Source organism: Girardinichthys multiradiatus, chromosome 19 (assembly GCF_021462225.1).
Source record: "Girardinichthys multiradiatus isolate DD_20200921_A chromosome 19, DD_fGirMul_XY1, whole genome shotgun sequence".
Classification (NCBI taxonomy): domain Eukaryota; kingdom Metazoa; phylum Chordata; class Actinopteri; order Cyprinodontiformes; family Goodeidae; genus Girardinichthys; species Girardinichthys multiradiatus.
In genome coordinates, this window is record NC_061811.1 from 18,674,579 (window position 1) to 18,735,526 (window position 60,948).

A 60,948-nucleotide genomic window follows, 5' to 3' on the forward strand; every position below is an offset into this window, starting at 1 on the left:
ATGAACGAAGCGAACTCACGGGGGGAATAGAAAGGCTTACAGTTTATAATGAAGGATTCCAGGTCTGGAGAACAGTGCTGCTGAATCACTGTCACGTCGTTGCACCAACCACTGTTGAGGTAAAAACAGATTCCTCCACCTTTCGCTTTGCCGGAGAGTTCCGTTTTACAAGCATATGTATGGCTCAATATAAACACAGAGGGAATTATTATTGCTAAATATTTCATAGGCTTGTAAAACAAAGTTAAAAGTTACACTTATGAAGCCAGAAATTGTGTAGACTTGCATCAGTAACTTCCTTTATTTACCCTTCTTCTGGTACTAGTTGTTGAATAGAGGCAAATTTTACCTGCAACACTGTTTACCTTTAAAACAAGATCTCAGACAAAAGGTATTAAACCCAAGAGGAAATCTGACAAGTTATCTAGTGTCAACTGCTAACCAAAGGCTAAATACATATGAAGAAGAAGGGTGCAGCATGGAGAGCTAAAAGACAACGGGTGGTGAAGAAAATTATGACAAGCATTTGCTACCATATGTGCAAAAATTTACAAATCTATCTGCTGCAGCTTTGAGTTCTGCAGCAACAGACACTAAACAGCAACATGAAGTAATGGAAGAGGAGAGGCAGAGTGAAGGCAGAGCAGTTAATGACATGGTAATTAGTAATATTAGTAAAACAGTGAGGGTGGCAGTGACTGTGTGACAACAATACAGTCAAAGTGTCATAGTTGGCACCAATACTGGGCCAAAATAAGGGTTTTCTACCTTTGTTGCCATTTTTAGTAATTTTATGATAGCAAATTGATTGCAAATTTCCAGCCAAAACATTATTTTGCTAACATTTATGCATACATGGAGTACAGTCTGCTGACTGGAAAGGTTTTGAAATGGATATGATGCAATTTATTATACACGGTTATGCAAAACAAACATAAACTAAGTACATCGATAACTAACTAATACTTTATTATTAACATTAATATAAAACATAAGCAGGATTACTGTGGTATTTAGCATAAGTATTTATCAGTAATACAGAAAACGTTAAACCCATATAGTTAGTAACCCCAAGAAATATAATGTACACACTAAACACTCCTTGTTAAAACTAAAACAAGTGAAGCACTTTTCTTATCTTTGGCAGCTATGTATTTTGACAAATGGCATTATTTTTATTTCATTAAAAATGAAATACATTATTTTGTAAAATTGTTTACCATCATAGTGCCAATGTTCACACATGTTTTACTGCAAAGATCATGTCTGACCAATCATAATCGGCCACCTGGATCAGAAATGCCTGGGCTCAGGTTCTGTCCCGGTCCAGCCCTGGATCCAGTTAAAACAAACTCTCAGTTCCATGAGCCAGTTTTTCAAAGCAATGACATTTTTCACAATCTTCAACTTTGTTATTGTCTGCTGCATTTATATGAAAGCTGCAAACAAATATAAAAAGTTTCTAATAAGATGAGACATTTAATATAGAATATATATAAACATGTATTAAAATCAGCTGGATATTTTCTTCTGGCTAAACAAATCAAAATAAAGTCATCACAGGAGCATAATGATCCAGTCAGAAGATCTATCAGCTTGTGTGTGCACAACCCTATGCTACGACTGGCAAACTGGTCTTTGGTGTTTTTATTCAGCATCCTCGTTGAAATCCACGCCCATAGTTTGGTTTAGATGTGTGTCCATTCAGACAAAGCAGACTTCTGTCAGGTGAATACTTGGCTGTTGGAACAGAACAGATAGCTGTCATTAACAGGACAGGTTCCAAATCATTTAGACTGATTCCGGTACAGGCCTTTGCCCATCGCATTACAGCACAGCAGCAAACCATGTACTCATCACAATTCCCCAATCGATAAAGCATTCATTCGACTCTCTAACAAAGAAATCCACTCCACAGCCTGTGGCTTGCCCGCTCCTTCCTCTCTGTTTCTGGCATGAGATGAAAATGGAAAAGATTTAGCCTCTCTTTGAATGTAGACCCACTCCTATTTCCATAGCTTTTAGGTATTCAGTCTTTTTGATCAAGCATAACAATGCTTTGTTCAACATAAGCACATACAATGTGATTGCTGACTTTTCTTGGAGGACGTGGAGCAAAATAATTCCATTAAGTGTTCGGCTCCACTGGAGCGGAGAGGCCGACATTTGCTTCCTTGGCATTGGCTTTGCTTCCTCCGGTGAGAAGATGCTTATTTCTGCCTTTATACACATGCACAGCAGGGGTGGCTGATAACAGTGTTCCCATAAAAGTGGAGCTGACACAGTTGATATTTAAAGCTATGCAATCTTGGCTCCTGCTTGCTTGGAAAATACAGTGGTCCACTACAGTAGTGCAGGAAAATTTGCCCTAACTGAAGCTTTATGTTGAGGATCTAGTACTAGACAGCTATTCCAAGTTATTCTCAAATTGGCCCAATTAGCAGTGACCTCAGGCCCTTATCCACATCCACTCAGTGAATAACGTGCACATTAGTCTGTGAAGGTGTGCTCACACTGCTATAACTAATCAGGAACCTCAGAGAACTTCTTTCGTTGTATGAAGGACCAATTGTCCTCTCTGTCATGTTCTGTCAGTATAATTTCCCCGAGCGTTATTATGAAGGCATTAATGGGTGAACGATCCTTTGACTGCATGTTGTAACTGTGCATCATTTAAACTGATGGATGTAGAGTTGTTGAAAGAAACAGGGTGGAGATACTGCTTCAAGTAATTAAAAAACGGTTAAGTCCTCCATCTTTAGCTCGAAACATCTCCATCTCATTGTTTTGTGAAAGCAGCTTTCATCTTGCTGATAGTTTATAGATAACTACGTTGAGTGATATTGACAGAGGAGGTTGGCCCCAATGACAAGAAGCTATTAAATGTACAGTTGACAGAATGCTTTGTGACGGAGCTAAGAGATTAATATGCCGCTACAATGTGAGCAATAAATACTTTAAAACACATTTTGGTAATTCATTTCTATTTAATATGAAACCTTTATGTCAAAAAACTCATCAACAAAACTTATTCGGGTATTTTTAAACTCCCATTGTGTTAGATTTTATTGTTTTGTTTTTTAATACATATATAATTTTAAGTTGGATGTAACCTTAAGTCCTCTTCAGACAAGAATTAAGTAACATATCTTGACTAGTTCATGCGTTCTGAATTTCACACATCAAAGATGATATAATACTCAATTATTTATTACCAAAACACAAAACATGACAGTATATCATATAAGAATCAATTAGTTCCACTCCCTTTATTTGGCACCAGGTCACAACAATCGTCATCTCATGGCACTTTGTAAGAAAAACAGGTCAAATTCATATCTGGTTATATAATTCAATTCAATTCAGTTTTATTTATATAGTGCCAATTCACAACACATGTTGTCTCAAGGCACTTCACAAAAGTCAGGTACATACATTCCAATTAATCCTAACAATTGAACAGTGCAGTCGGAGTTAGTTAATTATTCAAATTGGATAAAAAGTTTTTCTGTCTAAGGAAACCCAGCAGATTGCATCCAGTCAGTGACTTGCAGCATTCCCTCCTCCTGGATGAGCATGTAGAGACAGTGGACAGTCACCGGCGTTGACTTTGCAGCAATCCCTCATACTGAGCATGCACGTAGCGACAGTGGAGAGGAAAAACTCCCTTTTAACAGGAAGAAACCTCCAGCAGAACCAGGCTCAGTGTGAGCGGCCATCTGCCACGACCGACTGGGGGTTTGAGAGAACAGAGCAGAGACACAAAAAGAACAAAGAAGCACTGATCCAGGAGTACTTTCTATGGGAAGGAAAAGGAAATGTTAATGAATGTAGCTCCTTTAGTCGTTTCACCTAGAAAGAAAGAACAAATAAATTCTGAGCCAGTTTTCAAGGTTAGAGTCTGAAAGAGAGCACATATAATTAGTTACAGTAAAAGCTCAGTCAATCGCCATGTCTAGGAGAGAGAAAGGGCTAAACACTGAAAGACAGTGCTATGTGGATCATCGGTAGAGGGTGAGCATGAAGTTGTTGCCAGCAGAAGCTCGGACGATGCCCCTCTCCAGAAAGGTGTCACAGGTAGACCCAGAGCCAGGCCAGGTGTAGCTTCTAGGAAGAGAAAAGAGAGAACAAAGTTAAAAGCTGAAATAACAGCAAATAATGCTAAATTGGAGAGTAGTGTGAGAATGTAGCGAAGAGGGTGAAAGTGGTCATTATGTCCTCCAGCAGCCTAAGCCTATAGCAGCATAACTACACAGATAGTTTCAGTTCAGATTATTTAGTTAAACGGCGCTTATTTACAACAACGTCATCACAAAGCACCTCACAAAGGCTCCCACTGATGGTCATAGTTACACTAACAACCACAAGGATTGGGATACCTCCCTCTGTCAGACTGATTATAACCATTGGAACCATATAGAATATTAGTTGGTCCAATTTAACTCCAGTTCACTCCAGAGATATAGTAGGATTAAGATCAAGTTAAATGCATGCATCCATCCATTTTCTGTAACCCCTTAATCGTTACAGGATCACAGGAGGTTGGTGCCTACCCCCAGCTGTCATTGGGTGAGAGGCGCGGTACACCCTACATAGGTTGCCAATCTATTACAGGGAAACACAGGGCAGTGCATATAGATAATGCACATCTAAGGACAATTTAGAGAGGCCATTTAACCTAACATTAATGTTTTTGGACTGAGGAAGGAAGCTGGAGTATCTGGAGAAACCCGCGCATTAACAGGGAAAACATGAAAATTCCATATTAAAAGGCCCAGGTGGGATAAAACCCAATCTTGAAGCTGATTATTGCCCCCAGCCAGGCTTTGAACACAGGACCTTCTTGTTGCAAGGCAGCAGTTCTAACAACCAAACCAAAGTAAATCCATTTGACTGCATCAAGCCACTGACATAACAGAATTGAACCTAAATGAACATGGACTGACAGTGGAGAAGAATCACTCCCTTTGAAACAGGAAGAGACCTTCAGCAGAACCATAATCAGCATTAACAACCATCTGCTCGGGGTGGACTTAATGTTAAGTACACAAAAGTCCATTTGAGGTCATAGGATCTATCCACACTGTGCACTTATATGCATCCTGAAAGATCAATTATTTTCCAGGCAGCACAAAATACTAGTGTGAACTCACTCAAGGATAGGTTTCTTCAGACCCTCTTCAGAAGTGGTATGGGACTTTTGTATCTGACTTAGTTTAGCAGTCTTAGTGCAATCTGTCTTGGGACATACTAAAGGACGACCCACTGAGGTGACATCACTTTACTCAGGTATCAGCGTGACCTGAAAAAATATTTTTACTGACAATCTTCTAACTTTTTTGCTGCTCAACCAATTTTATTTTATTAACACATAAATGGAAAAAATTTTGAAACATTTAAAATAGTATTAACTGCAGCTTGTTTTAATTTTCCAAAAATGAACCTGGCCTATCCTGGTCATGTCACCTGTGTTTGAGAGTCCAAAGCTGTAAAGCATCTCTGTAAATTTAATAGAGGTGGTGATGATATGTCAAAACAAAAAAGAAGGAAGACCAAGCATTTACACATGACATTGATCAAAGTTTGAATTATGAATGTATGAAATAAAACAACATTTTAACATAATTTTTCAGGTATATATTTAATCCATCCCTTAGAAAAACATTTTATAAATTAATCTACTAGGAGATACATTTAGCATGAACCATTATGGTAGTTCTAATCTTCACTTTATGAATTAATAAACTAAACTTAAAGGAAATATGTTCTGCATGTATTAGGTTTTTATTGTTTGAGGTTTTTGAAAACAGATTTTGAAAAGGATACAAAGATTCAGCACTTCAATAAAAACGCTAATTATTTTTAAAGGTAAAAGGTGTTGATTTCAGAGAAAATACAGTGTTTCTTTTATAAGTCAGTTTTAAATCTCTTCTATGTTACCATTAAATGTAATAACAAATACGATAACACTGATAAACAGTTATTACCAGGTCTGATTTTGTGTAGTACATGTTTTGATTTAACAAGATGCACTGTTATAACTCAGGACCAGAGTAACTTGGGCGGTGTAGAAGGTATGATTTTCTGTGTGGCAGATGACCATTTTTTAAGTTATCAGGTCAGGTTGGCCTCTACTGGACTGACACTACAGATGGCTCATTAGACTGGGGTTTGATATCCAGTGCCACCATACACACACACACATACACACACACACACACACACACACACACACACACACACACACACACACACACACACACACACACACACACACACACACACACACACACACACACACACACACACACACACCACACACTCACTTTCATCTACCATCCACCTGTCATACTTTTTTCACCAGTCTAACACCCCACCAGCTGCTCATATCTAACACAGGCTAAGGTTTACAGAAACAGAGAGCCTTATAACATATTGTATAATGAAAGTAACAAATAAACTCTGTATCAGAGTCTTATTTAAATATATATATATTGTATTATAATTATTAATAATACTGACATTAGTTTCAACAAAACCAGCAAAATGCCACCATAAAAGGGCAGGATAAATTCTGAAAAGACTAGCTATCAGCTTTTTATTAAGGACAGACACGATTGAGTTATGAAAGAAAATCCTGCTTGAAATCACCTGCCAGTTCTGTGCTGGAGCTCATTTCTGATGAACTTATAGGTGCAGCTGCTCTGAGGTTGGATGTTCAAAGTTCTGGATCCAAACTAAAGACAACAAGAGGATTCTGTCTGATGGTGATCTGATTGGTGTGAAGGAAGTATTCAAAAGCCTAAATGTGTGATATCATAGAGGTGCTTTTGTGCACTCGGTATAAATACATTTACAGCGGTGGGTAGTAACAAGTTACATTTACTCCGTTACATTTACTTCACTAAGTTTTATTAAAAATCTACTTCTAAAAGTACTTTTATTGTACCATACTTTTTACTTTATTTGAGTACATTTGTAAAGACAAAATGCTTTTACTTCATTACATTTGGGAATATTTGACTTGTTACTTTTAAAATTATTTATTTCATACATTAGGTAATAATAATAAAAGATCTTGCTGTCAGTGGATCTACCTGTAACTCTTTCACCAATCAGACGTAACAATGTTGTCACGTGACCAGATATATATAAACTGTTGCAGCCAGAGTGGCCCAAGCCTTTCAGGTTAGTATGCCCCGAAGGAAGAAACACATGAAAAATGGCAAGGGCAACTGTTTCAGGGGTGTCGAGCTCCACCTCTGCATGCAGTCAAGTTTTATAGAGTCTTGATGGTGACCTAATTATTGGATTCAGGTGTATTACAGCAAGGACACATCTAAAAGTTATAAGACACCAGCCCTCTAGGACTGGAGCTTGGCACCCCTGTGTTGTAGGATAACAGTCTTAAGCCTTATTCATATTAACATGGATATTGAGCTAAACGAATATTTCTCCTTTGCAACTTCATTATAAGATAAAGGGGCTGTTTTTTAAACCTGATTTCATTGGTCTAAATGAAGCCTGTCCCCATGGATACTCCTACATTCAACAAGCTTGCACCACAGGTGGCCAGGCTGTCATTTTCCGCAAAGATCAGAATCCTCTCTGCCCCTGCCTGCTTCAACCTCATTCCAATGTTTAGGATTAAAAAGCAAGCCCCCCACTCCCAACAACATGTCTTCTCATTTGATGGTCTCCAACATCAAAACCCAGCATTTATTTCTAGATTTTTCAAACATTCTCCATATATATATGTATTTATTATATGGATATATACAGATGTGTAGGTACAATTTTTCTTAAAAATAGGTAAAGGTTTTGCTTAAAAAAACCATATAGAAATTGCTTTTCTGTCAACAAGGGTTCAACCCAACAAAATGACGATCTAAACAGAATTCACAGACTGCCACAGAAAATGAAAGTCATCCTTGTCTACTGAACCACCTATAAAGAATGCAAAACTTACAGATTTCTTTACTCGCTCTAGGTGGCTAACACAATCTGTGTTTCTGCTTATGTTTGTATGTTAGGCCAACCAACCCAATTGTCCTGTAAGACGGGATCTGGAAACACTTCTTCGGGTCAGGAAAGCCAGAAGCAGGGGAGTTAGAGAGATATGCATCCACAGGAGGTAGGGATTTTTGGCATAGCTTTCCTCACATCAATAAGCTGACAGTCAATGTCAATACATGTCTTCCTGCATCTGTGGCCTGCAAGAGATTTTCAGTCAGGTGGGGCTCCTGTTCACTGCCAAAAAGTCTTTACAGCAGCTTCACAGCAAGAACCTTAAGAGCCAATTGCAGCTAAAACTTAACTATCACTGACTGAAGAAAAAGCTAATTTTTACCAAATTTAATACAATTCCGTTCCAAAATACTTTATTAATCCCAAAGGGATATTAAATGTAGCTCATATTATACAGGTTTCTTATAAATGCACAATAATATGCACAAACAGATGCATACCAATACAATTTCATAATAATGCCCAGATTCAATGCTTTTATATGTGTAAGTTTACCTTATTAATACATTAGTACCTGTTTACTTATTAACAATAAGACTAAATCAACTTGATCCGACGTTTCTGCAGTTCTGCAGGAACTCCTTTGTAAAAAAATCCATTTTTACCTTTATCATAAATTTGTTTAAACCTGCAGAGCTCAGCACCTTTTTCTACACAGATTCATTGTGTAACTTTCTCTATGTATAATTCAATTTTAGAATAAGTTTCCTCATGCAGCACTGGATTAAATTGAAAGCTGGCAGTTTTCCAAAGTATCCCAGAGCCTAGTTTACATGAAAGTTTTTCCTGAATCCTGCCTGACAGCTTGAAGTTCATCTAGCAGTTTCTATCTTTGCTCTTTGCACTGTGAAATATCCTCAGATTCCCTGGATCATCTTACAGCTTTACGCATTACCGATTTTTAAAGAACTAAGTTTTTGTTTTTGCAAACTACTTCTACAGCAAAGAGTTGACGTTTTATGAATATAGAACGTATTGCTCAAAATATTCTCTACACTAGTTCCTAGTTTGAAGAGAAATGAAAAAGCAGAGCAATTCAAAGTTTGCAAACCACTTTTGTTCCCTTAGCTTTCAACACCACAACTGCCGCAAAAGAGCAGCAAAAGAAGACATATTCCGGTCCGTAAACCAGACTGATCCATCTGGATCACTCCAGGTGTGACATTTCCACACATCCTTGTCTTGACCTGGACAAAACGTACGATGTAAAGAAAAGCCTTTTGTGCAATTTAATCTCAACAATTTAATAATGACTATTGAGCAAAAGGTCTCATCGGTTCTGTTAGGATTATGATTATTGATTAATTAATATTTATCAATAATTATAATTGAAAATCATAATTTGACAAAATTACTGCGCGTTCGCAGTTAAACTCCAAGAAGAGCGGTCAATCTCCGTCCTCTGGCCTCCTTGGCGAAAGGGGAAAATATGATCTGACCGTCTGCAGTCGACTGGAACAAAACAAGGGTGGTAATCCATCTCCTTGAAACTCCGTGGTTTTTTGGTTACGTGTTAAACTTACGTCTTCGATCGGCAAAGTGAAAACTTACAAGCCTTCTTATTCGTGTAAGCTTAATTCACTTAGTTTCTCGTTGGCCAGCGAGGAGAATGAAATGAAATCCACGTGGGACCTCTTCTCCAGAATGCTGCTTCAGTTGCGTGGTAACTGTCTAGGTCCCAAGATGAAAGCAATGGTGGGGAGTCTCATAGTCCATTATATAGTTGCTGTGACATCGGAACTGGGATGCCCCCGTCTTATCAGCCGCAGTACCTGCTGGGATTTGTAGTAGCAGACTATACTGAGACACAAAATGGCCGAAAACGCCGGAAGGCCTGGTGGCGTGCAGCAATGTGCAAATGGTCCTATATTCAGCAAAACATGGTCCAACAGTTCTGGTGTGTCTTGACTGAGCCAAAACACATTGTATCAACATTTTATATTGAGTATTCATTGAATAGGTTTAAGCTTCCACAACATCTTAATTAGCAAAATAAGATCATATATATAGCAAAAATGTATTAATAGATATTGGGACAGTTTATTTTCTGCATAACACATTAATATTTTGAAGATTCAGAGAAACCATCAGAGATGGATAAGAGGTTATTAAACCCAAGAGGCCCAACAATGACAGTTTGAACGGACCTTGAAGGAAAGCGGTTCTTGAATATTAAAGATCAAATGAGAGGCATTCTGTTCACAATAAATAGAATAATGGGATAACAAACATAATAAATTGTTTAGGATGTTCTCATTTCTGATAAGATTATTGTAAAATAAAGTTGAAGTTTTTCTTGCACTTTAATCAGCTGATTTAACAGTTTAGTTTTCTTCCATTTTATGAACACATCCGCTTCCAAATGCTATTTTAACAAAAGCAAGAAGAGTAAGATCAGAAATGTTTGTTTGTATTTAATTACAGCACCAGACGGGGTATGAAGATCAATGAGAAATAAGACAAATAGAACAGCTTAAGATCAAAACCAATTTTCAGTTTTTTACCTATAAAATGCTTTATTTAGCCACCGAGTCCTGAAAAGCTGACCCCTCCTCAAATACAGCTGGTAATTTTCTCCCTGTTCTGGGTCAGACATAAGTGACTGCAGTGTGTTTGTGGCTGTTAACATTTCCAGAAGCCCTCAGAGGTCAGCTAAGTCAGGGTTCATTAGTGATATGATGGAGTCACTGCCAAATTCCCTGAAGCATCTGTAGCTTCCTTCTCCATCTACGGCCTTCCTTTTTTATTTACAAGAAATACCTCATATTAGGATGCTACTCTCACTGATGGAGAGACACAGAGTAATATACTAAATTGTGTAAATGGGTTTTGAATGCCTCTAAGTGGATTCTGAGATAATGGGATTATTTCCAGGAGTCACAGAGGGATGTTTGGATCCATCTGATCCCTCTGTTGTGAAGTTGCTTGCTCTGGCAGGGGCAAATCCGGGTCACCTCAATTTATTTGGTCCCACTAAAAAGCAGAAAAAGATGCCCTCTGTGATAATGTCCAGCCATGTACTATTATTAGTTCTCTTATTTTCAGATATAGGAAGACAATGGGCCTCACATTTCCCCCACTGCCGCAGTTTGATGGAGCTCCTGGATGAGCTGAGCTTCATCCAGAAGCAGAGAAAATTAAGCTTTCATTACACTCTATAACCAAGCATCTCTGGAGTCCCTCTCCCAGCACTCAGACACATTACTTGTAACCCAAACAACCGCAGCTTTAAGATAAAATAGGTGTGTTCTTTTTTAACCACCTCTTTGATTGCACAGGCTGAACTTTGAGTCAATTTCCGAGGATGAACACTGTTTTAGCTTCACTAGCCACTAAGATTAACTTTAATGTTTCCCTCTGCAGGCTTTGACAATTTTAAAGTAAATGAAACACAAAGGAGAATGATGCCCTAGGTGTGTATAAAACCAAGGATTATCTTTGTAGATGTAAACCCTGTTATCAGGTGAGTGTACCAAAAACCTTCAAGATATGTTGACTGGAGCTCAGATTAAAAGGATAAAACTGAGCAGCAATTTCTAAGTCTTGCCACAGATTTTAAACTGGTTAAAGGTTTAAACTTTGACTAGGCTACTTCAACACATCAATATATTGTAATCAGAACTCTTCCATTGCTACTTTGTCCTTTTATTTAAGTTCAGTCAGGTTTATTAGATTCATTCTGGTGTTTATGTTCTTGTTACTTCCCTGGATTCCTGTTAGATGTTTTAGTTTGTATTTTCCTGTTTATCTGTTTTCTCCCTCTTTATGTTCTTTTGGTAGTCCCATTTCGCTTGGAGGTTTTCTGCACTCCATGCTCATCTGTGTTAATTAAATGTCACTCACCTTCAGTTTCCTTTAGCCCATCTTCCATCAGCTGCTTCTCATTCCCTTCTTATTAACTCCTTGTGTTCATTGGCCCATTCTCCACCGTACCTCAGTATTTATACTTTCTGATTTTCTGTTCCCGCCACTGGCTCCCCCTACTTGCTACTTGTCCGTTCCCTCGTGTATTTCTTACCCAAGTTGTTACCTGCCTGTGTTCAGCATCATGATCCTTGTAAGTTTTTGTTTTAATATCGCTATTAAAAATCATTTCAACTCACCATGAGGCTCCTCGGCTCAACTCTGCATGTGGGTCCAACACAACCTCAGCGCTTCCTGACGTTCATATGTTTTTCTTTCCTTCGAACTATTGTTGTCTTCTCGTTACTCCATAAAGACCATATAGTGCATAACTAATATTTCTCATGTGAACAGACTCTTCCCGCTGAGCTGCGGATCTTTGCTGCTCTTCTAGACTTACAATGAGTCTCTTGGCTGCTTCTCTGGTTACCCCCCTCCTTGGAGAGCATTAAAGTAATAGTATGTAAAACTATTTGCATTGTTTTCTTTCCACTTCACATTTACTTGCTACTTTGTGATGGTCTGCAGCTTGCGGTACCCAAGAGACGTAGCTTACAACTCGCATTATTCACCTGAGCAATGTGTAAGACGTGTAAAGGGCTAAGCTCTATGTTGTGATCCTCATGGAGGATTTTTAAATCCACTCTCTGCTTTAAATATGAGCAAAGTTGCACCATCATCTGCAAATAATTATCTGCAACCGATTCTGCTGTAAAATATATTACTTAGATCAGACAGACTTTGGAAGATCATGTGGACTTCGACTGCTTTTGTATCTATCTTCACTTTGTATCATATCACTATGTCACACTTGCTTCACAATCCCATATCGCCCCTGACAGTTCATAATGGTCACAGGTTTGTGACTACCTCCTGAGACATATCAGGGGAGTGACATTAGTGGGTTGTCCTCACTGCGCCATTGGGTCGTCTCTGTTGATTGTTATGCAAGAAGTATACGTGTAGATCATGGAACCAAAGGAAAGGGGTCTAATATAATTAAATGTGGCATTTTCAATTAATAAAGGGAGAGATTTGAATACACTTACAAATATGTATCTTCTACCATGTGTCATACAAAATGGCTCCAGTTAAAAAAGACTACTGGTTTGTATGTTATTCTTTGCCTTCATTTTCCAGAGTGCATTAGACTACTAACATTGTATTTACCAAGGATAACAGACTTCTTTAGTAGATGTAATATCAAATAGTACTCCATAATATTTTTAAGTGATTTGCTCCAGTTATGGAACAGTATTAGAGCAAAATAAGCTTGATTTCTCAGCAGTCAAGCTGCCAATTTGAGGCTCCTTTGCCACAAATTGCTGTTTTTAAACCTAAAGTATATAAAGGTTATATATACTCTGTGAATTATATAAACTAAGGTGTTCAGTGTGACATTACTGGGAATGCTTCTGTCTGGATGCACTTCTGTTGCTTTGGCTACACATTTTGTTATCCAGAGTCTCTCTCATGTGTGTGTGCACAGTTTGAAATCATGTTTTACTGCTGCCTAACACTTAATAAATTACATTTTATAACATTTTATTTTTTTTTGTCTTGGCAGCCTCTCGTAAACTTTCATAGTGTTCATTTCCAGGCAGCATTAGTCTACAATCTCTAAGAGCATTGTGTTGTGTACTAGTCTTTAATTAAATGTTTGGGAGCTGCTTTGTGAGATGTGGGAGGAAAGAAATATCTCTAAATATCCAGTGTGTTTCTTTGATCTTTCCCAAATAAAACAGAGGTCCAGAGACAAGCAAAGATTATTCTGTATTTCAGTAAAATAAAAAAGATTACAGCACTTTGATAGCTGTGGTTAAATATTCAGAATATCATAAAAAGACTGAAACCAGAGTATCCTTGCTGTTTTCCTCCTCTGCCAGACAGCCATCCTTAACAACAGATGGAGTATTAAAAACACATTTCGTCTCCATTCCAAATTACTTTTCCTACAAAACCAAGCACATTCAAACAAAGCCTAATTATTATGGTCTTATAAGAAGACCCACCCGTAGGATGTGGTGACATTCTTGATATTTCAGCACAATCTCAAGACCACAGTATTTAAAGCATTTCTAGTTTTGTTCTTGTTTCAACCACACTCTTAAATGTTTTCAAGATTTTACTTGACAGACCAACACAAAGTAGTGGATAATTGTAAAGTGGAAACATGGTTTAAAAATTTTCAAATGGCTGCACTGGATTTAATTTAAGGGTATGAGAATAATTGGGGCTGAATAAAATGCACACCATTCTTTTTTTTGTTGATGGTTTCTTCCAATTTTTGAAAACCATGTATCAATTTTCTTCCACTTCACAATTAGGAGCTACCTTGTCTTGGTTAAGTTTGAAATCCTATAATAAAAATCAAGGGTTATGAATACTTTTGCTAAATGATATATGTTGCATACATGTTCCTGTGTACATCAATGTGTGTGTGTGGCAGTGTGTGCTGCATCTTTATTTATGGTTGTTGTAACAGAGGTAATGAGGCAGGATGGCCTTATAGGTTGAGCCAGTTTAATGAGCAACACACGTTCAAGCAAAGATTCTGTCAACCCTGACTGTTACCAGCAATAGTTTTACACACATACAGTCCATAAACACACGCACACACGCACACACACACACACACACACACACACACACACACACACACACTTTTTTAAGTGTTTTTACACATTGTGGTTGTAGTTTGGATTGATGTTGACATTCAATGTAAGCAATAGAAACCAAAATCAAATTCCTTGTTTGTGCACACAAACGTAGCCAATAAAGTTGAAGTTGTACTTTGTTACTCTTATGCATTTCTATTTAAGTTCTGCTTTGGTTCTTTCTTGTTATTTATTGCCATAGCTCATTGATACCCCCAGCTCTCTTGATTTTAGCTCTTTATTTCACACATTACACAATCAATACAGTTTGCATTTACCCATCACCCCTCCCTGCCTGTACATTCCGTACTTTTCTTAGTCAATTTTAAGACCAAATGCTTCCCTGTGCCTGGTCACGTTTTGGTTACCTTTGTTAACCCTTTGCTTAGTCCATGAGGTTTCGGTTTCAATCTTGACAGCATTTCTACCTGTAATTGCATTATTTGAATCACAATCATTGAATACAGCTTACAACTTAAGTGTAGGATGGTATGGATATTATATTATCTTGCTGAAAATCCCATATGAACTGGTCTTCAGTTTTGAGGGAGATGGCAGAATTAAATGCACTGGTATTTTAGAATCCATTATGCTGAAAGCTCTAACAAGTTCCCTTTGGAGAGTGGAAGAGAATCAAGCCCACATTATCACAGATCCTCCACTGTACTTAACAGTATGTGGGAGTTGATTACTTAATGTTTATAACCCAGTAATAAAATCATGTATCATTTAATAAACGTTTGTGGTCTGAAACATTTTAAAAAAATACAATAGATACTAAGATACTAAGACCTATTTAGCTGCATTTAATTTTAACAAAGTGTTAGCGGAGCCAATAGATGTAAAAACATTATCACAATTGGTGTACTTAAAGTGTACTTAAAAGTTTATCATTTATAGAGTTTATAGAAATACAATTACAAGTAGATTGTTCTTATGGGTTTGCAGCAGGATTCTGGGTTGGCACTGGGGTAAGTGGACAAGGTACTAGAGGAAAGTGGTTAACGTCTAAGGCTTGAAATGAGGAATATGTGGAAATATTGTCAGAAGCTAATTCTTACTGTACTGAGAGGTGATAGAGGTCCAAGGGGAGGTGTGTATACCCATAGCCTGAAGTTGACAGGTTGGGTGAATGGTGCCTTGGTGATGGATTCATTTGATGTTTTCTTTCAGAGTTAGAGTCTGAGGAATGGAGGAACGTTGGAGGCTGAACAGGCAAGAAAGCGAGCAGCGAGTTATTGGAATGATCTGGAAAACTGATATCAGGAGGGCAACCAGAGAAGCCATGAGAAGATTCACAGAAGGAATCTTTAGAGGATTTCTCCAGCAATTAAAGGAGCAAGGAAACATAGCACACAGGAACCGAGCATGAACACAGGAAATGGTTACTGCTCCTCTTTATGCTCCTCCTAATTAGTCCTGATGAGCTGCAGCTGTGAGGACACACCTGCCAGTCACACCCTGCAATCAGAAGTGAGGAGAGACACACATGTACTAACCTGCACACAGCTCTGTGAATTTGACATCAGGATCGTGTGACCTGTCAAGGCACAGAGGTGTGAGTTCTGTGAGCCACGATTTAAGAAATTTTCAGAAAGAAATGTGAAAAACCCAGCGTCTTTCTGAGAGGCTTCAGTTCACATAGCAGAAATGGCAGAATGACGAGGAACCATATAATAGAATTTTTGTATCATGACTCCCTGAGGTTATCACTTTTTACTGTATATTTTTGCCATGGTAGCACAATACAGTGTGTTTAACCTAAAGTCCCCACAAATCTGTTGTATTCCACCTCTGGTGAAAATTTGCCTGCATTCAAGGAATAAAACTGAAACCTTCTCTGAGAATTCCTCTCCATGCACCAGAAGAATATTTTTTCTGAATCCTCTAGAGGAATCTACAGTAATTACAAAAATATCTGCAGAAAAACATACAACTCTAGCATGTACAGCAGCTCGGCTGTTTATGGAGGGATTTGGAAAAAAAATAACCATCACAATGTTATGTCAGAGCCGATAAATATTACATAAGTGTTTCCTTTGCTCAATATGCTGCTGTGTGGTAACCGCAGCCATTCAGAAGAAAACAAAGAAACACTTAAGATGCAGATTGAGAAAGCTAGAAAGCAGCTTTAAAAAAAACATATTAAAAACAGTAATGATGTGATAATGGAAGCAGGGTGTAAGGTGGAAATGAGAATGACCCATATATCAATTGTGTATATATATGTGCATTTAAAAAGATATTCTTTATTATTGAGAGCAAAGTGTGCAAAGAGTCAAATTCCTTGTTTGTCTCTACAAACTTGACAGTAAAGCTGATTCTGATTTACCATTGTCAGAAAGCTGTGTGCATATTCATTTAATAACATAATGGTGGGGGCTGTCGGCCCCTGGTGCGTGCCGCCGCCGGTCACGGACCTCTTGCTGGGTGAGTTTGTCCCGACTTGCTGTGGGGTCGGTGGAACCGTTGTAAGTACAGTGCTAAGTGGCGTCTGCTCTGTTGCGCGTGTGGGCGAGGCTGGGGTGGCATTGCACAGGACTCTTGCCTTGCTGTCGCGGCTCGCTGTGTGTTGGAGGGCAGGATGTGGTGGGGTGCATGGAGCGGGACTGGCTGTGGAGCTTGCACTGTGTGGATGTGCCGTCATCAGCTTTTTGGGGGTGGAGGTTGTCTGTGTGCCCTTGTGGGCAGGGGATTCATGGCGCTTGAGATCGGGCGCATGTGTTCAATACATGTGTCCTGGTTGGGGGTTGCCGTGTGGGGAAATTCGTGTTGGGTTTCATTGGGGGTGGGGGCTTATGGTGTTGAGATCGGAATTCATTGGGGTATTGGGACTGCTTTGTTCTGGAGCGGCTCTGGTTGGCAGCCTCGATTGGACCAGGTAGGCCCATCTTTTGTTTGTGACCCTCTCTCCAGATGGAGACGGGGGTCGTTGGGGGCTGGGTTTGGGCGGTGGGTCGGTGTCGTGTTCGGGCGGTGCTGGCACTAGTATGGGCTGGTGCTGGGGCAGCCTGCTTGTCTGCACTCCGGAATGAAGGGGACCACCTCCTGGGTCTGGGGGCCGGCTGCCCCTCTGGGTACCTGGACCTGGGAGTATAGTGTATGTATGGGGAGTGTGAGAAAGTGTACGACATCCATTGTTGTCGGCCCTTACATTGGGTGTGGAGGTGAGTGTTTTCATGTGTACACAAGAGGGTGGAAATGTATGATTGTGACAGGGGCCGGTGGGGGCTTATGGGCTTGTCGCTGCAGCTCCATGGGGCTTCTGCACTGTGGCTGCTGGTTGGATTCCCTGGGGCTCTCCTCTGCTCTTCTATGAAGGGGGCTGCTGTAGTCCCGGCCATGGTCCTCACAGAGTTCCCGTGCTCTGGGGGGCCTTTGGATGTCCATGGCTCAAATCTCCTCCGTGTTTGTCTCAGGTCCAGCGGGGCAAGTCTGTGGCTCCTCACACTCGCTATTGCATATTTTCATGGAGGAACCTTATATAAACAAGCGAGCTGACACTTACACCCACGAGTGTTTGGATTCAGGTGTTAACAGGTACACCGATGTTCTATATTGAGCCGCAGTTACCACTAAACACTTCTTTCATTCATTAGTATCGTGCACTTTTCATTAACATTGTTGTTGTTATATACAGGGGTTGGACAATGAAACTGAAACACCTGGTTTTAGACCACAATAATTTATTAGTATGGTGTAGGGTCTCCTTTTGCGGCCAATACAGCATCAATTTGTCTTGGGAATGACATATACAAGTCCTGCACAGTGGTCAGAGGGATTTTAAGCCATTCTTCTTGCAGGATAGTGGCCAGGTCACTACGTGATACTGGTGGAGGAAAATGTTGTGGCCTGTAACACTGCATGTGTTTCGTTATGAAGGGTGTTCTGTCCTTATTCCACGTCCTATAGTTCGACTTGACAGACAACTAACAACTTCAGTGAAAATCAGAATCAAAAGTGTAGCCAAAAAGCTTTACTTAAAAAAATCAGAAAATACATGTTGCAAATGGTGTATTTTTTACACACAGTATAGCTGAACACCTGTATGCAAGTTGCTGTATTGGTTTTTTTCCTATTACAACCACCAAATGGCGCTGAGGAAATTTATATACATCTGCCATTACAAAGTTTGTAAATTGTTTTGTGTGCAGCTGCATAAAGACTAAATAAGTTACTTTTTACTTTTAAAAGTCTTGTTTTTTAAATTTTTTATCCTATATGTTAATCGTTGCCTGACCATCTTTGGTTGAAAGTTCAATGATCTATACACCCATGTGAGAGTGCCTGCAAATAATTCAGATTTTCTCAGAAAACAAGTTCAAGTACACGATTAAAACATCCACTCCAGGCATTCAACAGTGCAGGCAAAGTGTCTGCATTGTGCAGCAAGAGATTAAAGTCCTTTTCAGATCATGTTTTCACTCACAGTATATCACCACATGTTAAATATCTACATCAAATTCTGCTGATCAACGTAACTCTCAGATGAAACCGACACTGGAGGATCACCAGGTATCTCTGCTCGCTCTGTATGATGGCCTATGCTGCTGCTGCCTTTGTTTGGTATTATATCACTAATTCACACCATTTCCACAATCCACTTTCATATAGCTTGTACAGTATGTTTCTGCAGGTGTAGAAGCAGTCTTCTAGGCTGTTATCTTGTATTCTCTTCACCCATCTTTCTCTCTGTTCTTTTCTCCTTCTCTCCCTTTTCCCTTTTGTCTGACCTCTCTCTTCCTTGCTTCTTTTATTTCCTTTTCGTTTTAGTCTCCATGTACATTGAAATGGAAACAATCCCAAAGCAGTTTCTAATAAAGTTTTTTTCCTGTATAGATATCAAGCAGGGCATTATAGCGTTAGCTGTAATGCTCCACTTGTGAAAGTAAATCTTGTCACTCAGACAACAATTCTGAGTGCTACTCTGCACAGGACACGTTTATAAAAAAAAATCTATAAATAATAATAAAAACCACGACTAATGGACAATCATACAACAAAACCATTGATCTACTGGTTGTATTGTTTGTAAGTATTCCTGGTATTCCTCATCTATTTCAATAGATTTAAACTAAATACATGAAATTTGTAAAATGTGTATCCTGTTGTGTGTTTTTCCTCCTCTGAGGCTTTTGAATCTCTGGCAGTTAGAATGCTAAAACCTCCATTACCTCCTCCACCATGCTCCATGGGGACCCTGTCACTCCCACACTCTCCCACAGGCACTTCGTCTCATCACTCTGAAGACCCAGCAAGCTCCTGGTAGGCAGTGGTCCAGTGAAAGACTTGCACAGTAACATGCTGCTATCCAACAGAGTGCTTCAGACGTTCTTGCACTGACAGAAGTGAAAGATTCTGTGGTTCAATATTTCAGGTCGAGATAAACCTCGTTATAGCTTCCAGTCATTGAGGGATTCAGAGTTTGCGCTTTAACAAACCTCACTGAAATCGTTCCAATGATTTGAATAAATTTAATTTTTTCAGTTTGTTTTTGTCATTTAAAAAAAAAATCAATCTTGTGCTGCAACTGAAATAAACTGAGAAATCTCCCCCCTCCCCTCCTATAGGGTTTTCACATTTTATTTAATAAACCTGAACTCTGCAATATATAATATTTGTTTTGGTTGATCTGTCTAAAGTGTCTACTCACCTCCTCCTACTCCTCTGCCTCTAACTTCATAAATTTTTACGCAGTGGTCCCGTTGTTGACATTTCATTCAATATATGAAACATAAACAGTAAAAAGTAGGTTTCAATGCCTGCATGAAGAAATTGTAATGTAATAACAACTGAACATATTTTGTTAAAAACTGACAAATTCTGGTATTTCAGCTCCACTTTTACATTTCACGGTGAACCCTGACAAATACAAGTTCATGGAACTTCTTTCTTCATAAGTGCTTTCCACTGAGATTGGTTTATGTTATTACCGCTGCCTTCATGCAAGAGGTGTATAAATTGCACCCTAATTTGACAGGGCTTGTGTTTACAGCCTTTAATCTCAGGAAAACAGGAGCACAATCAGTAACCTGGGCATTTCACATTTTAACTGTAAGGTGAAATTATTTCACATGAATTGATTAGTCTTTTGAAAGAATATTTGTATCTACTGATGATATCAACTTATGTAAACATCTTCCTCAAGGTTTAGGAGTGTGTTCATAGAAAGATGAGAAAACCAGAATTGCAGCCTCCTGTCATTATGCTCGAGATAGTTCTGACCCACATGCAGATGAAACACTCAGAAGTAGTTACAGGATTATGAATAAGATTTATTTTCTCAAACAAAGGCAAATGGGAAATGTGCAGGAACTGGTAAATCGCCAACTGTACAAAGAAAGAGAAAAAGCAGGTAAATTGAAGTGCTATAGTTAACATGAATAAATAAATCAAAACACTAAACTAAAACGTGATAAATAGGTTATGAGATGAAGCTTACTATGTTGGAGTAATCTAACCACCAGGGAGAGTTGAGGGATGATGAGGAGTTCAGTATGGAGGTACTTGCATTGGAAGGGGAACAGGTAACGCTTATGCCAAGGTTCAGATGACGGTGAAACAGGAAGCTGCCAGCTCGTTGTTGTTCAGACGAAGTAAACAGGAATCTTGGATCTTAATCCACAAAAATAGCAGACCTTTCTCCAGAAGTCGAAAATCCAAAACAGCAAAACAATGCTGAGAGCGAAGTCAGGCATCAACAAGAGTTATCCGAAGTTTCAGGTAAAACAACCTGCAAAGGAGCACAAACGAAGGTTACTAAGAGCATAGCATAAAGCAAAGATTAGTTGTGGCTTGAGCTTGTACCACTGAAGGCAAACACTCTGGCGCTGAAGTCCTGGCAGCAAATTATGTTACCCCTAACACCAAGGCTTCAAAGCACGCTTCAAACTTGACAGGGTAGTTATGGTGAAGCAGTGGGCCGGAGCTTGCTTCATGTGACGTCCCCGATGACGTGTGAACCACTTCACTGCTTCATCCAGACCGAGTCAGCAGACTGCTTTGAGTTGACTGGCAGAGTTTCAAACATCTACCACGATTCAATGTATTTAAGATGGCTCAAGCCCCAGTTCACATCCCCGTTCTACACGTATTATACGTTACGAACAGCTCTTGTTTTTGGATATTCTGAGTTTTGGTGGATTATTCTGTCATGGAGCAACCATCTAAGAAGCATTCCCAAGTGTGGAATATTTCGATTTGGTGCCACCTAATAAGTTCATGTATAATCAAAGTGTTTATTAGAAAGCCTATAGCCTATACTATGCAGTTGTGTTATAGTCATGGTATCATGCAAGAGGTGCGGTAACGGGTTGTTATCTTGGTTTTACAGGTGCAGTGTTTGCTTTGCCCGCAGCTGCTGACGTATAATAATAATAATAATAATACGTCATCGATGCTGAGGCTTTATAGAGTCAAACACGAGAACACTTAGCCTCCTGCCAACAATCAAGGTCAGCATAACATAGATATACATGAAGAATTAGAAAGAATGACAGTTAAATGTTTGTAAGTTAAATTGAAGTTATTTTTCTTTCTTTATTTTTTTAGGATCCAGGAAGCAAGAGCTTGATGAAGCTCTTGTGGACTTCATAGTGAAGGACTCCCAGCCTTTCTCTGTATCCAAACCTAGACCACCAAGCCAACCTTGTCACACCAGCCTCCTCTGCTCCCTGTGAAAGAGTATTTTCCAAAGCTGGAGAAATTGTTTAAAAAAAAAGAAACCGTTTGAGCCCTTCTACTGTGCAGAAATTACTTTTCTTGAATAAAAACACTTGAAGTAACACAAGCACCCTCTATTACACCAAGCACAATGTCCAAAAACACTCAGTACACCAAGTACACTCCCAAAGAAAATATGAATGACAGATCAAACATTTTCACTTCATTTATTTATTTTTTGTTATTTATTTAAAATGGGACAGTGGGTTTTCATAAAACAAATGACAATTCAAGTTAAAGAAGCCAGAATTATCATAATGGCTATTTTTCATCTGTAATCCCCTATTGTTTTTAAATAATAATTCTTTCATGAGTTAATTATTCAGAATCTTTAATGAGTTACTAAAAACACATATGTACAACATGCATATGTATATATATATATATATATATATATATATATATATATATATATATATATATATATATATATATATAGCTACAGGCCTGCTTTGAATGCATAGACTGGACTGTTTTTGAAACCTCAGCCATTGACTTAAACCAACTAACTGATGTGGTGACATCATACATCAGTTTCTGTGAGGACATGTGTGTGCAGACCAAGACCTTCTGCACCTTTGGGAACAATAAGCCATGGTTTACTCCACACCTCAGGAATCTGCGCAGGGAAAAGGAAGAAGCTCACAGCAGTGGAGATTGGGCGCGCTACACACAGGCCAGGAACAAACTAACAAAAGAGATCAAAACAGCTAAGAGAACCTATAGTGAGAAGCTTAAGAACAGCCTTTCTACTGGTGATACTTCGGCTGTATGGACTGGTCTGAGAAACCTGACTGCCTACAAGAGCCCCTCCACCCATCCTGAACAGAGTGGTCTCCTGGCCAACCGTCTGAATGGCTTCTACTGCAGACATGACAAGAAGCCATTCACACCTCAAATCATCCCCTCCACATCCCATTCAGGAACAAATTCCTCCCATAAAGCAACCAACCCCCCACCCTCAGATCCTCTGCCTGCACTAAAGATCTCAGAGGAAGAGGTAAATAGGCTCTTTCAGCGCATGAAAACAAAGAAAGCTGGAGGACCTGATAACGTCTCCCCATCATGCCTGAAAGCCTGCGCACATCAACTCGCTCCGATCTTCACAAGGATCTTCAACAAGTCACTGGAGAAGTGTGAGGTCCCCTCCTGCCTCAAACGATCCACCATCATCCCGGTTCCCAAGAAACCCACCATCGTAGGATTAAATGACTACAGGCCTGTAGCCCTGGCGTCTGTGATCATGAAGTCCTTTGAGCGGCTGGTGTTGAAGCACCTGAAAGACATCAGAGGCCGCCTGCTGGACCCCCTGCAGTTTGCTTACCGAGCAAACAGGTCAGCAGATGATGCTGTTAACTTAGGTCTACACTTCATCCTGCAACACCTCGACCACCCAGGGACGTACGCCAGGATCCTGTTTGTAGACTTCAGCTCGGCCTTCAACACCATCATACCAGACATCCTCCACCAGACGCTCACACAGCTCAACGTCCCAGCCTCCACCTGTCAGTGGATCAACAGCTTCCTGACAGACCAACAGCAGCAGGTGAGACTGGGGAGCATCTTCTCCCGATCCAGATCAATAAGTACTGGTGCTGCCAAAATCTCTGCAGACCCCACACACCCTGCACATAAACTGTTTAGAGTTTTACCTTCAGGCCGCCGCTACAGAGCACTGTTTACTAAAACCAGCCGCCACAGAGACAGTTTCTTCCCCCAGGCTGTTTCTCTGATGAACATTCAATAGAGTACAAAACAACAGCATACAGATGTTGCAAATGCACCTTTTTTTATTAGAGATGTGTATATTGTAAATTGTAAATTTGTATATTCTGTAATGCAAAAACAGAACAAAAGAGCAAAGTGTACCGGAGGCAAATTCCTTGTTTGTAAGTACGAACTTGGCAATAAAGCTGATTCTGATTCATATGGAAATTATTTATATTTATATTCAAAAATCTGAATATATGGAATGAAAGTCTGAATATATTGAATGAAAGTCTGAATATATGGAATGAAAGTCTGAATATATGAAATGAAAGTCATCAAGGAATTATGGGTAATGTGGTCTGTGGTCCTAAACAGAGAAGGGAAGGGCAGAAACTTCAAGTTTTTATACTATCATGACGTTGTCGCTAAATTAAATATTTTCCAGATGTGTTAAACAAGAAAATAGACCTTAATATGTTATCTGACCAGTCAGTTTATCAACATTGAGCATAATTTGAAATTTAGTCTGGGGTTTTCAAAACAGCAGAGCTCGGTTCACAGAATACAGAATATATGATTTTTCTCCTTAAATTTTTGATATTTTCAAATAATTTTCACATTTTGTAATCTCTCAACTCACATCAATTTTTTGTATGTCCCCAAAATAATTTTGGGTCAAATTCATAGAAGCCGTATGTATGTATGTTGTATACCGTGGTGATCAAACACTTTAACCGTTCCTTGAACATAACAGAAAAAAAATCTCTAAGTTTGACTTCCTGTAAACCCACCTTGTGTGAACTCTTAATTGTTTTTGATTTTTTTCAGGAGGATAGACCACATTTCCAAATTTGAATCTCTCATCTTTTTACCTTGCAAACATTTGTAGACAAAAGCAAAATAATCAAATTCAGTCTCTACAATCAGATAAGTGAGTTTGCAGAAGACTCGTTCTGGATAAAATCAATTGACAAACATGTCAGGAGAAAGAATTAAATGTAATAATTTTCTAAACTGCCTTAAGATGTCCACAAGCAGAGTTTGGACCTCAAACCTTTGATCTTAAGTGGTTAACATCATCCATCCATCCATCCATCCATCCATCCCTCCCTCCCTCCCTATTGATATCTTGGATGTCAAAACATCAGCAAATAATTAAATGAAGAACATGAGGAAGAAGGGGAGTAGATGATGTCAAGACATGAGGGTGAAGATGCCAAAAATGTTGGGAGGATAATGTGACACAAATGAAATATGTAAACTGAGTAAAAGTATTAAACAATTAGGAAGAAAATCATACATTTTTTAATTTGGTACTTGCAGTTATTCACCTTATATTAAAAATGCGTACTATCTCACTTTCAGCAGCCACAAACAGAAAACAGGTAGCAATAAATGACAGCGTGCCTATCCGAGATAAGGCAGGGATGAGAGGTGAGATCCCATTCCAACTCCGCTTAGTTTAGTTTAGCTTAGCTTAACTTCGCAGGCTGACCGGCTTGTGAACTAAGCTGTGGTGCTCCCAAAACCCCAGAACATATTTCAAAGGTTGCCCATTGTTGATGAACTGACTGGTCACATAAAGATTTTAGTTATACTTGTATGCTTAAAACATGTCGAACGTTTCTGCGACAAATACAGAAAAGTATGAAAATGCTAAGTGTCCACGCTCGCCTCCTCTGATTAGTCGCACCTGTCACCCAGCACACCTGAGAACTCCAGCACCATCTGAGAAGTGAACATTGTAAACAAAAGAAAAGCACACACACACAAAACCCCAGATCCTGACACCTCTGCTTTAATTCATCCCAAAGGTGTTCAAGAAAATTGAGACCAGGACTCTTTGCAGGCCAGTCATGTTTCTCCATACCAAATGTTATACAGATGCAGCCATGGAAGTGATTGGAACACTGGAATTCATTGATTGGTTGTGTGACCCAATACGTTTGGCAATATAGTGTATATGTTCTGTCATTCTGGATATTTTTCTATATTCTCCATTTTGTGCTGTACCTGATGAACCTTCTTAGTTTTAGCTGGTTTTGAACATGACATGATATACATATTTATGACATAAATATTTCTACCAAGTTTCATTCTGACGTTTTTACCTTATTAGGTTTATTTTGGCTCTAAAAACATAAACAAATGAAAAATGACAATAAGCAAAAATAATGTAGCATTGGGTCCTTCTACAGCATTATATCATGGCATGTTTTTCCAGAAGAAACATTAAAGGACTTTTCAAAACAAAAGATGTTTCAGTAACTTGCTGCTTAATCTCTCTATAAGTCAACCTGACTTTAACTTCTAACATAAAGGAATTATAATTGCATCAGTTGGAGAGTAAAAAACCCCAACAAAACTGATTATTTTCTCAGTCTTTTACCAATAAATGTTTACCCTTGTGTGAAATAAAAATCAAAGCTCCATATAATATATCATTCCTGTTATATTTCAGTGACGTAAAGCACTGGGATAGCAAAACCCATCAACTTAACAAGCTCATAAAAATAGGAGCTCAAGAGAAGAACAAAGTAGAAAATGGGAAGCAGAGTGAAACTAAATCTGAGCCTATATGCCACTGAAAAAAAGCAAATAGGTGCATTAAGGATGGATCTATTGATTCTAAATAAAACATATCTGTGTTGTAATCTATCAATGAAAAATAAATAAGCCTTTTTAAAACAGTAAGAGAAGCATTGAAAGTATAAAAAGTTTTTTTTAAATTAAAAGAAAATAAACAGAAGCCCAGAAAACAGGAACAAATAAATTTAAATCTGCATAATTCCACCATTTCAAAAATCTAAAAGAATCCAAAAATATTGTTAAGGAATGGTTTGTTTAAGAAAAGATGTTGGGCCTTTTTGATCTTAGGTGACATGTCATCAAGAAATAGTCTAGATAGATTGTCATGTCCTGTCTGACTGAGAATCTGCATTAGTGCTTTCAGCTTTCAACATAATAGTTTATATATTGAAGCATATTCATGAGCTCAATTCATTCACAACTATGGGAAGGCCTGAAAATCCATTTTTACAGATGTGTAGCACTATGGGTTTAATCTCTGTTACCTCTGGGAAAACTCCATGTTCAAATAACTGTGTGGCAATATTTATTTTCTACCCTCTGCATCCAGCCAGAACACATCGGACTTTACCAGTGGAACAAACATTTTTAGGTCCATCACTTCGCCTGGTGCATATAACAGATAAAGAAAATATAGGTACTACAAATATAGAACATGCCACTTATATGAATGAAATATTCCTAAAATTCAGTGTTGTAAAAATATATCTCATTTTACAAATGCATGTTTGAGCTGTTTTGCAAAGAAAATTGATAACAAATAAATTTTAGATGTGCAAAGCTAGAGATATACCATAACAGACATCTAGCTTTAACTGTTTCAAATTGTGGTTATACAAAGTTTTATACAATTCAGTAGTTAATAGTAAGAACCTCTACTTGTAATTTCTTTCATAGAACAAAATAACAAATTATAAGGTATGGTGCTTAAATCATGAGTTTTCTACTAAATCTCCTTTTTGAAATACTTTTTTCCTGATTTATCCCTCGTCTAAGCAATCCTGAGTTGGCCATTGTTTTATCCAGTAAATATTTCTAAGGAGATATAGATGTGTTGCAGGGCAAAAGTTTGGAATATTTTTGCTTTTTTTTATTACCCAGGCAGAGCATTAGTAAATCACACTCAGACTGTGATCTACTGCAGCTGAGACACAGATTGCTCAAAGTTGTTTAGAAAAATGTTGTTGCAAACAGATTTTCAGATAGAGCCAAACAAGAGGTTGAGAAGTAATGTAAAACACCAAAAAAAAAAGCAATTTTATAAAGAATAAATACTGTATGTATTTATTTTTAAATGTACACCAGAGCACATATTCCAACCCTATAAGGAGAACCAACCCTACTTTGCTTTTCAGAACAGATCTCCAGCTTTTTTTATATTCTTTATTTTTGGAAACTGGTTCCTGAAACTCTCTTTCCACCATGTCACTTTACACTGGAATAAAACTAGCCCTTAGGGATGGCCTTTGGCATTATTGCACAGCCGGGCGTTTCAGGAGATCCAGAGAGAAACTTGACATCAACACTTTGCCTCTTCTTTGCTTACAAGCATTCCCTGTTCATTCTCTCTACCATTGATCAAACTGAGCAGTAATTATCGAAGCTGCAATCTAATCTCTGATTGTTGCGTAAATCGCCGTCGCGCTGCGAGGGATGTTAATACAGAAGCTGATGTGTTATTTTGTCAGTGAGGGCACACCAGGTTTGTTCACTGTGGATTGTGCTGTAAGGGAGAGCCACAGCGCCTCCTGTCTGCAGCTAGGCACAAATGACAGCCAATTTAAAGCTCCAGTGTGTTTTATAGCACTGCAAAAGCATTACACAGATCTGCATGTTCATTTGATATGCACATTTGCAACTCTTTATTACTTGTACAAAGCACCTCTCTGAGCTGTCCTGCCTCAGCCTGTGTCCTCTGAGGTCAATAAAATGCTGCACAGCACAGTGTTCTTCATCCTGTAAACACACCGTAAAATAGATGGCTCCAAGGTGGAGAAAGGTTTCTGCAAAGTCGCAATGACATTGCTGAGTCCTGATTCAGCTACAAGATTATACAGAGATGAATATTCCAACGCAGCGGAGGAATATCATTAATCAGGAAGTTACTTTTTCTGTCAGGATGTGGTGCGATCGCCACAGACAGATGCTGTCTGGGGTCAGGGTGTGATGACTGATAATAGACATGAAAAAAAATGTTTTGCCATCACTGCTCTGGTTTTAAACTCATCTTTGTCTTTTTTTGGTGTCATTTCAAGGCTTTGTTACTGCAGTGGCTCCAAAATTTCTGCGCAGACACTCTGTGGGTCATAAAACACATAGTGTGGGTTCTGGTTGCTCTTCAGTATTCAAACAAAAAATGTCAGAAATCTACATGCACTCATCACTGGAATGGATGTCAGTTTTGCGCTTCCAAAGATGTGTTGGAACTGCAATGAAATGATGATATAAACGGTAGCTTTCAATTAATTTTAAAAACATGAATTTGGGAAATTACCCTTAATTTATTGTGGATTTTGTCTAATCTTGTTTTGGCAAACATTCTACATACAAGTTCAACTATATACAAAGTTCCCCTTAATAGTTCTTTAAATGTACTGCAGCTAACAGTATCAGCCTGGCATAATGCTGTCTGAATACTTGATTGCTTCTCCTATCAGAGTTGGTAGAGCTCATTTAAACCGGCTGGATTCTTGTCACTGACTCCACTTTTAAGCTCAGTCCATACATTTTCAATAGGGTTGAGGTCCGGGCCAATCCAGCAGCTCAGTATTACCCTGCTTTGTACATTTAAGTTTTGCCCAGGATTCAACCATCAAGCTGTTGATTTGAGATGAAAAACATGGATGCAAAGCTCCTTCCTTATTAGTACAAACATCAGTACAACTGGAAGCAAAACAGCTCTACTGCAGGATGACCCACCACAAAGTTTAACTTCCCCATGACCCTTCCATCCTGAGTTGTTTCTAAACAGTCTGACCGGTTTTCTTTCATTTGACATATTATGCAATAATTATGTTCAGAGAAGTCAAACATAAACCTATTAAACCTAAGAATATTGCATCATTTGTGGGTGTTTAGTCAGGGCTATTAATTCAAACACACATCAAAACAGGTATCAGAATCCATAAAACATTAAGGTTTTGAAATGAGGCAAACCTCATCCCTATCAGAAATGTATGGTGTAACCTCAAAAGCCAGATCTATTGCAGGAAACCAGTCAATTTCAATGAAAATTATGATAGTTTTCCTTTCTAATTATTTCATACACTTCGTACAATGCACCAAAAACGATGGTAACGACACTGATCTACAACATAATGCTACCACCACCATGCCTGACATTTGGTACAGTGTTCTCAGGTTTGAAAGCCTCATCTTGACTCCTACTTCCTGGGTTATGTTTAAACGCTCTGACCAGTTTCTTTTCATCCGAGGTAACACTTTCATCAAGAAGTGAAACATGGTTGTTTTAACCAAAAAATTAACCAAACACCCATCAAAACAGTTTTTTTCAAGGAATAAGGCAGACTAACATTACAATTGGAATGACCATAACCTCAGTCCTGAAAATAAGTTATGGTCTATACTATAAAGGTACGGTTATTGCCAATAAACCAGAAAATTTAGAATAACTCTCCATTACTTAGAATAATAGTTGTTAAATATCTATGCAGAATTGCAACAGAAGCTTTTTAAATGCTAAAGATCGCATGTGGTTTCTCTGCAACTTAAGGAATATTTAACAAAATATTGGTGGAACTGTATGTTAATATTTTAGCTTGTATGCATATTTTTTTATCAGAAATAGTTTAGAGAAAATCTTAAATAAATTGAAATTTGTACATTGAATTCTTGGTTTTCACCATCCATCCATCCATCCATCCATCCAATACAGTTTCTCCAGCAAGTACAGGATGATCTTGTTCTATCCGTCAAGTTCCACATTGTATGACCATCTCTGAGGGTTAGAACGTAATTGCACTGGAATATCAAAGACTTTATTTAGTGGATCAGCTTTTTCTACGCTATTAAAGACCCAATCTTATCAATCTTGTACTCCATTCTACCATTACTCACCAATACAGTTAATTTCTTCTGGCAAAAGGTAAAGTCAGACCCTGACCCAACGCTGACATCAGATGTTTCCGTCTCTCCAGAGCTTTTCTGTTTGAAGATTTAATAAAAGAAAATAATTTATTTTCCAAAAACACTGAAAGCAGGTTTTGTTGTAAACTAAGACAAACTGATACATCTCTTCCACTCATTCTTTTCATCATTTTGAGCTTCACAGGTTACATTGGTTTTAGCACTATATTCCTTTTCAGAGAGTAAAAGAAGGAGGAGGGTTGTTGGCTTCTTCTATCCCTGGAAACTGCTTCTGACTCCTTTCCTTAAAGCCAGGACACCTCAGACCTGAGATTTATAAGGTACTGGAAGGCAATAATGTAACCTTTTATCTCTGAAATATATCCATAATCCACTTTCACTCTCAACAGAAGCAATAAGACCTTTTTCCTCAGACATATGCTTTTGATAATTGCTTTGAAAGGCGCAGATAATTCAAATTAAAGGCTTTGAATTATCTGAGGTAAATTTAAATTTCTGTGTGATCTTTCTTAATGATAACATTTTCTTTGATAGCTATTTTTTTTTCACACATCTCCCATTAAAAGCAACAGAAAATTTCCAAATGCACAAACATTCTCACTATATTGAAAGCACAAACAACCTCAAGGAATGTCAGGGTGTTTACGTGGAGCTCCCAGCCAGCTTACTTTAATCAGAAATGCAAGTGATTAGCACCTGAGAAGCTTGTCGTAGGGCTGTTAGAGCACAAGCAGGAGAGCTTTGATTTCTAGCATATATTAATATTTCTCTAGCATACATGTCTACAGAAAGAAGCCATCAGTGAGGTCTGCAGCTTGTTCCTGCTGGCTGCATAGCTTATAAGTGCTGCTGATTTGTAAATTCCCTGTGCCCGCAGGTTTTCTCAGGGGAGTGGTCTCTTGCTGTATGGCCTCGCTCTCTGCATTAACTCTCATGAATGATGGAAGAGGCACGTGTCGCCCACAATCCGAGCCGCTTCTCCAAGCCCTTGGATGGTTTGAAATCTATAAACCTCAAATATAGGCTAAACATAAAAAGAGGTGAGCTTAGTTAAGAAAATAAATACAAAATGAAAACAAATTTACTATTAAATACATAATCCTTTGACTCAGTGGAGTTATAATTGGATGTTACAACAACGTTCAATGAAACCTGTCAGAACACCTGCTAGGATAAGGAGATAAACTGCTTTGACCTTTTATTGTAACTAAATGGGATCATTTAATTAGAGTTGCTTTTAAATAACTGCTTTCTATCTCACACCTTTGCCTAGTCTGCAAAGCCAAACTTAGTCAGGTTGATGGGCTGAGGCCCTCCTGACAACAGTGATTAATCACAAAGCTAGATGAAGATGGGGGAGAGGCTCCTCTCTTCAAATCTTCATCTACTGCGTTCTTATGTAACAGTGTGCCTGCCTCTCATTTTGACATCCAAATGCGCCTCATCAGCTGTCTTTGCTGCATTAGTCATGAAGGGAGTGGAAATGAGTGACTCGAACACACCCCATCTATCTTTAATGACCGTCTTGGCCTTCCGGCAGGGAAGGTTTGCTTTTTCTTTCACTCAACAAGAAAATTTGCACCCAGTACAACTGATTTTAAACTTGAAACCACAACCTGTCATAGTTTCATGCAACAGTAATTAACCTAATGAAGCAAAAATAAATGTTGCATTTCGGAGGTCAAGGATTTGATCTTATGAATGTAATATTTGCTGCTTCACAACACTGGATTCTAAATACACTGTAGAAATGGTCCCTGCCTCAAAACTGGCTAAAAAGGTGATGAGCTATTTAGGTACAGTCACTAGAGGGCGTATTAATTCCTCTAAAATCTGCCCTCTTATTTGGAGTTCACTGATTTTGCCTCTCTTTGGTGTTTCATAGAAAATAGATGCACAAATCTTAACAAATCCATGTACATGACCTAAGTATTTTACACAACATAGCTACACAGTATGTTAAAAAAGTTTTAAAACATACAATTTTAGTACCCCATATTTTTCATGTTAGAAAACCTCATTAGAATTCAGTGCTATTTTATGCGATAGCCGATTTTAAATATTGAATGGTATTCAAAAAATGTTTTGAATAACAAACTAGAAAGTATGCTGTGTGTATTTGTATTCACCCACCCTGAGTCAATATATTTTGAAACCACTTTTCTGGTTCAGTTACAACAATAAACCCTCATGAATATAGTTTTAGACAACATAACATTTTGGTTATGGCAACTTGAGGACACAAAATACTGATACGAATGAGTAGTTTTGAGCAAATAGATTTTACAAAATAAGTATCTAATCAAGCTAGCAGGTGTTCACCTTGGCCTTGAAACAGAGGAAATATTCAACAGCAGTTTACCTGATAAACTCCTAAAAACCGTCTGAAAATCCGGTCACAGCTCCTTCAAGGGAAAAACATAACACTGAAGTGAGCATCTTATTCAGTGCTTCCAGTTCTTTAATTATTAGTTTATTCAGCAAGCAAATTAGAAGCGACAAATCTTCTGTCAATTTCAGCTGCGAAAGACAACAGTGCCTGCTTGCTAATGTTATTTAACATAACTGTAACAAGAAAAAGGTTGGAAAGGTTAGCATTTAGTATTCATTGCTTTGTTCAATCTATTTCATAAACTCTGCAGACAAAACCTTAAACATTAATTCATCAATTTACGTTGTATCAGCTGTTTTGGTCCACTGGTTGGAGGGTAATGTTTTTGTTAATTTGATTACAGTGGAGGATAAAACAATTCCAAGATTCAAAATGAGTGCAGTCCACATCAGGGAGGTCTTAAATCCTACAAGACTCTTCCTCACTTGGTATAAATACACTAAATGTAAATTAACACAGATAACAAAGTATGTTTGTTTATAAAATGAGCTGTGTATCAAAACCATTTGAAAATAATTAGAGGAGCTTTCAAATAATGCCCTGTAGGTAGGCTAGAAATGCAAAGAGTTAAGAGCATTTTAAAATTTAAAATTCTTTTGTAATTTACAGTATTATCCTTAAATTACTTGGAAACACATTTGTTGTTTTCATATTCCTTAATGTATAAAATGATATGTCCACCATTAAAACAGCAATGGAGGTCATTGTAGCATGAAATGGCAATAAGCATCAAGGTTTTTTCATGGTAAACTTTATAGTTGAATTCTGATCAAAATACAAAAATATTATTTTTTTTTCTTTTATTAGTCACCTTAAGATTTCAAAAATTTGTTTAGAAGGTCAAAATGTAGGGTGCAACTACACTCATAAAGCAATATTTAGTAGTTTTGACATAGATACTAGTTATTGCTTAGAAAGGCATGTGCTCAAGTGTAAAATGAGTTGATTTTTAGTGTGTCAGTACTTTAAAGGACTAACCAACAGGTTAAAAGCATGATTTTAAAATGTCTGCTCCTCTTCAGGTAAATCAAACACGGTTTGTGGGACCAAAAGTTTGACAACTGGTATCCCTAACAGAAAGTTTCATAAGAGATAACAAATTGAATCCTTGATATGTTTACTTTTTCTTATCATTAAAAGGTCAACCCACAATAACAAAAACAAAGAGATTTTTATGATGATAGAGCGGCCAGTAGCATAGTCCCAAATCCACCAACTGGTGCAAAAACAGCATTCACAGACCGACTAATAGTAAGATCCACAATATAAATCTTTTATTTCATTACCTTCTTATTTTTACTACTTTAGAGGTTTCCAAAGCTTAAAATCCGCCATTCTTCACTGTAAATCACACCGTGCCTTGATCCCAGTCCCAAGTTACTCTTGACAGTTTTACTAGTAATGTCACTGTAACTGTTACACAATGGTCATGCATTATCTGAGAATGTGTTTTCCACCTGTTTTGATCTCACCCCTCTCACTCTGTGTGTATGTGTGACTTTTTACTCTAGTCCCACCCAAAGCCATGTATATTTATTTAAAGGACAAAAATCTGTGTCCCATAATCACGCTGACCCCCGAGTCAGTGATATAGTTCCAGGTCTGCACCACATGAAGCTCTCTCAGGGGCCCACGTCCCAAAGGTCACAGCATCAAAGACATCCCAGGTCAGGGGGCCAAGGAGAACCTGGTTTAACCCTCACATGCCCTTTGCATTATAATGTAGATACGCTCACTCTCTTTAGTCCTTACTTTCCTTACAAAACGTAAATATCAATAGAAACAACTTTGTGTCCCTGCCATTACTGCCTTTGATTTAAATTGTGACTTTGAATTATTATTTTTTTTTTACTTTGAAGATTTTTACTTATTTGGATAAATATCTTGGTTAGTTGGCTTACTTGCTATAAGCTATACAGTACATTGCCAAACTTTCAATGAGAAAAATCAAAAATTGAAAATACATTTGTATCTAGCCACCCTGAGTCAATACATTTTAGAACCACCTTTCACAGCAGTACAGCTACAGCTGCAAGTCTTTTGTGGTATGTATCTATGTGCTTTACACTTCACTGAAATGTTTGACTATTGTTTATGGTAAACACCTCAAACTCAGTCAGACTGGATTGAGGGCATCTGTGTGCAACGCTTTTCAAGTATTACCACAGATTGTCACACATGAAAATGCATTAATAAACCATTTCATTGTAGCACTGCTGGTATGTTTACCATCACTGTACAACTGTAAGGTGAACCTCTCCCCTAGTCTCAAGTATGTTGCTGCCTCTGAAGAGCAGAGCCCAGCAGTGGCATCAGGTTTATGTCAAAAAATATGCCCCTTTTATTTTCCATTAAACAATTTTTGTATTTTTAATGTTATTTATCGTTTTTATATGTATTTTTCTTGTTTACCTTTATATACTCTTAATTTTTCTTCCAATTTTGCAAATTGTTTTGTATAAAATAATCCTACTGTTTTGTTTCTGCACCTTTTTCCTTAGCCATTGCAACAAAATCTCATCCAGATATGTATTTGGTGATGCAAATCTGAATGACAATAAAGACAAGTCTAAGTCACACCATCGGCATCGGGTCACCAATACTGGGTGCTCTGAGATTTTATCTGAACTTACTCATCTTACTGTCCTCAGCCAATGTCCAATAATCTTTTGTTATGTCTTATTTCAGTAAATTGTATCCAAAGGCACCTTTTATCATGTGTCAGTTGACGCATTGCCCAACAGCTCCACAAACGTGTCAGCTCTCCCAAACAGAATTTCTTCCAGGATTTTCCAGTATCTAGCTCCATCCATCTTATTAATTACAGCTTTATTGTGCCTGCTGAAGAAAAGCATCCCCATAGCATGATGCTGCCATCACCATATTTCATCATGGTGATAGTGTTTTTAGGGTGATGTAGAGTGTGTTAGTTTTATAGTACACAGAACATTTTTCATGTAGGTCAAAAAGTTTAGTTTACCTCTGACCAGAGCACTATTGCCCATGTTTTCTTTTCTGTTTCCTACATGGCTTGTGGCAAAACCTAAGCAGGACCTCTCGTGGATTTCTTTAAACAGCTGCTTTGTACTTGTCTCTGCTCCATAAAGGCAACATTTTTGGAGTGAGTTTATAGTTTATAGGTTCTCCCACCTATGTTGTGGATCTCTACAGCTTTTCCAGAGAAAACATAGGGCTTTTGGCTTGTTAGTTTAGTTTGACCCATGTTGTGGTAGGTATGCAGTTGTGCTGTAGTATTTTTCCATTTGCATGTGATCGATTGAACAGCACTTCATGAGATGTTTAGAGTTTAAGATAATATTTTACAACCTAATCTGCAGTAAAGTTCTCTACAATACTATCCCTGTCTCCCCTGCTGTGTTGGTTGCTCTTCTTTTTGCTGCCTTTCTTTAATGTTCTAACCTCTGAGGTCTTCAAAGATGTATACTGACTTTAAATTACTAATTAAATGACTGCTTAGGGCACTGGGCTGCACTGGGTTTTATTTAGGGGTATTAGACTGATCAGACTTAGAATCAGCTTCATTGGCCAAGATTGTGAGCACAAAAAAGGAATTTGACTATAGTTTCACAAACTCACAATCGAACATTAAATATAAGGGAGCTGAATGTAAAAATGAACACCACACACTACAATACAGTGAAGTTTGTAACTGTGACATGACAAAATGTATCTCTTTACGGATCCAACCGATCCCTCACTCTGGGCGACTTTTTAAAATTAGAGGAAACAAGTCAAACCTTTCTTGAAGGACTGATGCTTCTACTAACTATATTAACCCATAAAGATGTCGAAGTATTGCAAAATCCCTTCACCCCTCAGCCATTTCCAATGGCTATGGTAATTATCCATGCAGAGCGAAACCCATTATGCAACACAGTAACAGACCTACCATTCAGAGTTAATGGGATTATATTTCAGTCAGTGCTGCTCTGACATGTCGATAAACTGAGTTTTGCTGAAGGGGGAACTCTTTTTTTTTTTTGCAGTCAAGAGCTTCCAGGACACAAATTATACATTTTATTATGTGTGCTAAATAGAAGGCTTTTAGTTGCTAACTCTTTTCTCTATGGGAATGTGCCAAGTTAAAGGTTTGGGAAGAATTGAGGAAACTGATGGAAAACTCAGTAAATGTTTTCACACACATTTGATTGAGATTCTGTATTTTATCAGGAGTTTACTTTTCAGTATCCAGGCTTTAGAGACAGACTTGACTTAAAGGAGGAGCGATGGAGGGCAAAGGGCACAATCTTACACGAGTTTCCTTTTACTCTGCAGTCCAATAAATTTGTGAAAGGGATAAAAGTGAATTGAAGGGAAAGAGGTCACTGAGCAGCACAAATGTTAGTAAAGGAGAGAGGAAATCTAATCAGCTTGGTGATGCTAATTTTATGGAGCACCAATTAAGGAGAATTTTTTTATGATACTCTTTTTGGAGAAGACAAAACTCAGAACTGGAGGGGGGGACTTAAGATTGAATGGTCCTCCCCTCCCACTCCCTCCATCCTTTCCTTTGCAGGCTTGAAACCAGTCTCTAATGGGATGGCACCCACTTTATGTCTGCCCTCGCCCACATTGAAGAAAGGAGCCAGAGTCTGTTTGTTGTTCTAGATGGTCGTGCGTCCCGTTTATCACTGTCACTTCACTAAAAAGGGAAGAATGAGGGGGTGGTGCAGAATGGGTTGCTGGGGAGTTTAGCCGTACAATCTGTCCTGCTTTGGGTTTTACGACCACGGGGGCCCCACGTGGCGAGACCCCCACCCTGCACCAATGCATCTCCATATCTGCCTTTCGGGCATGGACGGCCTTTGTATCGGCTCACTCCGGCTGCCAAGATGTGTGTTTGCGTTGCTAACTGGGGCCTGGGTGGAGTATCTAACTAGACAATGATGGCAGATCCGAGATTGCCAATATTTAACCAGCAAGCAACCCACTCACGCCCCTGCATGGCCGCAGAGCCCCCTGTGCCTTTGTGGACTCTGAGTTAATCTTTCAAAGGTCCAAGCCTTGCAAACTGTCCCCTAAATATACTGCCTCTCAGTCTCTTGAAGACTACTTTTATTGGACCTTTTGTCACTTCTTGTGCTGTTTACTCTGCCTCCATTGCACTCCATAACTCCATGACCCTTAAATTCTTAAAGGAATAAATACATATTATGAATAATACATTAGGGAGGAAGTGAAGCAGAGTAAAAAAGAGAAATGAAACCTGCAATTAATATTGTTGACAATTAGACCCGCAACAATAAGTTATGAAGCCCAGTATTTAGTTTTTATCTCACTTTCCACTTGTTTGTTCCTGTTCCTCCCTTTTAGTCTTAACATACATTTTGGGAAACACTTATGTTTTTTTTGCTCCTGCCTTATTGAGTATTTATGGACCCTTGTAAACTAGTATTGATATTTAATGCTGCACTCAGCAGGGCATTGCAGTGCTGGCCAAACCATAAAGCCCAGCACTCTTTGAGACAGGAAAAGTGAGACAAATAATTATTTTAATATTAAAGGTGCTATAAACCCAAACTGAACTCTGCTGCCTATAAGAGACCACGCAGTCGAAGTCACTAAGACCTGCGACAGCAGTTGAGGTACACATTGGGTTCCTTCAGCTGAGATAAAGGATGAAGTGTTTAATTTTCCTTTTTAGAGAAACTATGCAGTTACTGCTATATTCAAAAGTATTGAGTTGTTTCTTATTATCTTTGGACTTTGGCTAATTCCATAAGTAATTATTTTAGTGATTTGCAGAGCGATTTAGAACAATATGTATTTGATTGATGAAGCCTTTTAACTCTGACCTATGAAAAAGTATTATGGGTTTAACTGCCCTTGAATATATTTGATCCTATGAAATTCTACTCTTGTATTTAAGTGGGATATTATGTAACAGATCAAAACTAAGTGGCACACACATGTGAGATGGTAGGCATAGGATATATTGCTTTTAGGATATAGGTCTGGGCATTGACTAGGTCATTCTAACACATGAATATACTTTGATCTACACCATTTTACTTTAGATGCATGTTTAGGGCCGTTGCCCTGCTGGAAGGTCTGGGATGGTCCTAATGTAGCTCCATCCATCTTCCCATCAACACTGAACAGCTTTGCTGTCCTTCTAAAAATAGCATTTCCACAGCATATTATTGCCACTACCATGATGAATTATAAGGATGGCTGGTAAAGGCTTCAAAGAGGTCTCAAAAGAAATTGAAATCACCCATCTAAAATTTAATCTAAGTCTAAAATTGAATTATTTGGACACCACAACATTGGTTACGTTTGGCTTAAATAAAAACAGCATCCCAGGAACAGAACCTCTTAACAAATGTGAAGCATGAGGGGTGAAACTATCAAAGTCTGGGGATGCATTGCTACAGCACAACCTGATCAGCTCAGGCCATACATGTAAGAAATCTCTCAATCATCTCACAATTAAAAATGAGGAGGAGGTCAAAATTAACTCAAACTGATGTCAGAGAAGGAAGGAAGAAAGAAAGAAAGAAAGAAAGAAAGAATCTCATATGTTATATCAGACAAAAGGAGGTAATACTAGCTACCATGGGGTAGGGTGCCCTAACTCATTTCTCAGCTAGGAAACACATTTTTTGTCTTGTCAGCTCTTGACTTGTCTTTTCATCTGCATTTTTTAGCTCCTGTAGAAATCACTAATTCTCCTCTGAAATGTGCAAATATGGAAATATGCCTGTTGGGAGAGGTATGTCTAGGTGAGTCCTGCTGATGTAAAAACATCTAATATATTTATGTTTATGATTGCATAACACTTTTCAGTAATGTCTACCCAGAATTCACACCACTTTAGTTCATCTCCTAATGATGAAATAAATGAAAAGGCTAATGATGGCTTGTAATTATAAAGTGGGGCTGCAGGCTGTATAGTTCTGAAATGCGAAAATTGCTTTGCAGAGAGCCTCAGAAAACAACACTATAATTACACAAGAAAGAAATTCAAAAGACTGACATTTAAAAGCAATTGTATTGCCATCATGCATCATGAAATATACAAAGCAAAGGATAATTCGCACACATATACATTTTGTTACAAAATTTTAACACAATTTTGTTTGTACAGTTATCTCCAATTATCTTCTCTAACTTTAATTAATAATTGTTAAAAATGATCCATGTTTATACAAATGCATATTAGAAATGTGTTTATAGTGCAGCTCCATCCTTCACCAGACAGTTCCTGGTTTGTTGGAAAAAGTTGCTCTTAGAGGACAATTTGATTCCACATCGTATTCATGGTTGACTTCTTGGGCACGACTGGGAGGAAGCACACTCCTTTGGAGGAAAAGCAACCACACCCAGGGGTTGTATTCAGATGTTTTACTGTTGGCAAAGAGCACAGAAACTACGTTTTTACTCATCAGAGTCTTAGTCTTTCCTCGCCGTTTTCCTTTAGCAGAAGGGACTTATCTATTGCTCTTCTTGTCGCAAGGCTGTTCTTGAAAACTTTGTGTCACTGTGTGTGTAGATGCACTCACACGCTGCCTATACTGCGGCACAATTCTGTACTGTACTCCTCAATAGGAGACTGTGCTGGCACTTTCTACATATTCTTAGATGTCAAGAGGCTTTCTTCACCCCTCATTCTTCAACTGAATTTCTCACCTTATGTTCTTGAATGTGTGCAGTGTCTTTCAGATCATACAGGCATGCACTTAACTGTAGCAAGAGCATGCTATAGGTCCCTTTTTTGAATGACAAAGCTCTTTCTAATGAAAATCTGACAACAGTTTACAGAAAATTAGCAAATTTGCAGATTAAAGATATTCTTTAAAGTAGGGGCCTTAGTTGTATTTTTTATATGTGTAAAGACTCTCTGTCTCTGCATGGTTTTTATTGTATTCAAGCCTTATGCTTGTTTAACCCTTTCTCTCTCCTAGACATGGCGATTGACTGAGCTTAACTGTAACAAACTATGTGCTCTCTTTCAGACTCTAACCTTGAAAACTGGCTCAGAGTTTATCTGTTCTTTCTTTCTAAGTGAAACAACTAAAGGAGCTACATCCATTAACATTTACTTTTCCTTCCCATAGAAAGTACTCCTGGATCAGTGCTTCTTTGTTCTTTTTGTATCTCTGTTCTGTCTCTCAAACCCCCAGTCGGTCATGGCAGATGGCCGATCACACTGAGCCTGGTTCTGCTGGAGGTTTCTTCCTGTTAAAAGGGAGTTTTTCCTCTCCGCTGTCGCTACATGCATGCTCAGTATGAGGGATTGCTGCAAAGTCAATGCCAGTGACTGTCCACTGTCTCTACATGCTCATCCAGGAGGAGTGAATGCTGTAAGTCACTGACTGGATGCAATCTGCTGGGTTTCCTTAGATAGAAAAACTTCTTATCCAATTTGAATAAAAAGCTAACTCTGACTGCACTGTTCAATGATTAGGATTAATTGGAATGTATGTACCTGACTGTTGTGAAGTGCCTTGAGACAACATGTGTTGTGAATTGGCGCTATATAAATAAACTGAATTGAATTGAAATTTATGCAAGATCTATCTCACCTCCAGCTTAGTGCCAGCTGGTACAGTGCAGTAGCATAAACTGGGTGTAACTGATAACAGAAACTTGCTACTGAATTAAGAATCAATCCATATACAATAATAATAGCTTAATAAAGTACTGGAAAACAGTTTTATGTTCAAATACATTAGCCTGCTAACAAATTCTACCACCTTTATGTTTCCTTTCAATATTAACAACTGAAACAGAGAAAAAAAGGCACGACGGATCATTGCTTTTATATGATAATATGTTTTGTAATTTAATGCCAATCAATGTTCTGACCACAGACCCTGCAGCCGAAAGGGTTCCAATTGGATTGCAACAGCAGTAGAACTCCTCATTAGTATTCAGATCTGAATTAAGGTTTAATGGGCCCATAATTAACCACCTGAGCCCTTTGGGTGGCTCGTGGAAGGAATATTCTATGTGGTCATGTGAAAAGAAGGGAGAGGAAAGGACTAAAAAGGAGCAATGAGAAAGTGACGTCCAAATACCAGTCTGTGGGCAAACTGTATGACATGATTTTCAATAATGTCATAAAGTTTTTCTAGCAATACGAAAAACACAAAAGTGGTAGCAGAAATGTTAATTGGTACGAAGACTTCTGCCAAATAAGAAAACAAACTAGAGCTCTTTTTAAAAACTGTACAATATTTTTAGTGTATAATTTTGCACCAAATTAATGAAAGTAAGTTTTTGTTTTTAATGTGCTTATAGCCACAATTTTATTTGAGCATAAGCTACAAATTGTATATCATCAGACTGAATTCAAGTTGAATTCACCTCAGTGGGGTGAAAGATGTGCACACATAACAATTCTTTTTCAAAAAATCCTTATTTTAAATGTTTGTCTTTTACGGTATCTCCATAACTTGAAAACCAATTATACATGTGAAGCTGAGTTTAGATGTCAGCAGAACTTTTACTTTCTGAACAAAATTTCGGCTCATGCAATTTTTATATTGCGGTGTTTAAACATATTTACCTCGAAATACCTCAGCAGGATGTTTTTACTCAAAGCTCTGAGGGAGCTTCTCCTCGACACACCACCCCCAAAAAATCTGTTTCACTCACCTGCTTGCGTCTGCTTGTTGCCATAAGCAGGAATGTGCTGTGCTGCTTCACTACTTCAGGCTGATGACAACATCTGAGCACCAAACAGATAGATTAACAACTTTAATTTATCTTGTATACAAAGTTAGCAGCATACAAAAAGTTCAGCTAAATAAAAAGTTTTTTTGGCTACATAAGACATAAAAACAAACATTTGTGTCTTAAGTGTTTAATAACTGAACAGAAATATCTTATGGTGTCTTACACGCTTATTGGCACAATAACCCTTCAAATAAGCTAATATATTCCTGCAGTTGCAGAGGGTCACGTATTAAAAACATCCAAACCTTTATTTTGAGTTAAATTGATTCAGTGGTGAATAAAAACCCCATGCAAAAAATTTTTGTTTTTACACAAATCACTGGTGCCATATGTATTTATAGCAATTAATTTAAAATAAATTTAATTTGTCCTATACTGTTTTTTTTTGCTTGATCACAGATTTCTAGTTACTAACTGATGACTTCTTGTTTCCCTGGGAGATAAATTTGATTTTGCAGAAAGGTCAGTTTCACTCAACCACTCCTCAAAATGGGAAAGAGAAGAGGACATGGAAATTCAATTAAGTCGGATGTATGATGATCTTCACTGACCATGAAGAGGCTACAAGAAAATGACTACGGAGTTTAAAACTACTGGAACTGTGAAAAATAAGCCTGGACAAAGACCCAAGTTTATCCTGCCGCCATATACTGTATAATGAGGATGATGGTAAGACAGTAAAAATAAATCTCACTGGTGAGTAACAGCAGAAGAATTGCCCTACCGTCAAAAGGGTAAATTAATGGGGTTTGTTAAAAGCTACCAGGACTTTAACTGGAACGTTGGGCTCTGTTTAGATGAGACCATCAGCTCCAAAAATGTGCCCAGAAAGTTCAACTATAGTTGAACTTTTTGGCAAAAAACATTCCAGGTAGGTCTGGCATGAAACAAAGTATGATTATGCTAAACTATAGCTGTTAAGTAAGGTGGAGGATTTGAGATGCTGGGGTCTGTTTCTTTTCCAAAGACCTTGGCAATCCATGAACTCTGAAATTTAAGGTCATTTTAACTAAAATCTGCTAAACTCTACCAGTAAACTAAAAATAAGTCCTCATTGAGTCTTTTAGCAGGATAATCATATAAAACATATGGTCAAATTTACACAACAGTGGTTTACTAGTAAAAAAATGACCTTCCTCCATGGGAATATGGGAATATGTGCTTTCTTATTCGGTAACTGTGTGGACAGTTTGAACAACAGGGTTGCCGATAGGTGTGGTTTGACAAAAACAGGAAACCTTTAACCTTTGAGATGTTTTCAGTATTGCAAAAGTCAAAATGAGAGATTAAAGTTCATTTATTTGAATGTAAAACTCTCTGATTTAGAGCAATTCATCCAAAAATTAACACTTTTTACAGACCTGTAAGATTGGTTTTTACTCTAAAAAGCACAGTTTACAAATCCTCCCCGTATGGTCCGCAATCCCAAGTGGATGGCTTGATTAAAAATTTAACCCAGAACAGATTTTTTATGGAGTTTTAATTTCTCAACTGGCTCTAACCGGACTGTTTCTTGGAGGTGTTTTTGCAGTTTTACTAAAGTCCAGTGGCTTTAGGAGCCAGCTGAGCTGTAATAACAGTCATTTTTCTCCATCAAGCTGAAAGCCCAGGAAGTTAATTGTGTATTACTAACTAGTCTGATGCCCTCAACAGACAAAAACTAACAACACAGCTTGCTTTACTCAATGAGCCTGCAGAGGCTGTATACCAACCGAACACATGTGGGCACCCACAGAAACCATCAATCAGCTCGTCAATCACTGGTCATTGAGGATGGCTAGTGGCCACCAACACTTGCATCATTGTGCCTGGTGACCCTGAGGTCAGCGGTGAGTAGTTAAGAGTTGAGCCCCCTTACAAAAGGACTGCATCATGTACTTTCAACATACAGTGGCGTTGCCAGCGGCACCATTATGAATGGACACATGGCAGGCCTGCCCACAGATGGGACGTGAAAGTGTGTTTGTGTGTGGAGGGGGCTGTTGCCGGGGAGAAGGAGCACAAGCGGAGGTAACAGACTGAGACAATGGTGCTGGCGAAAGGCAGTTTTCGTGTCTGGGCTTCAAGGAGAGAGATTATTGGGAGAAAAGTTCCCCATCAAACTGGAGAAGGAAGGCGGGAGGACAGGGGGGTCAGTGCAGCAGAACTCTGCAGATCGGTGACACAAAACCTCCCCCTTGCACTAAGGAGCCAACTGTTCAAAATTGTGACCGACACAATACCAAACAGATACACAGAGTAAAAGTGCATCTGTGCAGCTATGTAGTCATTTGTTTTTTGTAGTCGTACTTTTGCTAATGTATGTTTTATTTTACATTAACTTATACTTAGAAACAAGTTTGCAGAAGTAAATTTTTCTATCATAATAATTGATTAATTAAGTCGATAAAAAAAACATAGGCTTAAGCCCCTTTTCACAAAAATAAATGTCTTTCAAAATAAATGCACTTCTTCATATTCACATAGAGTTTTGGGTAATTGAAAAGAGTACTTTTTAAAAATGCTTGAGAAAACTATAACAATATTATTTTTTACTTTTTTTTATTCAGTGTGTACTTATACAGAAATTGGAGGAAATGATTTGCAGTGTACAGACAAACAGAGTACATAAAAAAGCAGTTCTCACATAATTTAATTTACCAAGCCAAAAAAGCTATTTAAACCAGCCTGACCAGACATAAAGAATCAAGTCACTTGTTTGATTACAATAAATAGGATAAAAGATATCAAAAAGCTATTCCTTATTCTCTGATTTGAAGACCAAGAACAGAGGAGAAACAAAGTCATCAATCATCTATCAATCTATTAGGAGTTTTAAACTCATCTGAATCAAATAGTTAGATCATTAGCAGAAACAAACAAAAGGAAGTTTCTGGAATGGCCCAGTCATATTAATGAATCATATCTGAATTAGATCCTGTGGTATGACCATAAACAGGTTGTTTATTCAGAGTGACTTGAAAGACTAATTGGCAGGTATGACAAATGCTTGATCGCAGCCAAGGATGGCACAATCAGTGATAAAGTGGTCTTTTGAACATTGGTTTGGATAGCTTTTCTGTCATAAAATAAAGTCATAATTTGAAAGCTGGTTTTTGTATTTACTTGTATTTACTATCTGTGTCTGATAATATAACATTTATTTGATGATCTAAAACGGCCATTGTGACAAGTAAACAGAAACAGAAAAAAAACTGAATGGGCAAATACTTTCTCACAGCGCTGTAAATATGGCATATTTTTTACATGCTCTGCTACAATGAAGCTTTTCTTTACCCCTTAAACATCAACCTTAACTAGGCTAATTGTTGTGTTGAAATGCCAAAAGAAGAAAAAAAAAAACAAGCCTTAATCAGAATCAGAATCAGCTTTATTCGCCAGGTTTGTGCACACAATGTATATATGTATACAGTGTTTTTACAAAAGAGGAGCAACAGAGGAAGACAGTACACTATATTATCAAAAGTATTCATTCACCCTTCTAAATCATTGGATTCAGGTGTTCCAACCAATTCCATGGCCACAAGTTTATAAAACCAAACACCAAGGCATGCATACTGGTTTAACAAACATTTAGGAAAGAATGGGTCGCTCTCAGGAGCTTGTTGAATTATATCCTGGTCCTGCGATAGGATGCCACACTGCAATAATTACAGTTATGTAGTTATCTACTAAATATTCCACAGTCACCTGTCATTGGTATTTTTAACAAAGTAGAAGTAATCACAAACTTCCTCCAGGTTCAATAGCTACAAACCTCCAAACTTCATGTGGCCTTCAGATTAGCTTAAGAACTGTGCCTAGAGGGGGCCATTTACGGAATAGGTTTCCATGGCCATACAGCCGCATCCAAGCCTTACATCAACAAGAGCAATGCAGATGTATACCCCAGGGTAACAAACCATGCCACCCTGTCTGGAAAACTAGTGGATGAGTCTGGGCTTGGCAGTTGCCAGGAGATCCGCTCTTGCCTGTCTCCTTTGTGACAAGTGTAAGGTTTGGCACTGAGGGGCTCACGGTTATTCAAGAGTTGCACTCAACCCCTCGGTTCCAGAGAAAGGATCTCCTAATGCTTCAGCTAATCCAAAGATTTTGAACAATTTCATGCTCCCAACTTTGGAGAAACAGCTTGGAGATGGCATCTTTCTTTTTAAATGTCCATAAACCATCATCCATGTGAATAAGCGAGTTTGGTGTAGAACATGACCGACCTGCGCACAGTCATGATCTTAAGCAGACAGAACACCTTTGGATGAATTCAGAGACAGCAGGTGTGACCAAGCAAATGTGTTTTGGAAGAATGGTTCTAAAGTTCGATAAAATTGCCCATCTTATGGAAAGCCTTCCCAGAAGAGATGACACTGTTATAGCTGCAAAGGTTGGGCCAACAATATTTTCACACTTCACTTTGGTTTTTATTTGCTGCTTGCTTTCATTTTCAACTGAATTCAGATGAAACATTTTCATTCCGATTTCCTTGGTTGGGCCTTGTTGTTAAAACTTACAAGAACATAGAAAAACATCATAGATGGTCCTAAAGAAAACTCAACAAAATGTTAGAAATCTAATTTTTTAACCATGTTTGCTCTGTTTTTCAATCAAATATATAGTTGTATACTTTGGAGAACAAATAATTTCTGCAGTATAAGTTTATTTCATTATGTTTTTTAGTACTTACCATCCTTTTGGGAAGCCTGGTAAAAATATATGCACTTTCGTACTTGGGGTGTTGCTTAAGATATCAGATATTACAATAAAACAGTTTGGTTTTGCTGCTAATTATATATATAAGTAACAGAAGCCATTTTTTTGTAGTTTTTGTGTTTCGATAATGTGTGCATGGTTGTTTATGTGTTGCCCTGCGATGGACTGGCGACCTGTCCAGGGTGTAACCCGCCTCCCACCCATAAACTGCTGGAGATAGGCACCAGCTTCCCCACGACCCATGGAAGAAGCGGTAAAGAAAATGACTGACTGACTGACTGTTTCGATAATCACCTACCATCCAAATGACCATCATCTGGAAGTGCTATCACTTGGTCTTCCACCAACCTGAAGGCCAACATCTGGACATGGTCCCTGCACCTCCTGCTCGGCAACATGTTTGGCTCTGTCCACTTTCTCTCCCCCCTTTAGGTTGTCTGTCCTCCCTCAGTGTTTCCCCCTGGGGTAATTGTGGGGTAATTTATGAAGTTCTAGCAGCATGGAGCAGGCCAGTGTATGAGACAGCCTGCTGACCAAGCCCCATTCAGCTCCTGGACTCCTTTCATTCCCCTGTGCCTGGACGCCTCCTCCTGACTACCCTTGCCCTGCAGCCTTCCACAGCATGCAATCCTCCGGGGCCCCTTAAAGATGAAGGCGAAAGTTATTGGAGTCTTTAGTGACTCATAAACATCCTAGGGGATTTTCATACTGCCTTTGTGTCTTTTTGTTTTGGGTAAGATAATGGAATTGTTTCAGGCTGTGTAAATGAATAAATCACGGAGCGGTTTGCAATAACAATAGGAAGTTCTCCCTGTTCTCAGAAACACTTGTCGGCCCATTCAGACACTTCTGCTAACCATTTTATATGTTTTTTCTACTGCTAAATCTACAGTTAAAATCAGCTACATACCATAGACAGTACTATGCAAACATATTCATATGCTTTGAAGCTTTTCACATCAATGCTTAATGTGTACTATGACATAAAATCCCAATACCATGCATTGAATTTTGTGGTTGTGAAGTGACAGAGCACAGATCAGAGGTAGATGTAAAATGATGAATTTGAAAGGTTTTACAAATAAAAGAATAACATTCTGATTTGTATTCTTGTCCAATCAACACTCCTATTTCGCTGCAGTTACAGCTGGAAGTTTTAGAGTCTCTAGCAGCTTTGCACATCTTGAAACACGAATCTTTGCCCATTCTTCTTTCCAAAATAGTTCAAACTCATTCAGATTGGATGGGGAGCATCTGAAAACATTACATTTCAAGTCTTGGCAGAGTTTACCATTTCGATTTAGCTTTTGACTTTGACTAGGCCATTCTAACTCAGGGAAAAGCTTTGATCTAAACCATTCCATTGTACACCTCTATCTGTCTGTATAGAGTTGTCTTGCTTGAAGGGGAATTTCTTCTGCGGTCTAAAGTATTTTTTAGCCACTTACAGGTTTTATTTCAGGATTGTCCTGTATTTAGCTCCAACAAACATCCCATCAACTCTGAAGAACTTCTCTGTTCCTGAAAAAGAAAATAATCCTCACAGCATAATGCTACCACCACCTTTCTTCACCAAGGGGATGGCATGTTTAGGGTGTCAACTTCTCTCCACATATTGTTTTTGCTTGTAGGTCAAAACGTTTCATTTTTATTCTTGTCTGACCAGAGCACCTTCTTCACATGCTTTGCTGTGTCTCCTACATGGCTTGTGGCAAATTTCCAATGGGATGCACGACTTGCTTTCAACAGTGGCTTTATTCTAGCCGTGTTTCGGTAAGACAAGGTTTATTGAGATCTTGACTCATAGCTGTTATCACAATGTGTGATTATGAAGGACCTATTCTCAGGCAATAAAAGCCAAGAAATAAAGCCAAGTTAGAGAAACCATCAGGGAGTGAACCAGCAAGGATCATGACAGGTAACAGGATGATCTGACAAATGATTGTGCAAACTGGGTTGTATACAGTACACACCAAAAGTTTGGACACACCTTCTCATTCAAAGAGTTTTCTTTATTTTCATGACTATGAATATTGTAGCTTCACACTGAAAGCATCAAAACTATGAATTAACACATGTGGAATTATATACTGAACAAGAAAGTGTGAAACAACTGAAAATATGTCTTATATTCTAGGTTCTTCAAAGTAGCCACCTTTAGCTTTGATCACTGCTCTGCACACTCTTGGCATTCTGTTGATGAGCTTCAAGAGGTAGTCACCTGAAATGGTTTTCACTTCACAGGTGTGCCCTGTCAGGTTTAATAAGTGAGATTTCAAGACTTATAAATGGGGTTGGGACCATCACTTGTGTTGTGCAGGAGGTGGATACAGTACACAGCTGATAGTCCTACTGAATAGACTGTTAGGATTTGTATTATGGCACAAAAAAAGCAGCTAAGTAAAGAAAAACGAGTGGCCATCATTACTTTAAGAAATGAAGGTCAGTCAGTCCGAACAATTGGGAAAACTTTGAAAGTGTCCCCAAGTACAGTCGTAAAATCCATCAAGCACTACAAAGAAACTGGCTTACGTGAGGACCGCCCCAGGAAAGGAAGACCAAGAGTCACCTCTGCTGCGGACGACAAGTTCATCCGAGTCACCAGCCTCAGAAATCGCAGGTTAACAGCAGCTCAGATTAGAGAACAGGTCAATGCCACACAGAGTTCTAGCAGCAGACACATCTCTAGAACAACTGTTAAGAGGAGACTGTGTGAATCAGGCCTTCATGGTAAAATAGCTGCTAGGAAACCACTGCTGAGGACAGGCAACAAGCAGAAGAGACTTGTTTGGGCTAAAGAACACAAGGAATGGACATTAGACCAGTGGAAATCTGTGCTTTGGTCTGATGAGTCCAAGTTTGAGATCATTGGTTCCAACCACCGTGTCTATGTGCGGCGCAGTAGAGGTGAACGGATGGACTCTACATGCCTGGTTCCCACCGTGAAGCATGGAGGAGGAGGTGCGATGGTGTGGGGGTGCTTTGCTGGTGACACTGTTGGGGATTTATTCAAAATTGAAGGCATACTGAACCAGCATGGCTACCACAGCATCTTGCAGCGTCATGCTATTCCATCCAGTTTGTGTTTAGTTGGACCATCATTTATTTTTCAACAGGACAATGACCCCAAACACACCTCCAGGCTGTGTAAGGGCTATTTGACCAAGAAGGAGAGTGATGGGGTGCTGTGCCAGATGACCTGGCCTCTGCAGTCACCGGACCTGAACCCAATCGAGATGGTTTGAGGTGAGCTGGACCGCAGAGTGAAGGCAAAAGGGCCAACAAGTGCTAAGCATCTCTGGGAACTCCTTCAGGACTGTTAGAAAACCATTTCAGGTGACGACCTCTTGAAGCTCATCAACAGAATGCCAAGAGTGTGTGGAGCAGTAATCAAAGCAAAAGGTGGCTACTTTGAAGAACCTAGAATATAAGACATATTTTCAGTTGTTTCACACTTTTTTGTTCAGTATATAATTCCACATGTGTTAATTCATAGTTTTGATGCCTTCAGTGTGAAGCTACAATATTCATAGACATGAAAATAAAGAAAACTCTTTGAATGAGAAGGTGTGTCCAAACCTTTGGTCTGTAATGTACATGCTAGGAAGGTGATCGCTGGAGTGAAAATACATGTGATTGGCAAAAAGATTTAGCTGTAAAACAGCATGGAATGAGGCAAATAATGCATTCCTTAACACTCCTCGACAAATCACCTGGGAATAAGTGATGACAAGGCAGCGCGGGAGTTTTCCTTCAAAATTTATAGCATAGCGTTTGCCGACAGTACAAGGTCAAAGATGACCTATTAGAGTGATTGATTTTTATTACATCATTACTCGCTGATAACAAAAATACGATAATGAACTACAAACTACTAGGGATCACACACATACTGAAATGTTTCATATTCTGCTGATTAGATGACACTATTCATTATTTTGAACTACTTCTTTATGTCTGCAATAACAAAACATTTTGTTTAAATCATTCATATGGTGAAAGGAACCCTCCCCAGTGGATCTGAATGGGGTATCAGAGGTAGGCCCTGGGTGGTGCACTGATTTACTCTCCAAAGGACAAATAGTGTGCACCCACAGAGGTAGAATGCCTACAAATCTACAGAAACTATGTAAAAACATTACAAGGGAAATATTCCAAACAACTAAATAGAATCAAAAGAAAACACAGCATTGAGCAAAACAATCACTACAGAGTAAATTCATGAATCTACTTTCATCCAAAATAAAGCTACAATAACATGAAACTCAGAACCAGAGAGACAAAATCGAACCAAAGTCCTGGGGTTATGACAGCTGCTGTTTCAGTAGACTCTCCCACCTGAGCTGTCAATTTCTGCAACTCCTTCAGAGTTACCATGGGCTTCTTTGACTTCTCTGCTCCTAATGAACAATCTCTCAGTTTAAGTGGACGGCCATGTCTTGATGGGTGTGCCGTTGCTCCACATACTTTTCATTAAGGATATTGTTTTATAACCTAACCCTTCTCTAAATTTCTCTACAACTTTTTCCCTGTCATGTCTGCTGTGTTTCTTGCCCTTCATCATGTTAATTGTTTACTAATGCCTTCCTCACGTGGCAAGACTTTAAAATAGTTGTTTGATTTTCAAAACCTGAAAGACCCCACACATGACAATAAAAAAGTAGAAAACATAGATATAACATGTTTGGTCCTACAGATTTCACTCACGAACATTCAGATGTCAGATGGGAAATCTCGCAAAACATCTCGGGAGCAAAATTGAGTTCAGAGTAAATAAACATGGCCGACGAGGAAGAAGCAATAGCATTTCCATCACCTCGCTTTCTGATTGGCTACATTCACTATGCTCGTTTGTCCTCCAGGAACACCCCAGACGCAAGGATATCGGGACAAGTGATCACATCAAGACAATCCAACATGTTGAATATTACCAATTTGAGGTCGGAGCAGCCCTGACGTCCTTCTGATCAGACTAGATACCTCTCGATAATCGGGGCGTCCTTAAGATTGTCGGAAGGGGAAGATCGGGTCAAAAATCAGCACAATTATCTTGCCATGTGAACAAGGCATATTGTCCTCTAACACACCTCTGAAGAAAGCTGTATTATACAGTGAGATTAAATGAGACATAAATGACCTGAATTTCCTAATCAGGTAACCCCTGAAGGTAATTGCTTCCATTGGCTTTTATTTAGGTGTATCAGGATAAATGGGGATGAATGCAAATATTCCACTTCACAAATATGTAATAGTTTGTGCTGGTCAATTACGTATGATCCAATTAAAACATAGTTTGTGGTTGTAATGTGACAATGTGCGGAGAATTTTAAGGGATATGCATACTTTTGCAAAGAGCAGTATATGAGCTCATGCAAGAGTCATAATATGTGGTCCACAATGAGAAAAACTATAAACAACCCTAGCCTGCTGTTTATTCTCTGCAGGCTCTTTTTCCAGCTACATGCCCAGATTAAAGCCTGGTGGGTGGAGAGAAGATCCAGCCACTGATCTTGTTAAACAATGACCAGCAGAGAGCAAAAGAGGCCTTATGCTGAACAGCACAGGTTTACTCTTCAGCTCAGTGCTTATTGAGCTATGATAGGCCCTAATCTCAACTGATCCTCCGTCACTACAAACATATGCCTGTGATAATGCCCTCATTTTCTGGTCACCTGAGCACTTTCACTGGAGTGCAACCAAGGAGGCAACAGAAGTAGGGCTTTAAAGCCAGGGGGAAGAAAGAAGGATGTCTCAAAGCTCAGAACTGGATGAAGGGTCCTGAAGGTTGGCATCTAGAGAAGAAAGTTAAACACTCTGATGGAGGGTTAAAATCCAAAGGATTCTATGAAAACATGGAAGGTTGCTACGCTTTCATTTGTAAAATGCAAAGCTCGTAGAGGCTTCTGTCTCTCTGTGTGGCCCATTGCCTATGCAAACACATGAATAACAATAAGAATGACTTGGGGAATGGGATTTAGCTGGCTCATGCATATAAAATAAAGAAATAGAAGAACTGCTGATGTACTCCAATGATAATTTAGAGTCCATATGTTTCCCTATACTTGGTATACTTGTCTGTGTCATCTCCAGATGTTTACATCCACATATACAGCATTCCTGTTATTTATCTCATTTATAGTTAAAAGCATTATTATCTACAGAACCTATTGAAGGATTAGAATATTTTGTCTGGCATTGTTAATTAGGATCTGACCCAATTAAAGGATCTGAATCCAGCAGCCATGTTGGCTCAGGGCCTAACGATGGAAAAATCCATATGCTCCAAATAAATGGCTTATGTTAGCTCTCAAGGTTCCTCCAATTATAATATCCCTGAAAATTGGCTGATCCAAAGTCCCTTGATGGACCAGCAGTGGGGGTTCTTCAGAACCACCTTGATTCCTGTTTGAGATCCTCTTTTGAGTACATGTCAAATCAGTTTGAGAGGATTTTCTATAAGGTTGGACAGTAAGTAACATGCAAACCACTGTGAGATTCATCTGGCATTTAAAAATTTACAAATCAGAGGAGCAATTATACAAAACGTAAAATACATTATTCTTTTCTTTACATGTCTTAACAGTCAAAAGGTAATACAATATGATCGGAACATGTAAGTACTATTACCCAAGGAAAATATTTGGTTAAAATCTGTTGATAATTAAAGGAGGCAGTCTTTCTTGACCCATTTGTCAAAATTTAACATGATCTCTGGAGAAGAGTTAAATGATTAGTCTATTAATAGTAATAACTAGTCTATTAAAATATTTGGATTTTCATTGATGTATATAAAATGAGGGAAGATTGCATGCAGACATTTAAAACTTTTGTGGTATGGGCTTCAATGTAAACATTAAAAACCTTTATAGGCTTTATAGGCTGATGAGATTTCATAGTTACTATAATGTAAAAACACCAGTTTCATAGTGGCACATTATTCACACAAAATGTTAAAATAAAACAAATTGCAAAAATGAATAATCCTGCTGCTAAAATATTATAACAAATTTATTATTTTATCACATTGAATTGTTGTTTTAATAACGATACCATAGACTTAAGCAAGAACAGTAAAATAGCAGCTAGTTTACCAATCAACATGCTTATGATCCATCTGTTGCCTATACCCACTTCTCCTCACAGGGTCGCAGGAGAGTTGGTGCCTAAGCCCAGCGGACATTGGACGACAAGCAAGACTCAACTTGGACAGGTCCATCAAAGGGAAACACAGAGACACATGCATGCACACACTTATACTTATTCCTAAGGTCAATTTAGAGAGACCAATTAATAGTTATGAACATGCATGCAAATCCAGGACCTTCTTGCAGCAAGGCAACAGTGCCACTATACAGCCCCATGCATAGTATGCAGAATATTATACTCTTTGCCATTATCCTCCTTATAGAATAATATTGAGAGTATAAGAAGCTGAAAGAGTTTTGACATTGCCTGTCATGTGGTACATATACCACCCAGCAACATAATAAAGGTTTTGTTCCTGAGTTAGGCCCACAATGAATCAGCTTTAGACCTTAAAGGCATTCATTTCGAACTCTGGAACCTGTGTTTGTATTATTAAAGCATTAGCATTTAGCTATTGAGAAGAACCAATAATCAGTCTATTATGCTAAAGTTAGGTATCATACCCTCATTACCTACTATGCTACAGTTAGGCTAACAAACTACCAGTGTGTTGGCTCTTGCCTGTTACCAATACGAATAGTTTTGTCTGTTAACAGAAATATGCCTCATGTTTGCTTTTTCATACACCCCAATGGGGTTTCTTTTAAAATACTTTAATGGCCATTCCTGCAATTACATAAACCCATTTTTAGGGCAGGCATAGATAACACATCACTTTCAGTTTTACTATTTTATCCTTTTGCACTTAAAAGCTTCCAAATATATTTTGAAAGTGTTTGGAATTGGGTCAGGACACTGACACAACTTTCCAAATATCAGCTATAAATACTTTACATGTCTCTTTTGAAAGATCTAAATGAAAGCTTTGATGCTCTGCAGAATGCAGCTCCTGCCACGATTGCATGTACCCATGGGAATATTTCTGTGGTGCTGCAGGAAAAAAAAATCCCTTGGTTTGGAGATGTTTGTCCCAAAACATCTGAAGATACAAGCTGTATATGAACTTGGATCCTGAAAGAAGTTTTTAGTGTGTATCTCTAACTTTTAAAGCTGAAAATGGAAGATTTTACTTGTGTGGTTTTCAATGCGTGAACAAAAATATGTAGGACTAAAATTTAATGGAGACAGGGCTTTGTCCTCTTGTTTAGTAGCTTTTTGACTACCTTTCCTGAAATGAAGGACCCCCTTCCAGTGACAGTAATGTGATTTCACAGACTGTTTGGAGAGCTGAGTCAAATTTATTTGACCTCCTTTGTCTTAACGCCTAGTTGAATTGTACCTAGTCTCCCATTAACACTCCTCTTTACATGCTTAAGCCACCTCATATGGTGCCTCATACCTTTCTCCAAAGTGTCTCATAGAAACCATATGTAAATAAGGCATCATCTATCTGGTGCAATGGGAGATGGCAATAAAAATGGTGGCCTGTTGAACTCTGAGGTCACCACTTTCACTATATTTTCAGCTATAATCCAAAACATAAGAAAAACATTATATTTTTGATTGGTCTTTATTTTTAATCAACTACATCTTTTACACACCCGTGGAGGATTCCTGTGGGTATAGCTCAAAAAGGTAAGTGAACACATTGCTGATTTGGTAAACGTGTAGGGGATTTATTAGATTAGGGAGAGTTAAAGGGGTTGTGGGAAGGTGAGGAGGGGGCTGCAAGAAGGAGGTGGGACAGCGGGGTGAAAGTGTGTCTTTTCTGCAATTGGCTGTGGCCCTAAGTGTCTCATTATGCAGCTTATTGTTCCTTTGTTGTGTCCGCAATATAAATACACACCAGCAGGCCCACGGCGTGACAGATTTCAAACACTTTCACTCCTGTGGACAGACGGTGTCGCAAAAACTCTCTGTGACTCTTTTAAAATTAGGGGTTTTGGACGATTTAACAAAAAAAGCTGAAATGGATTCAGATGCCAGCTCCACGTGCAGCCGATCTTCATCTCCAGACCTAGTGGTGGATGACTCTGCCGGGAGCTTCTTCTCCAACAATATGTTTCAGAAATACTGCCGGGAGAATAGAAATGGCAGTGAGGCCGATCAAGGCAGGACGGAGGCGGGAGGCGAGAAGACCAAAAGCAGATCTGAGCTCACCAAGGAGGAGATGCAAGACCTGAGGCTCAAAGTCAACAGCCGAGAGAGGAAAAGGATGCATGATCTGAACCAGGCCATGGATGGCCTGCGGGAGGTGATGCCATACGCTCATGGACCTTCTGTTCGCAAACTCTCCAAAATCTCCACTTTGCTTCTAGCTCGCAACTACATCCTAATGCTGTCCAGCTCTTTAGAAGAGATGAAAAAACTGGTCGGGGACGTTTATGGAGGTGGAGCTGCCGCCCAGAGCCGCTCCGCTGTCCACCCAACCATCAACCCCGCCGCCACCTCTGTTCACCTCCCTCTGCATCCTCTGGCCCAGTCCCTTCACTCTCTGGTGGGCAGCACTCCTGCAGCTCTGCAGCATCACTCGTCTTCTTCCTCTTCAGCTCCAGCTCCTCATTCCCCTCCATCAGCTAGCTTCCTGGGTTTTCATGCTCCAGGGCAGAGCCTTCTTAAGGACCCGCTCAACCTTGGTGGCTCCTACAGGCACTTCCCCGGCATGCCATGCCCATGCACGCTCTGCCAACCTCTCCCCACTGCCACCTCCACGTTGCACAGCTTGTCTATGAACAAATGAAGGGGGACTCACCACAAATTGACTAATGCCAAACTTGTACATATTGTAGATACAAACTGCTGCTATTTTCTCAAAACAAATTATTTTGTGCTATGTTGACAGGGCAATATTGGGGCTTTTACTGGAGTAACAAAATCTGTATCTTATCCAATGTTTGTTGTAAGGAAAGCTTGCAAAAATCTGGAACAGATGTCTTCAGGATTTCTGTTTTCCTAAATTAAAGAATTAATTTGAAACTAACTCTTGTGTCCCCCATTCTTCTTTTTAATTGTATTACTTTATCCAGATTCCAGCTGAACAATCAAACTGCATGAAATATTTCTTCTAAAGTAAAAATTACAGGCTCATGAGTTTAAATGTTTTGCAATGCAACACAGCAGCACCAGATTTTATTAGTAGAAACTAATAAAAGAGGGTCATTTGTTGCTAACCAGCTTTGGACACACTAACCTCTAAAGAGCTAAAGAAGGACAGGAGGGTGAGACAATACGGCAGCACAGAAGTTGAAAGTGGGACCATCAATCTTCACCTCAACAGGGTGTTAGAGATGAAAGAGTGACACAGGCGCCACAAAGTCGCGTTACTTTTGTCAGACGCAGGAAAGGGACGCAACGATGTCCTCAGCTGCAGGCCAGCCATTTGTTACTGTCTCATATGATTATGGTAATAGGCACCCGAAAGGATTAAATTAAAGTAAAAGTCATAATGCGGTTTCATGAACATTTCCACACATCACCCAAACTCTGCAGTCAGTTTTTGCTTTGTGTTGCTTTGCTTGTTGGTCATAAAAGTTCAAATTCAACTGACGTGCAAGAAAAATGGCTCAAATAAACCACAAACCTGGCTGTTTATGCAAAAAAGACCCACACAGAGCCATGAACATGATTTAGGCAAACAAGTCAGCAATGGCTGGCCTTCACTTAGCAACAAATCAAGCGTGTAAAATACATGCTTATCCTCCCACGGCTGACAGATGAGCTGGAAATCAGTGAGAATGAAGAGATGTAAGTCATTCTCACCCACCTCCTCCTCATCACAGTGCTGAAGAGGGTCTGAACAATGGCCATGCGTGGGACACAAAGACAGGGGGAGTCATAGCTCTCGTGCCTGGGACATAGACCCCCCTTCCATTCAATCTACATTTCATCATGGTAACAAGCGCTGTCAGGCCAAAAGGCCTGACACCCTCGCTCACTACAAAGGCGGTTAGCTCAAATATATGAGGCTATTGACACTGTAAAGAGCTCCTGTCAGCGCCGGGGGTTTGTCAGCTGTGGGACGTCTCAGTGGGGGGAGGCAGCTGCCAGCCAAACCAAGCGGTGTAGCTTCTGTCGTGGGGACCGGCACAGCGCCGTCACCTGGTCCCTGGTCCCATGACAGAGACCCCCAGTCCTCCCCCTCTTTTCTGAGGCACAGGTGGGAATGGGAAGCCGAACACATTGAGGAGATTAGTGGGGATCGGCTCCCTTTGCTGGAGGTAGATAATTAGAGACATTGACTTGTGCAAAGCTGGTGTTTTCTGATTGAGACCAGATGGTGTTAACCCACAATATGGCATCAGTGGTCTGGAAAGTCTACATGCATGTGTGTGTGGGTGGGTAGGTGTGATGACTGTGGTGTGTAATGGATATGCTTCTTAAATCATGCAATATGGATATGTCCTCAGTGTACCATTATGATCAGCCTCTGCTGTCATCCCTCAGGTCTTCAGCATACGCTAACCATCAGAAGAAGCTCTGGTTTTAATTACTAAGTTAACATGTAAGTCCACTAAATATTTTCTACATTTATAAAAATAGTAGTTAAATAGTGTGAGAATCAGTTGCTACATCTGAATTTATTATTTAGTAGACTGTAGAAAATACAAGCTGTACATCTGAGGTCCACTGAAGGTGAACTATGACTATGCAACTGTAAAACTAGCTTTAAAAAATGGCTTAAAAATATAATCAAAAAATGTCAAGTTTGGGATCGTTAAAAAATAAAAGATAAATACAAATTATTTTTCTAATAGAACTGAATTATGACTCTGATCCTAAAAAACACTTTCAAGTACATTTCATATTCTAAGAAGAACATGTTTATTTAATTTAATAAAAATAATTTGGATTAAATACAAATAAATTATCTTAATAATGTCAAAATATGCATACCAGTTAGGAAGCTTTGATGACTTCAGTGTAAATGTTTTGAAAAGTGTTTTGGAAAATTCATTTGTTGATAAACCACGATTACCTTTATTGATAAAATATATTTTTCCACAGACATTTACATACACTGTTAATAAAAGACACAACCATTTTTTTCTTATTGACAGACCCTAACTGTTTTAGGTTAAGTAGGATTTCAAAAAATTACCTCTATTTGCTATTGACTAGAATAGATTTGTGCCCAAGCTTTAATCTCCTGGCTGTTGTCTTATGATATTGCAACAATATTTCCACGTTTGTCACGATGCCATCTATTCCATGCTGTGTACCAGTTCCTCTTGTAGCCTGTAATTCTTTGAACAGAGGCAACTTCAGGCATCAGGAAATTGTACCTAAAAATTTACCAGTTGCTGGAAGTTTAAATAACCCTTAATTAACACCAAGATATGCAGAATATCATCTCTGATTACACAACACATCAAACCTTGAAACAGATGGGCTACAGCAGCAGAGGACCATACCAGGTGCTGCTCATGTCAGCTAAGAACTATAAGCTGAGGCTACAATTAACACAGACTGACCAAAACTGTAAAATAACATATTGAACTAACACTGGGTTGTCCATTGAACCTTGTATTAGTGGGTTAGGCTACTGGATGTGGTGTAAGTATCCTGGGTCCTGGGTTTGCATGCATGCTGTTAGTACCAACTAAAGAACAGTGTACCTAGGGATGCACATTTATTGTATCATTTATTTTTATCCTGAAAAAATTCTTACCATTATTTTTTGAATTATCTTGACAATGACAAATTCCAATTAATGATGTCTGAAAACTCAAAAAAAAAAAAAAACTGGCCGCATTGTTGGGATTATACTATTTTCTCCTATTTGTTCCATGAGCGCATCAGTGAATATCAATACATTCGAATATATGATTAAATGCAGTTACTGTGTGCAGCTTGGCGATGAAAATCATACCTCTTTATGTAACTGGTGTCCTGAAGAAGCCTATTTCAAAATTGATATATTTTCCAAGAGCAAATTTGTGTTTGTGGTGCCATGACTGCTGTGACATGCAGTCACAGTTATCGTTATCACAATAGTACCACAGAATATTATGATAACATTTTAAATCCATATTACCCACGCCTAAGTGTGCCCATCTTCTGCTGGCTACTTTCAGCAGGATGTCACTAAAGCCTACATCGTCTCAAACTGGATTCTTGAACATGACAATGATTTCACTGTACTCCAATGGCCTCCACAGTCACCAGATCTCAGTCCAGCAGAACACGTTTGGGATGTGGTGGAACAGGACATGCAGCTGGCAAATCTGCCACAACTGCACGATGCTATCATGTCAGTATTGACCAAAATCTCTGAGGAATGTTATACATGTTTATATTTACCACACCTCAAACCTAGGAATTTAAGTAATTCATTTATTTAAATGT

General features: G+C 38.7%; 1 protein-coding gene and 1 long non-coding RNA gene across 2 annotated transcripts; one reads left to right on the top strand and one right to left on the bottom strand.

Annotated features, from left to right (window-relative positions):
* Positions 1–19,997: 19,997 nt before the first annotated feature.
* Positions 19,998–21,168, bottom strand: LOC124855850. Its single transcript, XR_007035166.1, has 2 exons — positions 21,031–21,168; positions 19,998–20,918 (listed from the first exon to the last, which is right to left on the bottom strand). It is a non-coding gene; the product is annotated as an uncharacterized LOC124855850 (long non-coding RNA).
* Positions 21,169–56,488: 35,320 nt separating this feature from the next.
* On the top strand, positions 56,489–57,574 carry olig4 (oligodendrocyte transcription factor 4). The gene has a single exon (XM_047345998.1). The coding sequence runs from the start codon at positions 56,573–56,575 to the stop codon at positions 57,341–57,343; it is 771 nt and encodes a 256-aa protein (XP_047201954.1). The 5' UTR covers positions 56,489–56,572; the 3' UTR covers positions 57,344–57,574.
* The last annotated feature ends 3,374 nt before the right edge of the window (positions 57,575–60,948 follow it).

What these genes read in the sequence shown, in the direction of transcription:
- olig4 (XM_047345998.1), top strand. Translation starts at nt 56,573, where the DNA reads ATGGATTCAGATGCCAGCTCCACGTGCAGCCGATCTTCATCTCCAGAC.